This window comes from Lactuca saligna, chromosome 9 (genome assembly GCF_052625555.1).
Source record: "Lactuca saligna cultivar CGN05327 chromosome 9, ASM5262555v1, whole genome shotgun sequence".
Lineage (NCBI taxonomy): Eukaryota > Viridiplantae > Streptophyta > Magnoliopsida > Asterales > Asteraceae > Lactuca > Lactuca saligna.
In genome coordinates, this window is record NC_136425.1 from 46,124,993 (window position 1) to 46,197,081 (window position 72,089).

The following is a 72,089-nucleotide window of genomic DNA, read 5'->3' on the forward strand; positions in this document are numbered from 1 at the left end:
GCTTCCTTGATTGGTGGAGGGTCATTAGCCGAACGAGTATGATCTCATTAAAAGTGTAATGATTAATAAAGTAACTAAATGCTTTTATAAAATTCTCAATCATATTTAATTTAGGAAAAATGTGAAAATGATGGTATTCCATGAAATTACATTTTGTACCCTTGCCAAGACGTGAGTGAAGTGTGTGTGATTAACCGACATACTAATTTGGGTCTAGCAAAGGTGGAAAAGGGTAACTCGATGTTTGTCATAGATCAATGGAGCGTGTGTGGGCAACCAGCATTTTGATTAGGTGACTTTAACATTGAGGGCACCAAGTACATTTGCATGGTTATTCACACCTTGTTTTTGATCCTCGATATCTTTGTCACAAACTTGAAGGGTATATCGAGATTTAAACATGCAATTGAAAATTTCAATGAATCTCAAAACATCTAGGAGTTTCCAATACATTTAAAACTTAATTTCCCTTTCGTTTTTCATGGTGTAGATTAGTGAATCGTCATTCACTTACCTTCAAATTATTTGTTGTTTAGATTACGACATCCCTCTTCTAAATTGAAAATAATGTTTTTGGATCCTAGCCCTAAATTCTCATTCGGGTGTTTAATTGGGGATTATTATCTAATCACGCTTTGTCTCTTTTCTTTTTTCAGATGTCTAACTCAAACAGCAACAACGCTTCTGGCTCGAAGTCTTCCGGTTCATTCTCACTCATGAATTTTTGTGAGAGGGTGATTTTTGATGGAAACAATTTCAATGATTGGATCCGCAACATTCGAATGGTTACCTGCTACGAGGACAACGAGTATGTCCTCAACAAGGAGCTGAAAAAAGTGGATGTCAACACTGCTACTCCCGAGGAGATCACTGCCTTTGAGGCTCATGAGCACGATGCTACGAAAGTCCATTACATCATGCTCGCGACTATGACTGTAGAACTCTAAAAGTCCTACGAGGACTTCTATCCTTATGAGATGCATCAGGATTTACTAGACATGTACCATCAAAGTGCTAGGAAGGAGAGGTACGAGATTATCACTTTGTTGCTCATTACCAAGATGAGGGACGGAGAGTCCGTCATAACTCACCTGCAAAAAATGTAGAGATATGTCGACCAGCTACAGAAGCTAAATGTTAACATGGGAAGATAAACTTGATCATGGGGAACAGAAGAGCGTCACATGTCCCAAGATTGGAGTTTACTCTTTATTGCTTAGTAGTGGGTTAGGGATAGATTTGAATAATTGTTGCTATTCTCCAGAAATAGCAAGAAACATCATTTATTTTAATGGTTTATATAAACAAGAATTTAGATTTTCGTTTGATAATGAAAAGGGTTATATTAATGCTTTCTTTAATGGTGTTTTCTATTTTGAAGCATTGCCTTGTAATGGAATATATGAAATTGTGATGGTTGTAGACAACTTAGGAAATGATGTGTTGCATATAGACTCTTCCAATAGTTTGGACAAAGCATGCTTATGGCATTGTCGTCTTGGACATGTCAATAAGAAACGCATAGCCCAAGTCCAAAAGGATGGAGTGTTGGAGTCATTCGACCATAGGGACGATGACGTGTGAGAGTCTTGTTTACTTGGAAAGGTGACCAAGTCACCCTTCATTGGTACTTGTGAAAGGGGTGACGGTTTATGGGATCTCATACACACTAATGTGTGTGGGCCCTTTAAATCCACCACAAGGGATGCAAGCTGCTTCTATGTGACTTTCACCGATGATTATAGCAGGTATGAGTATATCTGCTTAATCAAGCACAAGTCAGAAACCTTTGAAAAGTTTAAAGAGTTTAAGCAAGAAGTGGAGAATCAGTTGGGCAGGAAAATCAAGATGCTTCGATCCGATCGAGTACCTTAGTCTTGAATTCCACGACTACCTCAAGGAATGCGGAATCATTTCGCAATTGATGCTGCCTAGGACACCGTAGCTGAATGGTGTGACTGAAAGGCATAATCGAACCTTGTTGGACATGGTTCATTCCATGATGATTCAGACTTCATTACCTATCTCATTCTGGGGGTATGCCTTAGATACTGCCGATCATATACTTAACTTAGTCCCTATAAGAAGGTTGCCAAAATTGTAAGGTCATATTTTGTTGGTTTGGGCTAGGCATCCATCTTGTATAGGTCTTGTTAGTCTTTCTTTGTGCGTGGCCTTTATGTCAAAGACTTTATCACTTTTGAAAAATGTGTGGCCTGTGCTCAAGGAAAACATCATCGCAAGCCCTATTTCCCAAATACTATTAACTCAATCAACAAAATTCTTCAACTGTTGCACGTGGATTCATTTGGTCCGGTCAACATTCTCAACATCAATAAGAGTTCTTATTGTCTGGTTGTGATAGATGACTACTCGCGATTCACATGGGTTTTCTTCTTATCCAACAAGAGTGGGATCGCTGATTTTATCAAGAAGTTCATTGTGATGATTGAGAACCAAAATAATGAATGGGTGAAGGCGTTTTGAACTGATAATGACACAGAATTCAAGAACACTGTTATGGATCATTTTTGTGCTGACAAGGGTATACTGCATCACTACAGTGCTGTTCGAACTCCTCAGTAAAATAGTGTTGTGGAACAACGCAATCATACTCTAATAGACCCTGCAAGGACGACACTCTGTGATTCCAAACTACTAGTTTTCTTCTGGGTTGAGGTGATCAACACTGCTTGCTATGTCCAAAATTGTGTCCTGATCAACAAAGCCCAAATAAAGATCCCATATGAGCTTCTATACAATCACAAGCCATCAGTTGCTCACATACGAATATTTGGATGTTCTTGCACCTAGAATCCAATCCTAAATTCAACTAAAAGGCTAATGACAACTACTTTATTGGATACGCCGCACGAAACTGCTTACAAAGTATACACCAAGACCACTAAGTAGATTGTGGAGTCTTATGATGTGCGTTGGCTGGAAGAGAATGAGATAGATGCCCGAGTTGGTCCTGACTGGTTATTTGATTATGCTTCTTTATTTAAATCATTTAATGTGTTTTTAGATGATGTGTCAGGTTCTTAATCAGGTATGAAGGTTGTTTTTCAAGATGAAGAGGAAGATGTTGTGTACAGACCACCTTTGGTGCCTCCTACGACTCCTATGGTGGATGAAATTGTTCCAAGTACTTCTTTAGGTTCTCCTAGTCAAAGAATCAATCCTGATGTTGATGCTACTCCTCTTACTCCTGTTGAAATAGTGTTCCTAACTAGAGATACTTCTACTGCTACTTAATCTTTCATGGAACTTCTCTTTCCTGAGCCAGTCGCAAATGAGTACATGGCAAGCACCTCTCACGGTTCCAGATCGTCTGAGGTGGATGATTCAGTAGATGACGGACTCATCAACATCAACAACCTTCCATTCACTATCAATGATAGCAGCCATGAAAGTCCCACCAGAATTCAACACAATCATTCAGTCAAAAATGTCATTGGTCAACTAGGCAACAGAGTTAAAACCAGAAATCAGAGTGGAGATGTCAACACTTGTGTCTACTCTTGCTTCATTTATAAGATCGATCCAAAGAACATGTAAATGGCACTGAGTGAGCCTAGTTGGGTTGATGCGATGCACAAGGAAATTAATCAATTTGAGAAATTGGGGGGATGAAAACTGGTTGAGCTACCAAAGGGAAAAAAGTATTTGGACACGCGCTGGGTGATGCGTAATAAGTAAGACGGTTGTGGGGTAATTGTGTGAAACAAATCACGTCTGGTTGTTCGTGGGTTTTGGAAAATTGAGGGCCTTGACTACACTGAAATGTATGCTCCTATAACGCGCCCTGAAGCTATCCGTATCTTCCTGGCTTATGCTTCCTACATGGGGTTCACCGTTTATCATATGGACGTTAAGACCGCCTTTCTATATGGAGTTATGAAAGAGGAAATTTATGTTGATCAACCTCTAGATTTTTTCAACTCAAAATTTCCAAATCATGTCTACAAATTAGACAAGGCTCTGTATGGGTTACATCAGGCTCCTCGAGCTTGGTATGCCACTCTAACAGATCATTTGCTTGAACATGGTTATACCAGAGGCACGATTGATCAGACGCTCTTCATCAAGCATGTGGATGCCAATATAATTCTTGTACAAATATATGTTGATGACATCATTTTCGGATCGACAAGCTCGAAGCTATGCAAAGAGTTTAAGGCTATTCTGAAGAAGAGATTTGAGATGAGCCCCTTGGGAGAAATGACCATGTTCTTGGGGCTGCAAGTTCATCAAGATTCAACTGGAATCCTTTTGCATCAAGGAAAATATGTTGAAGACATGCTTATAGATTTGGGTTTAAGGACTCCAAAGCTTCCTTGATGCCGATGGCTGAACGATCCTTACTGTCTCTAGATCCTGATGTTGAATCCGTAGATCAAACAGAGTATAGATCGATGATCGGATCCCTGATGTATCTGATTGTGGGCAGACCTGACATCATGTTCGCAGTTTGTCAGTGTGCACGTTATCATGCTAATCCTAAACTCTCACATTTAATTGCTGTCAAAAGAATGTTTAGGTATCTCAAAGGTAGCCCAAAACTGGGTCTTTGGTATCCTAAAAATTTTGATTTTGACTTATATACATTTGCTGACATCAATTATGGAGGTTGTGAACTTGACAGGAAATCAACTTCCGGGGGATGTCAATTCTTAGGCGACCGTCTGGTGTCTTGGCAATGCAAGAAACAACAAATTGTCTGAACCTCAATGGTGGAGGCAAAATACATTGCTGCTTCTGCCTGTTGCTCTCAAGTAATCTGGATTTAACATCAACTTTTGGACTATGGTTTGAATTTTCTAGAAAACCCAATCTTTTGTGATAATGATGCTGCAATCCAAATAGCTAAAAATCATGTCCAACACTCCAAAACCAAGCAAATCAACATCAAAGTTCATTTTCTCAAAGATTGTTATGAGAGTTCGCTCATCTATTTGGAACAGATTCACATTGACAATAATGTGGCGGATCTGTTCACCAAACCTTTTAACAAAGCCCTATTCAATGTGCTGGTGGGCTTTCTCAAAATGATATGTTTTGAAGACTAATTTTTTGTTTTAGGTTAGTTTAAATTTGCACATTTAATTTCCTTTCTCTCCTATGCACAAATTTAGGGGAGAAATAAAAAACAAAACAAAATTCAAAAAATTCAAAAATCCAAAAATATGTTCTAATGGAGGTTGTCTACAGGTAATTAGTTGGGAAGTGATAATAACCAAGTGATAACATGCAATTTTAATTTGTATAAGGTACTAACATTGAACTGTGTAGGCAGATTCAATGCGATTGTAAGCACGAAAGATTTAAATGGACCAGACTAGGCATAGATGAACTATGAAAGGACATGACAATTATTGACTTAGATAGTTCCGTTTGGTCTGACAATACGACGCTCGGGTAGATTGAGCAGTGAGATATACATGGGAATCTGCAGGCTAAACTAAAGTAATATGTATATAGAAATGTGGTGTACTTTTCCTCGATGTATGGACGCGTGTCCTTAATTCCGGTACTGATAGGGCGATTGGGGAATTCTGATAAAGTAGGTATGAGAAAGTTATTTTCTTGCTTTCTTTCTGTCAACCATATGCTGCCTCCTCTCTGTGAGTGGAAAAGTTCTAACCTGGACTGCAACATATGCAACTCTATCTTTATGTGTCTCCTTCTATATGCAAATTCTTCCTGTTCGTTAGTCATATTCTTTCTCCTTTGCATGATAAGATTTTATCCGACCTGGAACACAACATATGCAACATTCTATTTCTCAATCCCTCTAATTCACTCAGTCATATGTTGATCCATCTACGTGATTGGAAGATATCCAACCTGGGAATACGACATATGCATTTCTAAATCTATCTTCTTCCTTAATAACTGTAGGCTTACCTAAAGTAAGGAGTATTTTGGAAGTTCCTGATTACCGGGGTATATCAGGAAGTGGGAAACACATTTTAGTACATCTAAAATTTAACATTTGATAGGTTTCCTGTAGATCTTGCTGCTAAATTTAGGTGGACAACAATATACGTAGTCGTCGTCAGCTAAATGGTCCTCTAGGAGTAGTATTTAGGTATCTAGATTCCAAAGTCTTGTCACTAGTAACATGTCCAAATTCATCACAATCTTTCATGTTTTAGTGGACCATAATACCGACGATTGACTAGATCTATTAAGGAAGGTGGAGGTACCGAAAAACAGAAAAAAGATGTCTTAAAACTTTGATCCCCAAATCATAAAAGTAATATTAGCAATGGTGAAGAGAAATTAGTGTTATTTTATTTTTATTTTTATTTTTTATTTTTCTAAAAATTAAAATTTTAAGCAAAATTAATTTAGTTTAAATTTTCAGATTTTAATTTTTTTTTTTAATTTTTTGAAGACTTCCAAAATGTTTTCATTTTTATTAAAATTGGATGTAGTGGGCTTAGATTTGTGGCATTTGAGTTTACAGCCCATGGACTATGGACCGGATATGGTCCAGCGTATAAAAGGAAATATTTCCGGCTGTAAACCCCATCCATTCACCCGATTCACAGCCGCAAACACCATCTCAGTTTTCTCTCAACAGTTTATCGATCCAATCTCTGATTCGTCATCGATTTGTTGTTATAATCTGAAATTGACCTTTGAATCTTGTAGGTACATCAAAGGCGAACCCCACATAGCTGTTTTTCATATGATTTGGCCACGTTTTGTGGGATTATTGAAGCAAAAATGTTTTTCGGCATTAAACAGTGTTTACGGCCGCAAACTATATACGACCGTAAACCGGTTTACGGCTGTGAAAATGTTTTTGGCCATAAAATTGTTTTTCGTTTAAATATTATTTCATTAAGGCCTAATCAATTGATAATTGAGAAAACTTAATTTGAATTGATTAAATAATTAGTTTTCTCACTTGGCTCGTTTAGTGCATATCAAATGGCAGACTTAAAATTTTCGAATAACCACAACATTGATGCTTTCTTGTTTGATCCCCCAACTGCACACCAAGAATTCAAGTCCATGATTCATGGACTTAAGAAATGTTGCCTTGCATATGCTTTCAAGACAAATCCCATCATTTATCAAGACTTGGTGAAGCAGTTTTGGAACAATGCTTATGTGAGTAAGGGAGAATATGAAGAAGATACTGTGGAATTAGTTGTTCATGGAAAGAAAATTGTAGTGGCTGAGCAAACCGTTTGTGAAGTGCTGCAAATCAATGACCAACCAGGGTTTAATGCTGAGATTTCTATGGAACAAACTGAAGAGATTCTAGAAAAAATGGGTTATGAAGGAGTATTTCCACCTACCATGAAGAAGCTATTGCCACCTTACTCGCGATTTCTTGCTCACTCCTTCATAATCTGCATCCCAGGCAGGAAATCTGGTGCTGATGAGATTTCCTTATTAAACACTAGTGCTATTACTACTCTTGCCATAGGTCTTGAGTTAAACTTTTAAAGATATATTTTAAATGAGATGATGACCAGTCTTGAAGGAAAGATCAAAGGCAAGTTTTTTTTTTATGTTTCCCAGGTTTCTCTAGATGATATTTAATAGGAAATATCTGGAACTAGAAAGAAGAGGTGAAAATTTAGACTTGAAGTCATTGGGTGCTAATACTTTTGGTCTTACAAAACAAAAGCGTAAGGGTACGAAATTTGTGCTCCAAAGAAAGTATCCACTAGAAAATTTGGTCAGTTTTCGAAGATCAATGAAGCATCCGAGTCAGAAAGCTCTTCAGACCATGAAGATGATGAAGAATTATTCTTCGACTTTGAGCAGAGTGATGATTTCAGGCCAAGCATAGAGGAAGTAAATGCATTCATTGATGATGTCCATGATGTTGTAAAACCTACAACGAAGATTGAGGGAGTTAGTAGTGTTCTCAAGGTGCCGCCTCCAACTTTTGATCAGATGGACGACACTTCAGATAATCTAGATACAACTAGAAGGATTCCTCCCCTTACAGTTGGTACTCCAGCCACTTTTTCATCTGAAAGTGATCTTATCATGGCACATGCCTCCCAACCTCAAATCAAGAGGAGAAGAGCCGATCCGAGGCCGGGAGTGCTGATTAAGGAACAAGCACCACCAGCCCAACAATCTTCTCAACTACTGCACCAACCCAACCAACTCATGAAGACAGTCAAGTTTTGAAAGAAGAACCATGTGTTGTTCGATCTTCTTATGAAGACGGGAGCTCTTCAGCTAGTAGGGGTTCCTCCTCACCACAACTTGTGCATGATGTTGCCTCTGAGAGGCTTACCAGGTTTTTGGCCCAACAAGATTCAGACCCTTCACCTCGAGGCAAAGGGATATCTATAGGTGAAGGAATTTCAGGGGGAGCAGACCCATCAATTTCTGAGCTCAAGGAGGAAATTGATGTTTTGAATCATAAACTCATTGAAAAGGACGCTTTGATTGGAAATCTCGACATTCAAGTTTCCGAGCTGGAGGAAGAAAATTCGCTAAAATTAAAACAAATTTCTGCTCTACAGCTCAACCTTGGAGCCTTGACCGTTGGTTACTACGACTTGAAGAACAAATTGATAGCATAATTTAGTGAAATTTGAAAAAAACTATCGAAGGACCAAGTGCAATCGAGACTTCTCAAAGTGCCCCTGCCAATTCATCTCAACCAAATCTGCTTGTAATTCTCCACCAGTCAGAACCACAAGAACTGTTGACCGATTTGAGATCGAACCTGCTCAAGACAACCCAATAGTTACTCTCAAACAAGCTTAAAAGCATGTATCTTCAAAAAAAGAAGGGGGATTGACTCTTCATGAAAAACTCATATCAAAATGTTCATGGAGACCATCCCCAACTGACTGTGACTGATCTTGGAAATATGCGGTTTAAAGATAAGTATGGTGACTGGTCTGGAATTGTTATGTGGGGTTTTCATGACAAATTAAACTGTTGGCTGGTAAAGTGAAAGAGAGGAAACATGGAGTATTACAGGCACAAGAATGATTTTTCTTCTTTGATGAAGGTGGACCTCACTGAGCTTTCGGATGCTCCATTCTCTAACCTAACTAATGATCCTCGTAGAATGGATTTCAAACTCTTCTTGGAAAATCAAGTTAAAAGGAAATTTGATGGGATGAAAACTGTTGAATACTTCCTAAAAAAAGCCACATATGTTTTAGATCCTAAGACCAACAGGAGCTTCAAGAATGTAATGTGGCCTCGTACCAAGCAGATGACACAAATTCTTATTATTAAGCATTTTTGTGATGGATCACTAAAAAAATATGAAATACTGGGTTTTTGATGAAGCCACAGCTTCTACTGTCATCAAATTCCCGGATGGTGTCTTTCGTATCGTTGATAAGAAGGATTTGCTACAATTTGGTGAACGGGATAAAAACACTTTGGCTCATCATCAAATCATTTTCAAGCTTAAGATTCCAGAGGCTGCTGTAAAAGAATTTACAAGCATGATTGTGGAGATTATTTAAAAGAAGATGTGGTTGGGTGTGATGGGAAGGTCTAACGTGCTTGTCATAGAAAAAGACTGAACTTATGCTAGCTTTAAACCAAGGGGGAGACTATAAGGTCATATTTTGTTGGTTTGGGCTAGGCATCTATCTATATAGGTCTTGTTAGTCTTTCTTTGTGTATTTATAGTGTTTACGATTGGGTGAACCGAAAACAATATGTTTTTGGTTCAGTTGGTGTTTGCGGCTGTAATCTGTTTGCGGCCATGAACTGTTTTCGGTTCACTGTTCCCTATATATGTGTTAGTCTTGTCAAAATATAAAATGGTTGTATGTATATGTTCCATTGTACCCGACGTTTGTAGCTATACAGAAATGAGTGCAATTTGGAACATTCTTGCTTCTACTCCTTCTTGTTCTCATTGATTATTGCTTATTCTTGTGTTTGATCACTAGTTGGTTCCAGATTTGGGGACTTACAATATCTCACGAGATTTGGACAATGAAAGCTCCCTCGTTGGCACATTTAAAGGTTCGGGGTTGCGAGGCTTTCGTAAGACGAGAGACTCACGACAAGCTCAAACCTCACAGTGAGCGGTGTGTTTTCATCGGCTATCCACATAATTCCTTTGGATATCTCTTCTATAGATTGAGTGACAATGTTGTCTTCATTGCGAGGAAGGGAGTTTTCCGAGAGCGAGAACTCATAAGACAAGAGGACAGTGGGAGGAAAACTGATCTTGAAAAGCTTCAAGAGTCAAGTGATGAAGGAACCTCTAACGTTGGCATTCAACCCGAGCAGGAAACTCCCATTGAACCAATTGACGAGTGCTTACCTCTTAGACATTCTAGTAGAGTTAATTTTCCACCTGTGTTGTATGGTTTTCATATAACAAATGAGGGTGATACATTTATTAGTGATAGTAGACTAGTAAATTTGGATGAACCTAATAGCTACAAGGAAGCCATGACAGCCCCGAGTCTACAAAGTGGAAAGAGGCTATGGACAGCGAGATTCAGTCCATGTATGACAACCAATTTTGGAATTTGGTTAACAATATGCCGAGTCGTAAGACGGTCGGGTGCAAGTGAATCTTCAAGACGAAGACCGATATGGATGGGAAAGTACACAATTATAAGGCGCTATTGGTTGTGAAGGGCTTTACTCAAACTCCTAGATTTGACTATGATGAGACCTTCTTGCCAGTTGTGAAAATAAAGTCTATAAGGGTTATGCTAGCCATAACTACGTTTCATGATTATGAAATATGACAGATGGACGTCAAAACCACTTTCCTTAATGGGAAGTTGGCTGAGCATGTTTACATGAGTTAGCTAGAGGATTTTGTCGATGCGAAACACCCTAATAGAGTGTGTAAACTTGAGAAATACATTTATGGATTGAAACAAGCATCTCGCTGATGGAATCTTTGTTTCGATGAGAAAGTCAAAGAGTTTGACTTCCTACGAAGCGAGAATGAGTCCTGTATATATATCAAAGCCAGTGGGAGTATAGTTAGCTTCCTCGTTTTGTATGTCGATGACATACTACATATAGGAAACGACATCCCGACCATGCAAGAAGTTAAGTCCTAGATTGGGAAGTGTTTTGCTATGAAGGACCTTGGAGAAGCTGATTATATTCTTGGAATAAGGATAGTGAGAAACAGGAGTAAGAGACTAATAGGACTTAGTCAGAATACTTACTTGGAAAAGGTACTAAAATGTTTTAGTATGGAGAATTCCAAAAATAGGGAGTTCCAATCCAAAGCAATACCAAATTGAGTAAGACTCAAAGTCTGAGTACTGAAGCCGAGATGGTGGAGATGAGCCGAGTACCTTATGCTTCTGCAGTTGGCTCAATCATGTATGTTATGACTTTTACTTGCCCTGATGTGGCCTTTGCTTTGAGGATGGTCAACAGATATCAAGGGAACCCTAGTAGAGCACATTGGATCGCAGTCAAGAATATTCTAAAGTACCTTCGAAGGACCAAGGAATGGTTTCTTATCCTCGGTGGGAGTGATGACTTAAGGGTACGAGGGTATAGTGATGCCAACATTCTGAAAGACCAAGATAATTATCGATCTCAGTTAGGTTGGGTCTTTACCCTGAATGGTGGAGTAGTGACTTGGAAAAGTTCCAAGCAGGAAATTGTACCTGATTCAACGTGTAAATCAAAGTACATAGCAGCGAGCGAAGCATCGAATGAGGTAATATGGTTGAAGAACTTTATCAGAGACCTTGGATTTGTACTAGCCATAAAGGAGCCTATGTAATATGTGATAATGAAGGTGTGGTTGCCTTAACCAAGGAACTGAGGGATCATGGTAGATCCAGGCATATCAACAGGAAGTATCACTTCTTTAGACGTCGAGTAGAAGAGGTACTCCTCGTAGTGAAGTAGATATCATCAGAGGATAAGCCAGCAGACTCCCTTACGATGGGTCTGGGTAGGTTTAAGTACTTGCAACACGCTAGGAGCATTGGGCTAAAGGATGATATTAGTTTAGATTAGATAGTTTCGAAACGTGTAATAGATAAATTGTAATTAACATTTGATGATTAAATAAAGGAGTATTATTTATAAGTAAAGTTACCGTCTTGTGTCAATTATTTACCTATTGTTTCACTTTGCATGTTTTGACTTCCTGAATAATAACATTATTCGAACAGTCTACAGTCGCTCATACTTTGGAATTAGGTATGAAAGAAGACTGTGATGAATTGGCGTGTAGATTGTCTAAAGTGTATTAGACATAGCAAAAGTTTACTGCAACGTTCATGAGTACTTATGAAATAAGACTTGAATCACTTCATGGAATTAATCACGATCATATATGTTGGAATAGTGTCTAAGGCTGCAACTATAATAGGCAAGTATTTGATCCGGTTGTGCATGGTCCTTTTGGGTTGCCTTCACCATAGCAACTTGATGGATGATTTGTTAAAAAGAGAGTAAATATTATAAGGAATAATATATGGTTATTTGATTAATATAAGCCATAAATTAATTGGAATTAATTTGGTGACTTAAATAGATTAATTAAATAAGAGGGTATAAACTGTCAATTGTTTGATAGTTAAACTTTAGACTGTAAATCCATTGGGATATGCTTTGGACGAATTCTATGAGATATAGGATAGCTAAAATCATCCAAAGACTTATCTATGGAATGGATTTGGATAGCCTTAAGAGAAGATTATCCAATTAGGGTTTAGGTTGTAACCTTAAGGAGTCTACAAGTATAAATAGACCCTAGGGGTGAGGGAATTCGACACACCATCAAAAGTAGAGATACTCTGGCCGAATTCCTCCCCTCTCCTCTCTCCTAAATCATCTTGCTTGCTATTGGTGTTTGTAAGCCATTAGAGGAGTGACATTTGTGACTCTAGAAGCTCCAAGACAACAAGATCAACAAGGAATCCAAAGGTATGATTCTAGATCTATTTCAATGTTGTTATTTAACCTAATTAGCCATTAGAAGTCTTGGATTCAAAGCATGTTTAATTAGAAAGCCTAGATCCGAGCATTAGGGTTTTGCATGCGCACATAGGAAAGTTCTTATGGCTAAAACCCATCAATATATTCTTTTGTTAGGGCTAAAATGTTGTAATAGTCGAAGAGTCAGTTTGAGTGTTACGAAGAATCTTGTGTCTTCGTATGCATGGGTCTTCGTATATATACTTATTTTACAAAGGCATTATAAAGTCAAGACTTAACGTTTAGTCCTTAGTATTTTTGTTATGCTTTTGTTCTCCTATAAATAGGGGTATGTACTAGTGATCTATAAGATGACTTTACACACAGTTTTACAGTTTAGTCATTGTATTCTGTAAACTGAAAGGCTTAATACGAGCTGAACAAAGATTCTATTTACTCTCGTGTTCATCGTTTAAATACTTTACTCAATTAATACTAGAATTACATTCAAACTTGATTCCAAATCTCATCAATTGGTATCATAGCAGGAATCCTTTCTGTAATCTGTTTTTCATATGTTCAAAAAGGTTTTTGAGTCTACTGTTTGATTCAAAAAGTTTCCGTTCTTTTTGTGTGTGGAAAATACTTCTTGATCTAGGTCTAGGATTTGATTCGGCGAAAAGTTTTGTGAATCGTTTGTTTGTAGTGTGATTCTAATCTGAAATATACAATTTGATTTCAAATTCTCCAAGTTTTCATAATATTCTTGAGTTTTTGTTCCGTACAACAATGCCGTCTTTCAATCTTAACTCCATGACATCATTTTCTCATTTTCTTGTATCATCCAAAAAGATTCCGATGCTAATTCCAGAAGATTACGACCAGTGGGCAGATCGTATGCAAGACTACTTGAATGGATTGGATGAAGAACTATGCAATTGCATTTCAGGAGAAATCAATCCACCTGCAACAGTTCAGCCAATCGGTGCATCTTCAAGCAATTCAGAGGTTGATAATCAATCTAATCGTTTGAAACAGCTGGAGAAGAGGTGCATGAGGGAATTAAGAGGTGCTTTGCCTCCTGTTGTGTACAATTATGACAAGACTTGCACAACAGCTAAAGAAATCTGGAACAATCTCAAAGACAAATTTCAAGGCAGTGAAAAGACGAAGATCACTTCTGTGAAACAATGTTTAGTGGAACTCAAGGATTTAAAACAGAAGGAGTCTGAATCCATTGAAGTTTACTAGGATCGGTTCAACGAGTTAATCTACCGTTGTAATCATTATGGTATCACAAGGTCATCAATGGAGTTCAACTTGATATTTGTAATGGGACTTCGAAAGGAATGGAGAAGTGTAAGTATGATGGTGAAAAATCAGCAGAGTTTTGACACTTCGACTTTAAATGACTTATACAATCAATTGAAATCTCATGAAAATGAGGTTAATGAAATAGCTGAGGAAGCTATGGCAAGTCTTGGTGGTCCATTGGCACTAATTTCGAAGGTTTCAGAAAAAGAAAGTGAAAAATCGAAGTCTGATGAAGAAGAAGGCTTTCAGATGAATACTGATGATGAGGCTGTTGCATTTTACTCAAACAATCGAGTAAAGAATTTTTTTAAGAAACCTTTTAATACAAAGAACAAGTCATCAGATTCGAAGGGAAATTATGAGAACAAAAGTAGAATGGATGAAAAGGTGAAGGAAGAAAAGAAGGATTCGAAGAGCGAAGTGGAGAAAATGGAAAAGAAGTTAAAGGGTGACACTGGTATTAATTGCCACTATTGCAATGGTGCTAATCACTTGGCATTAGATTGTTTGTTAAGAAAGAAGGAAGAAAAGAAAAATAAAACAAAGGATGAAGCTTATTATACTAAGAAGTTGGAGGAAATGAAGTCAAAAGCAAAGAATCTGTCTCTGGTGGCTCATGGAGAAAATGAATCAGATGGTACATATCAAATATGGTCTTCAGGCTCTGACGATGAAGAGATGAAGAATCCATCACATGGAGCCATGTTTGCAAAGGTTGAAGAGGATTCAGATGAAGAGCAGACTTACGAAGTGCGTGGGCAGTGCTTCGTATCGAAGTCTACTGACAGGTCACCTATGACAACGAAGGTACGTAACATTCTTGAATCTTTTAATATTCCAGTTTCTGCATATAATTCTGAATTAGTATCTTTTGATGAAACTGTTACTTACTTTGATTCACTTGTCGTGTCTGCTAGCAATGAAGCGAAAAAGTTAAATGATCAATTACTAGAGACAAGAGAGAAGTTAGATTCAAAAGTCACTAGGATTGATTATCTAGAATTGCAAGTTTCAAATATTATGGCAGACAGGGATAGTTTAGCTAAAGAGATAAATTTGTTATTAGCACAACGTAATATTTTTTGTAATTCTGCAAAAAGACTCTATGGAAAATTAACTAAATTGCATCATTCTAGTGAGATTAGTAAGGAACAACATAGAAAGTTGCTACCATTTTTAGCTTATGACAGAGCTAAGGTAGATAGTATTTCATATGATTGTGAAAAAGAAATAGCTGATTTTAACAAAGTTCCAGATGATAGGTATAGATATGGAATTGCAAAAGTAGAAAATTATCTTGATGCTGATGATTTAGTAAAAATTGTGAATGAGACCTTAACTAAATCAGAACAAATTCCAATTTTGAAAAAGATTGAGAATTCTACATCTAATTTTCAATCTAATTTTGCTGATATTGAAGATAATTCTGATAATATTAGTGAAATTAGTGATTTAGAGGATGTAGATTGTTCTCAATTGTTTGTAATAAATGTTGCAACTTCTTTTAAAGGGAAAGAAAAATGTGAAGAATTATTGGTAAAAATTGACACTGATCAACTCTCAACTTCGAAAGTTTGTGATATGGATTTTGTGGAAATACATGATAGTCAAACAGATGATAGTGATAATGAGGAAGAAAACAAAAATTCGAAGACAAATGAAAGTTTGAAAGAAGTTGAGATTCCTCGAGTGGTTGCTGATCAGGTTTATATGGATTCACAAGAGTTTGAGAAAATTCTTAGTGAAAAAGGTGCTCATTATCTTGAATCAAATACTGTGGTTTATCCAATCTTCAAATGCACTGATGATATTGTGTTCCCAAACCAAGTCTTCGTAACAACAGGAAATGTTGAAAATATAAAGCCTGAATTCAAAAAGTTGGTAGAGGAGGACAATAAGAAAACTTCTGATGAAGGTTTCTTTTCAAATCAAAGAACGGTTGAAAACAATCTAACAAAGAATTCATATACATTTCAACATCAAAAACCAAAACGAATATGGATTGAAAAGTCGAAAGTTGAAAAGAAGATAGCTAACACAATTGAAAATGAGCTACCAGAGAACGAAGGTGTTAAACCAGTGATTAAAGAGGTTAACAACGCAATAAAACTGAATTCAAAGGAGTTTAAAGATCAAGTTGAAAAATTCCCAAAAGAAAATAACATTTCAAAACGACAAGCAAGAACAATAATTTTTTGGCAAACCATTGAGTCATTAAATAAGAAATCAATAAATTTTTCAAAAGAAGAAAAAGTTTTTAGAGGAAAATCAAAGAGTCAAGTTTTTGAAAATAAAAATGCTTCGTTTTCAAATAATCAAACAAAAAAACACTTCCAAGAAAAAGTTTTCAGAAAAAGGTTGAAATTTTTTTTTTCAAAATCACAAATAAACACGTCTTATCATGAGTCATATCTATCAAAACCAAAAGTGGATTATGTTCCAATTTCAACAAATTGTTATAATCTTCCGAAGAAACAAGCTTACAAAGCCTCAAATGCGAAGGGTATAACAACTAAAAGACATATTGATCATTGGTTGGAAGGAAAAGGAAAAATATATCAATCAAGTAAGTTTTCGAAAGAACAGATACACGAGACATACGAAAAGTATGCAAATCCTTCAATGAATGGCAGTTTATCATCCAAGGAATCAAATATTTCAGTTAAAGTTTGGAAACCGGTTACCAAAGAGAAAATTGTCATATCACAAACTCAAAATGCGAAGGGTACAGTCATTGAAAATTTGAAAACAATAAAAACTCATATATCTGACCCTTTGAATGAATATGTTAAATTTGTTGACAGTCTCAAAACTAGAGTTTGTGATTGGGTTAATGGTTGTACTTTACAATTGAAAAAGACACCTAATATAAATGGACCCAACAAGTCTTGGGTACCTAAATTTTTTCAATAATCGCAGGTACTTTGTGACGAGCAATATGATAACAAATGGTATATAGATAGAGGTTGCTCACGTCACATGACTGGGAAGAAGGAAAACTTGCGTGATTTTCGAAGCTTAAAGAATGGTGGAGTGGTTAAGTTTGGAAATAACCATAAATGCAAAGTCAAGGGTTATGGAAAGATAACGAATGGAAAATTCACTGTAAATCGAGTTGCATTTGTAGAAGGCTTACAACATAAGTTGATAAGTGTTTTACAACTTGTTGTGGGTACTGGCAATCAAGTTCTTTTTAATGAACAAGGAAGTGTCATTTCAAATGTTGAGACAAACAAAGTTTTACTCAAGTCAAAATGGAAAGGTGATATGTTTACATTGGACATCATTCCAATTGTCGGCAAACCTGTTGTGTGTCTACTTTCGAAGGCTGCTGCCGATACAAGCTGGTTATGGCACAGGAGGCTATCACATCTCAATTTTCGAAACATCAACAAACTTGTCGTACAAGATCTGGTAAGAGGTTTACCCATTCTTAAATATGATAATGACAGTTTGTGTGTAGCTTGCGAAGTAGGAAAACAACACAAACAAGGTCATCCAATCACAATAGATTTGAAGATTGTTGAACCCCTAGAACTTTTGCATATTGATTCATGTGGTCCTTCAACAGTTGCTACTCTTAACAAGAAAAGGTACATTCTAGTTATTGTGGATGATTTTTCAAGATTTACATGGGTTTATTTCCTCAGGTTAAAATCCGAAGTCTCACAAATGATGATTGATTTTATCAAGAAAATCGAAATTTCGTTGAAGAAACCAGTTCGAAAAATTAAAAGTGATCATGGAACTGAATTCAAAAATCGTGTTTTAGATTCATTTCTGGTGGAGAAAGGTATTTCGCATAATTTTTCATCTCCATACACACCGCAACAAAATGGTGTAGTTGAACAAAGAAATCGATCATTATGCGAAGCCGCAAGAACAATGTTGGCATATTCGAATTTACGTCAATATCTTTGGGCTGAAGCTGTTTCAACTGCTTGCTTTACTCAAAATCGATCATTCATTCATAGATAGTTTAATGTTACTCGTTATGAAATCATTAATAATAGAAAACCTAATGTCAAATTTTTCCATGTTTTTGGGTGCAGGTGCTTCATAATGAATCTTAAGGATAATCTTTCGAAGTTTCAAACAAAAGCTGATGAAGGAATTTTCTTCGGATATTCACACAACTCTGTAGCTTATAGAGTGTTAAATAAGCGAACTCGCAAAGTGGAAGAAAGATTCAATTTGACATTTGATGATTATTATATTAATAAGACTGATCATCAATTTGCAAATTATCCTATTTTGCAAAACTCTTCAAATGAGAACGAACCAATAGAAATGGATGATGCTAATTATGAATCGATTTTTGGTATTTCAGATCACGCAATTGACGTAGAGAGAAATGCACCAGATAATCAACAATCAGAAGATTCGAAGCTTCATGATGAATCAATCTCGCTTTCGAATCTAAACCCAAATGAAATATCTGATGGTCCAGTGGAGGGGGAGCACTTGGATTCAAACACTTTTGTTGAGGGGGAGCATTCTTACGAAGCAGATAATATGTCTATCAATATTGATGTTGGGGGGAGCTAATAAGTGAAGAGGATCCAATAATTGAAGAGGAGCCAATAATTGAAGAGGAGCCAATACTCGAGGGGAAGCCAATACTAGAAGGGGAGCATTTTGATGATGCTGAGGATGCATGTTCAATAAATGGATCAGAAACCGATGCTATGTTCGAAGATGCACCTTTGGACTTTGATCCTGATTATCCACCATTGGATAAATGGAGAAGAAATCATCCAAAAGAACAAATTCTTGGAGATCCACAAGCGGGGGTATTGACAAAGGCTCAACTTCATGCAAGAAATGAGGTACTGAATACTCGCCAAGAGCTATGCATGTTAAGGTTGCAATGGAACACTCTGATTGGGTTGTTGCTATGCAAGCTGAATTGTCTGAATTTGAAAGAAACAAGGTTTGGAGATTAATTCCTAAACCTGTTGATGTTTCAATTGTTGGACTTAAATGGATTTTTAAAAACAAAACCGACAAAGATGGAAATATTATTCGAAATAAGGCCAGACTTGTTGTTAAAGGATATTCTCAACAAAAAGGAATTGATTATGAAGAAACATTTGCCCCTGTCGCAAGACTCGAGGCTGTTCGTATTTTTCTGGCTTATGCAGCTCATAAAGATTTCGGCGTTTATCAAATTGATGTAAAATGTGCATTCCTAAACGGCGAACTTGAAGAAACAGTTTATGTTGAACAACCACCAAGTTTTATAAATAACGAACATCCTGATCATGTTTATATTTTAGATAAAGCTATGTATGGGTTGAAACAAGCACCAAGAGCATGGTATGCAACATTAACATCATTTTTGAAACAATCTAAATTTAAACAAGGATCAGTTGATCCCACTTTATTTTGAAAGAAATTTGGGAGTCACCTGATGCTTGTTCAAATTTATGTTGATGATATAACTTTTGGCTCTACTGACCCTGCTTTGTCTACAAAATTCGAAAACTTGATGAAAAGCAAATTCGAAATGAGTATGATGGGCAAAATTAATAACTTTTTGGGTTTGAATATTCGTCAAAGCAGAGAAGGAATCTTCATTAATCAGGAGAAATATACGAAGAATCTGCTAAAAAAAATTGGAATGACGAATAGCACAAGGTAACGAGTACCAATGGCAACGGGCATAAAGTTAACTCCTTCATTAGACAAATCTGTTGTTGATATCACTCTGTATAGAAGCATGATAGGGTCATTATTGTACCTAACTGCTAGTCGACCTGATTTTATGTTTTCTGTTTGTAATTGTGCAAGGTATCAATCGAATCCACGTGAACCACATCTAACAGCGGTGAAGAATATTTTTCGATATTTGAAAGGAACCACTTCGTTAGGTTTGTGGTATCCTTCGAAAACAGGGTTCTTTATACAAGCTTATTCAGATGCGGATCTGGGAGGATGCAGTCTTGATCGAAAAAGAACAACTGGTGGGTCTCAATTACTAGATGGAAAATTGGTCAGTTGGCAATCGAAGAAGCAAACATGTGTTTCAATCTCTACAGCCGAGGCTGAATATGTTGCTGCAGCTGCATGTACATCACAAATTATTTGGATTCAAAGTCAATTACGTGATTATGCTATAAATATGAAAAGATTCCTTTATATTGTGATTCACAAAGTGCAATAAGAATTTGTCATAATCCTGTGCAGTTCCTCTGAACTCGTTCTCTCCTCTTAGAAGATTATAACTCACAAACATACGATTTTGACAATTTCTAGCAATATGACCACTAGTACCACAATTAAAATAAATCTGCTTATTATTGTTATAGCTTGCACTGCATTGATCAGATTTGTTTTCCCTATCTGCACCCTTGCTTTTCTCACAAGAACAAGCAGCATTATTAGGTTGTGAGGCAAGTGAGGGTGCGTTAGATGGGGAGGGTTGTGAGACTAGTGGTGTTTCAACATCTTTATCACAAACATTAAAATTTTCAACCACAAAGTTCAAACCAGACTTTTTCAAAACATTCAAACTAGTGTCAGAAGTCATAAAAGCACCATCACAAAAAACATTGTCTTTAGAAATATCAGAAAATGTATTGTCTTTATTAAAAACTAAGGCTTCAGGTTTAGACTCGATTTTATTTTGAAAAACACATCCTTCAACTTCGTGCTTTGACTGATTCAAGGATTGATCTGTAGGAGAAGTAGAAATGTTAGTACTTTCAACATTAATAAATCCTCCCGAAATAAAACCGGAGGGCTTGCCATAAACCATAAATGATTCATTGGCAATTTCTTCTTTGGACAAAGGCTTGGACACATATGAATGATTGAAGGGAGGGGGTACATTATTATACCCTAGACCTTTTGATGGATTCCTTTTAAACTGCATGCTTTGGTCTATCATATTTGCAACCACCTCACTTGAGAAATCATATTTTCTAACATCAAGTTTGGCGGTTTCAAACTTTCCTTTCAAAGATTCAACTTCAGCCACTAGCTCAGCATTTTGTTTGACTACATAATCATAGTTTTCACATTTGTTACTGTAGTCTTCCTGGAGTCTCCTAAAGTCCTTAATTTTCGATTCCAATTGAGCCTTGAGTGGTTTTTGTCCTTTTCGTAGTTGGTACCCTTCATATTTAAGGTCTTCTACGTCTCATATTAATTTTGCATTAAGTTCACGAAGAATCCTAAGATTTTCTACTTCATTTCCTAATGTCTCAATTTTGTCATGTAAAGTTTTTACATAATCGATACAAGCCTTAGAGCATGATGGAAGACTTACCTTGGACGAATTAGGTTCATGAGAAGAGGATACCATCAAAGCAAACTGTAGCTCCATCACACTATCTTCAGCTGCTACAACCCCTGCTGGAGCATCATCCCTTACCTGTGCCAAATGAGCATTTTCAGGTCCAGATAAGTTGAGAGCTTGTATTTGATCATCCCAGTCGAAATATTGCGCAACCATAGCCTTTTCATTGTTTGCTTGACCACTGCTTCGGCTGTTCCCAACTGCAACCATCGTTCTGTCATTATTAACCCTTCTATCGGGATGTGGGCAATCACGAGCAAAATGCCTTGGCTCGTGGCAATTGAAGCACCGAAGCTTTTCCTTGTTGAATACAACCTTCTTATCAGTGTTCATTCCCCAATTAATCTTCCCTGTCTTTTTGGCAAATTGTTTTGCCCTAAATACTGCCATGGCAATTTGCCATGTGATGTCAATTTCCTCAACGTCCTCCGGATGGATTTGATCAAGATCTGCAAATGACAATTGAGGTGGAAGCTCCCTAGCTACAAATGCATTGTAGCAATTTACTAATCCTACAACAAAGACAAGGTTTTCTTCACACTCCTTTCCCTTTGAAGAGGAAAAGCCACATTTGAAGATGAAGCAGTCATGAATGATTATTTTTTGGCTGGGGTGTGACTGATGCAGAGGGAGCTAATGGATGAGAAAGCATCTGAGCTTGAGGAGAAGCAGTGAAGGATAAACCTGCAGATGAATAAGAGAAGGAAGAAAGAGCATTGTTAGATAAAATGCCAAGATTTGCAGTTGAGTATGAGTTGACATGATTCTTCTCTCGTTGCTTGTCATCAATATTACTTGCTTTGATGGCTGCCATCACTTCAGCTAGAGAAAGGCGATTGAGATCCTTAGTCTTTTTGATGACTGCTACATTCATGTCCCAAGATTTTTGGAGGGCATTTAGTAGCTTCTTATTAATTTCTGACTTTGTATAGAAGATCCCTGCCACAGTCATCTCCGTGTTAAGAGTTGTAAATCGCTGCAGCTGAGCCTCAAGAGTCTCTCCAGGCACATAGTTGAACATGTTAAACCGTTGTCGTAGCATGTCTTGGCAACTCTCTCGCATGTCATCATTTCCCTCATACACCTCAATCAAGGCTTCCCACAATGCTTTAGCAGAAGTATATTCTCTGAATCCTTGAGCGATGTCTGGTGAGAGAGCCATAGTTAAAATGGCCAATGCCTTTTCTTGTTCCTCTACACTCTCAAAATCTTCATCAGTGTAGTTTTCAATTTTCTTTTCAACCACCTTCCCCCCAACTGTAGTGGTGATTCTGACTGGATCCTTTATGACACATTTCCAAATCTTGAAGTCTTTCATCTTTATGTATTTCTCAATTCTATATTTCCACTCAGGGAAACCATCAGCGGACATAAGCCTTGGAATGCGCGTGGTGGTACCCATTACAGCATCGAGTTCTTGATATTGGTTGTGATTTTGTGATTCAATTTTTTTATTTAAGATAAAATTAATTAACTATTAAATGAAATTTAAGTTGTTTCTTAGAGAAAGTTTATTTTTAGAAAACGTTTGCTGCTAACAAATTAAAAAATAATTAACTTACGAAAATAATTAACTTCCGAAAATCAGTTTACTGTCGAGCAAAACTTAATTTGCTGTCGAAAAAAGATTACGGCCATAAACTCCTTGTTTACGGTCGTGAACTCAGTAAAATTTTCAAAATTTTTCGGTAATTAAAATATGGTCACTGTCGAAAGAAAAAATCTTTGTTTATTTTAATTAATAATTTTTAATTTTTAATAATTCAATATGGTTAAATATGGTCTTTAAGATTTGCAGCCTTATACCAAAACTCGATTCACTGTTGAGGAACTCCGATTGCGGTTGAAAAACTTGAAGAGCTTGCGGCCGTGAACTTGGTGTTTACGGCCGTAAGCTAGGACCGAAAACTCTTGAACTTCAGATTTCGACTAAAACAAAAAACCCTTTTTTGCTGTGAATTACGATTAGCACAAATACACAACTGTAAAATGCCTTTGATGCTGGTCTCGCTCAGATACCAATTGTAAAGTCCAAAATCGGATCTACCAATGATCAAAAGCAAATAACAACCACACAATACGAAATAATACGCAAAGAAATAATAAACCAAGCTTGCATACGCTTTATAGCCTTAAAACGTCAGATACAACTTGGTGGAACTTGAAAATACGAAAGGCATCAACAACCTAAAACATCTGACACAAATCTCTATATATAGACCTTAGGACTGTGAGGAGTTTACGGTCGTAAGGAGTTTGCAGACGTAAACACTATTACAACCGCAAACATGAACAAAAACATGTTTCATACACACACCCCTATCACTGACTCTTATACCTAGACCAAACCATTATTCTAGGTCCCTTCAACAAATCACCACAAAATTGGAAAATATATGAGAGAGTATACTAACTCTTAGAATTCGGCCACCACTATTACACACACACACACACTAGGGTGGTTTTTCATGCAACATAAGCTTGTTTATATAGTGTGCATGGTTAGAGTGAAACCCTAATAACCCATGTCTTTTCCTCTTCCAAGGTTCCATGGGTTAAAGCTCCATGGATCATCCATGGACTTCCATATAAGCTTAGCCGATTAACAAATGAGTATTAGCCCACACCATATAAATGCAATAGCCCATAATTTAATTAGTCTTCCTTTTAATCACTAAATTAATTCATAATTAATTCAAGATTAAAACCAAATAAATATCATGACTTTATATTAATATATTATAACTTATAATATATTAATAAATCGTAGTATACAATTCTCATAAAATTATCCATATATAGTTTGGGTGAAGTGCAACCCAAATGGACCATGTCGGGTCGGGTCAAGTATATACCAAATAAGTTATGGACTTAGACACCTTATCTAACAGACTCCCACTTGGATAAGTCTAATAATTGTATTTGCCTATATTACTTCAGGAACCAACCAACAATCGTAGCTCTCGAAAACTCTGTTGAACTATGAAGCGCCATTTTACACAAGCGATCATATAGTCCTCTGTTCTCATGATATCAGCCGGACAAACACATGGAACAATGTCTTACTTATTTTCTGGCAGTTGTTTCCCGATTTTCGATTTGTTTGACAAAGAACTTAACTAAACACATCAATTTAGTTCTGACCGGGCCCGGTACATGGGTCAACACAAAATCATCGAGGGGCCCAGATATCGCTTCTATTTCTAGAAGGAACAGATAAACTTCGACTCATATGCTTGTTCTACTACTCGTTGAATTGTACACAAAGGCACGTTTTATGACACCAAGTTACTGATGTGTTTACGTGCAATCAATGCACAACCAATTCATAGGTAACAACTCATATCTCTAAGTTTGAAGACTTATATGATATTATCATCTCACGATCACTCGAGATAAATTCCATGAAGTGATACAAGTGAGTGTGGGTTTATTCCAATGCTCATAACTTATGAGCACTCATGAACGTTGTAGCAACCATTGCTATGTCTAAACACCTTTAGCCATCTACAAACCCAATTCATGACAATCTTGATTCATACCTATTCTGATGTATGACCGATTGTGGAGGTTTGAATAAATTAATTATTCTGGAAGTCAAAACATGCAAAACTGAAACAATAGTAAATAATTGACAATGATAGCAACACTTTACTTATAAATAAATCACAAATTTTATTCATCATCAAACGTCGATTACATTTTACAAGTTTCAGAAAAGGCTATCTAATTTGTAAAACTAATATCATCCTCCAGCCCGATGCGCCTCGCATGCTGCAAATGCTTAACCCTTGCCAGTCCCTTCGTAAGGGGATCTACAGGGTTCTCATCTGATGATACCCTCTTTGCCACGAGGAGTCATTCTTCTATCTTGTGTCTTATGAAGTGATATTTTTTATCAATGTGTCGGGATCTGCCATGATCTATCGGTTCATTGGCTAAGGCAACCGCACTATTTCTGTCACAGAAAATCTCCATAGGCTCCTTAATAGTTGGTACAACTCCAAGGTCTCCGATGAAGTTCTTTAGCCATATCGCCTCCTTCGCCGCTTCACTCGCTGCTATATACTCTGATTCACAAGTCGAATCAGCTACCGTCTCCTGCTTGGAACTCTTCCAAGAGATTGCTCCTCCATTTAGGGTAAAGACCCAACCCGACTGAGAGCGGAAGTTATCCCTATGAGTCTGAAAACTAGAATCACTATACCCTAATACTCTCAAGTCATCACCCCCACCAAGGGTAAGGATGCAATCCTTAGTCCTCCGCAGGTACTTGAGAATGTTCTTTACCGCGGTCCAATGAGCCTTGCCAGGGTTCCCCTGATATCTGTTGACCATGCTCAAAGCAAAGGACACATCAGGGCGGGTACAAGTCATAGCATACATGATCGAGCCTAGAAGCATACGGTAATCGACTCATTTATGCTATCTCAGCCTCTGTACTCGGACTCTGAGTCCTACTCAGTTTGGCATTGCATTGGATCGGTAAATCTCCTTTCTTGGAATTTTTCATGTTGAACCTATTAACACCTTATCCGAATAGGTACTCTGACTAAGTCCAATTAGTCTTTTACTCCTTTCTCTTAATATCCTTATCCCTAGGATATAGGCAGCTTCCCCTAGGTCCTTCATAGCAAAGCACTTCCCAAGCCAGGACTTAACCTCCTGCAAGGTTGGGATGTCATTTCCTATAAGTAGTATGTCATCTACATACAGTACCAAGAAGCTAACTATACTTCCACTAGCTCTGACATACACAGAAGACTCATCTTCACTTCTCGAGAAGCCAAACTCTTTGACCTTCTCATCAAAACAAAGATTCCAGCTACGAGATGTTTGTTTTAATACATAAATGGATTTCTCAAGCTTGCATACTCTATTAGGGTACTCTGCACTGACAAAACCCTCTAGCTGATTCATGTACACATCCTCAGCCAACTTTCCATTAAGAAAAGCGGTTTTGACATCCATTTGTCATATTTCATAATCATGAAATGCAGCAATGGCTAGCATAACCCTAATAGACTTAATCTTTGCTACCGATGAGAAGGTTTCATCATAATCAATACCCTGAGTCTGAGTAAAACCCTTCGCAACCAATCGAACCTTATAAGTGTGCACTTTTCCTTCCATGTCGGTCTTCTTCTTGAAGATCCATTTGCACCTGACTGTTTTACGGCCAGGTACATTGTCAACCAAGTTCCAAACTTGATTGTCATACATGGACTGTATCTCGCTGTCCATAGCCTCCTTCCATTTAGCTGACTCTGGGCCTGCCATGGCTTCCTTAACACTGCTAGGTTCATCCAAATTTACCAGTGTACTATCGCTGATAAATGTATCACCTTCCGTAGTAATATGAAAACCATAATAAAACGCAGGTGTGTTCCTAACCCGTGTGGAACGCCTCGAAGGTACAGACTCGTCAGCTGGCTCAACAGGAGTTTCCTCCTCAGGTTGATTGCTAGTGTCTGAGATTCCTTCACCAATTGATTCTTGAATTTCTTCAAGATCAATTTTCCTCCCACTGTCTCCTTGGTTTATAAACTCTCTCTCACGAAAGACCCCTCTTCTTGCTACAAAAACCACATTCTCATTAGGTCCGTAGAAGAGGTAACCGAAAGATTTATGTGGGTAGCCGATGAAAATACACCTTTCACTTCGGGGTTCAAGCTTATCATGAGTTTCTCGCCTCACGAAAGCCTCGCAACCCCAAATCTTGATGTGGTCCAAATTGGGAACCTTCCCAGTCCTCATTTCATGAGGTGTTTTGGTAACCTTCTTTGTAGGGACTAGATTAAGGATATGGGCGGCAGTCTCTAAGGCATACCCCCAAAAAGAGATTGGTAGCGAAGCTCGACTCATCATAGAGTGAACCATGTCTAACAAGGTTCGATTACGCCTCTCAGCTACACCATTTAGTTGTGGTGTCCTAGGAGGGGTCAATTGTGAGACAATCCCACACTCCTTAAGATAGTCAAGGAACTCGGTACTAAGATACTCACCACCTCGATCGGATCGAAGCATCTTAATGTTCCTGTCCAATTGATTTTCTACTTCCTTTTTAAATTCCTTAAACCTTTCAAAGGTTTTCGACTTACGTTTGATTAAGTAGACATAACCATATCTACTAAAATCATCAATAAAAGTCACATAATACCGATTAGCATCCCTTGTGGCGGTTTTGAATGGTCCACAATCAGTATGTATTAGGTCCAACAAACCCTCACCCCGTTCACAAGTACCAGTGAAGGGTGATTTTGTCATCTTTCCGAGTAGACAATATTCACAACTATCATCCGATTTAAGGTCAAATGATTCCAAGACTCCATCCTTTTGGAGTTGGCCTATGCGTTTCTTGTTTACATGTCCAAGACGACAATGCCACAATGATGATTTATCTAGGCTAGTAGAAGAATCAATATACAACACAATATTTCCTAAGTTGTCTACAATCGACACAGTTTCATACACACCATCACAAGGTAATGCTTTAAAATAAAACACATTATTAAAGAAAGCATCAATACCACCACATTCATTATCAAACGAAAATACAAACCATGAAAGGAAATAATATTCCTTGCCATTTCAGACGAGTACACACATTTATTCAAATCTAATTATAACCCATTATTCAGCAACAAAGTATAAACTCCAATCTTGGAAACAGTTGAAGCCTTCCTATTCCCCATGATCAAGTTTATCTTTCCGTGCTCCACATCCTCACTTCTTCTTAGGCCCTGCTAATCAGAACATATGTGAATACCACATCCTGTATCAAGCACCCAAGAGTTCGAATATGGTGAGTTATTAGACAATATTGTGTAAATACCTGCGTGGGTGGGTTTCACTTTCCCATCCTTCAGATCCTACAAGTATTTAGGGCAGTTTCACTTCCAGTGCCCCTTGTCCTAGCAATAGTAGCAATCAGCATCCTTGGGAATGGCAGAAGGAGTGACAGAACCACTCTTGGTCCTTGATGAGGAGCCTTCAAGATACTTTCCCTTGGTACCCTTCAATGGGGACTTCCTCTTTTTCCCTTTGCCTTGCCCGATAGCCGAAACAGGGGTAGATGTTGGAGTAGGAGTAGTAGAGGTAACAACCGACTTGCCCTTAAGACCGGTTTCAGTGGTCTTCAAGAGTCCTTGAAGCTTTCTAAGAGTAACTTCCTCCTTGTTCATATGATATGTCATACGAAGTTGGTCATAACAAGAAGGTAAGGAGTGCAAAGTGATGTCAATTTCCAACTCCTCAGGGAAGTTCATGTTTAGCTTGAGCAGACGGTCCACATACCTTTGCATTTTGTTCATGTGGTCCATGACGGATTCACCGTCCTTCATGCGGGTTGTTATCATGGAGGAGATTATTTCATACCGCTCCTGACGAGCTCTCTGATGGTACCTTTCCATCAGGTCATGGTGCATCTCAAAAGGGTAGAAGTCCTCATAGGACTTTTGGAGTTCAGCTGTCATCGTGGCCATCATGATGCATGCCACCTTAGTAGCATCTCTCTCATGTGTCATGAATTCAACGATCTCCTCAGGAGTAGCAGTGGACTCATCAAGCTACTGTAACTCCTTATCGTGGACGTATTCTTTGTCCTCATAACGAGTAACCATCTTGATGTTCCTAATCTAGACCATGAAGTTGGAACCATCAAAGATGACTCTCCCACAAAGATTCATGAGAGAGAAAGAGCCAGTTAGGTTAGAGCCCAAAGCATTAGTGTTGGAAGACATCTAAAATAAGAAAGCAAGTTTAGTTTAGATATATAGAGTCCTTAATAAGACACCCAAATGTAATATTAAGGCTAGGATCCAATCACAATATATTATACTTAGAAGAGGGATGTCGTAATCTAAGTAATAACATATTTGAAAGGTAGGTGAATGACGATTCACCGATTTCCACCATGAAAAACGAAATGAATTATTAGGTTTTAATTGGATTTAAAATTCCTAGATTCTTTTGAGATTCATTAAACTTTAATGGCATGTTTCAATCTCGATTGTGCCCTTCAAGTTTTGTGAATGGGATGCCAATGATCACAAAACAAGGTGTGAATAACCATGCTAATTCACTTGGTACCCTTAATATCATCACCTAATCAATGTGCCAGTTAACCACACACGCTCCATTGATCTATGACAAACATTAAGTCACCCTTCGTGATCCTTACTAGTCCAAGTTGGTGTGCCGGTTAACCACACACGCTCCACCAACGACTTGGTAAAGTACAAAGTGTGAATTCCATGGACTAGCACCATGTTCACATTTTTCCTAAAGTAACTAAGATTGGGAATTAAAAGAAAGGTTTAGTTACTTTATAATAATCATTATACTTTTAATGAGAATTTAAAGTCATTATCCTACCCGTTCGACTAACGGCCCTCAACCGATCAAGGAAGCGGTGGGTGAGAGTGGACACCCATTAAGCTGCCAATTTATAGGCAACAACCTTATACCCCCCTTATAGACTGGCTTCATGAATGAGGCCTACTAACGGTAAAACGACTTATTCTTCTATATATATATATATATATATATATATATATATATATATATATATATATATATATATATATATATATATATATATATATAATAAACCATTAATGTTATAAATAGTATAAATATTGAATTTTAACTATTAAAACTCTAAGGGTTGGAATTAAAGTTTATTAAAGTGTGTGAAACTTTACAAATTCCAAAACTTGAGGACAAGTTTTGTAACCATCCACAACTTTTCATTTCATAACTTATGAATTAAGGGTTCATAAAAATGAAGACTCTTCATTTTATGTAACTTATGTGTTTTAAATGTGAGTTTAAAAGAGGTGACCTTTGGATATCCATAACTTGAGGACAAATTATGGACTCCATTAAAGCACATAAATGATCAAGAATTAATCCTAAATAATTCAGCAAATAATTCCTATCATCTTCTAAATTCATAAGAACATGAACATGATCATCAAAGTTTCAAGAATTATATGAACACATACAAAGCATGAAATTTTGATATAAGCTATTGTAAATGGATTAGAAAAACCATTACACCAACTAAAACAAGTTTTAAAACACCAAAACAGTTTAGGGTAATGTTTCTAGTCCATTTCCAACATCTAAAGTCGAAAATTTGCATTCTGAGGCTTCTACTCGCCGAGTGCATGAACCTACTCGGCGAGTAGGATGAATTTACACATGAACTCGGCGAGTCCCCCCATGGACTTGGCGAGTTCATCAGGCAGACAACAAAAATTCGACCTTTTTTTCACTATTTTGCATCAAGTATCAAACAAACAAGCCTAGGCTATGATACCACTGTTGGGTTTTGAGCATTCTAACACTTCCTAAGTACATGCAAAATATTATTTTCCAAGGTTTATAACCTATCTAGCATGGCATGGGGTACTTTTAAACATAAAAGAACTAGATGAATTACATACATTTTGTTGATTGTTGATTCCCTGGAGTTTGAGAGCCAAGCACCAATAATGTGAATGCCTCGAGTGGAAATCACAAATCACCACAAACTTGGAAAATATATGAGAGAGTATACTAACTCTTAGAATTTGGCCACCACTATTACACACATACTAGGGTGGTTTTTCATGCAACATAAGCTTGTTTATATAGTGTGAATGGTTAGAGTGAAACCCTAATAACCCATGTCTTTTCCTCTTCCAAGGATCGATGGGTTAAAGCTCCATGGACTTCCATATAAGCTTAGCCCATTAACAAATGAGTATTAGCCCACACCAATAAATGCAATAGCCCATAATTTAATTAGTCTTCCTTTTAATCACTAAATTAAGTCATAATTAATTCAAGATTAAAAGCAATTAAATATCATGACTTTATATTAATATATTATAACTTATAATATATTAATAAACCGTAGTATACAATTCTCATAAAATTATCCATAAATAGTTTGGGTGAAGTTCAACCCAAATGGACCATGCCGGTTCGGGTCAAGTATATACCAAATAAGTTATGGACTTAGACACCTTATCCAACAGTATCACCATGCGAACAAAACCTAGATGTAAAATTTCATAAGATCATGCAAAACAGGTCACCAAATTCCGCCCGCAATAGGACTCCCATCCCGTGAGTTGGCTGACATTCCTCCCAAATATCTTGTTAAAATGTAAGGAATGTTGCAAAACACACCCGACACAATGAGGCTCCATAAATAAAATATGTTCCTGGATGGAACTTTGTCACTGTACTTCTTGTGATTGGTGATGAAAGTGATGAGGCGGTGCAAGAAATGGTGAATCGGTGAAATATTGTGACCCTCTCAATAATCCTTGGAGTAATAAGTATAATTTGCAATCAACCTCTAGAATTCAGTGTCATGGGTTCCATGAATAAAATCTCTAACACAATCTCGTAGAAACAAGGGAGAATATTGAGATTTTGTTTCATCTTCCGAATATAAACCCATTCTTCATGAAAATTCCACTAGACTACACAATATATATTCCCCACCCAATCGGAATGCAAGTGACTAAGTGTATGTTGGATCCATCCTACGCTCCTCAAAATTGATAGTAGAAAAATAACTGAATAGAAAGATCGCGACACACGGGCTCTTGGATCATAAACATATTATGACAAGCATTACATACAAAAGAAATCAATGCCCTTCATATCTTTTTGTTCAAATACTTTCCACTTGTTCCCTAATTTCAACTGCACTTAAATAATTCATATTGATTATTGGGGGAAACATCAAACTCGTGGTTGTGCAACCATCCCAACTGATTGATGCGATTATTCAAAATATCAAGTGGAATGTCTTGTGGGAATTGTTAAAGTGGGTGGAGATTTGAAACATCAACATCTCCTTGTACTTGGGAATTTGCTCTTCTAGGTCCCATGCTTCTATAAAAATAAAGTAAAAAACAAAATACAAATAAACCATGGCAGTTAAGCTAACAAAAAAGAAAGCGCCTGAAGTTCCAATTTTCACGTCATGAATCCCAAGGCTTCACGTCGTGACAGCAGTTCGAAAGTAGTTCGCAATCGGTAATTGATTAAGTCAAATTGTTCTAAAATAATGCAAATAGTTTTGTCTAACTGTAGTTCTAAGTCTAGTAATCACACATACAAACCCAATTTCTCAGAAAATTCACAAAATTAACGTATGAACCCAAAAACCTGAACCCTAAGTTCTTAATGCACAAACCAATAAAATTAAAGACATTAGATGGATAAATCGTATTTTTTATGTGGATATAACACAAAATAAATTAAGGAACAAGAGAGGCAGCCGAAAATCCAAGTGGGAACCAAAGTTGGAATTCACATCGTACGTGGCTTTGAGGAAATGTTAGTCAAATGCTTGATTTCGGGTTAAAAGAGAACTGGTCCCTGCTTTATCACGTCGTGATCCCTAAAATCTCATGTCATGAAATTTAAAATTCAAAATTCTGGACTTCCTTGAATCCCCACGTTGTGACCAAGTATGCATCACGTCGTGGGCACTGTTAATACCAAAAATTCTTTTTTTTTCTTTTGAAAAAATTATCAATAATTTTCACCACTCACTTCTTGTGATCCCACACTTGATTTAAAATTGAAGATGAATGAATGTCTGATTCTAGAAGTAAAAACAAAAAAAATAAAAAAAATGAGACAAAATGAAAACCAAGCTCAGGTTGCCTCTCGAGAAGCGTTGTTTTTAATTGAGTCGTAAGCCGGACTCCTTCCCGCTCTACATTGTACCGGTTGGGATCGAAATCTTTCTGTTCCCTTCATCTCGAGGTTTATCCTCTTGTAAGCCACAACCCTTCTTCTATAAGATTTTTTTTCAAATTCTCTTTCTTCCTTGGGTTGTTTTTTGAATCTTGCTTGCGTTTGACTCCTCAAGATTTTTCAGCTACCATGTTGTTCTCTTTATCCGTAGCGAGTTCCTCTTCATCACTTAGAATAACTTCTTCATCTTTAGTTTCCTCCTCGACTTGAGCTTTTGGTGTGGTAAAGGAAAAAACTTTAAAGATCATGGGAATTAAGGGTATAGGCTTGGTAAGCTTGACTTATTCTTTCAATTTTGGCTTCTCCCAAACTTGCAACTCTCCTTCCATTAATTTTCCAACTCTTCTAGCTCATTATCTTCTTTATTTATCCCACCAATGAGAAATACTCTATTTTGTGCCTTCGATTGCTTGGACCTTTCATCAACTCCAAATGTAATCTCCTCCTTCCCCACTCATAGTGTAAGCTTAGACTCTCAAATTTCTACTAAGGTTCGGGCGGTATTTAGTAGTGTGCATCCAAGAATGATTGGTACATCTTCATCTTCTTTCGTATATAAGACAACAAAATCAATTGGAAAAACAAAATTTCAATTTTTTACCAATAAGTATTCCACTATGTCTAACATCCCAAAAACCATATCAAGTCCATAATCATTCAATTCATTGTTTTCAAAAAGACAAGTCATAAATCAGAGTCTCCTAAAATCATTCATCAACAAAATATCCATGGATGATGTGCACAATTGTGCATTCGCCTTGCCCCGATCATTTGATGTACCTAAAACCAAGAAATCAAACTATAAGCGAAAGATTAGTAAATTCCCCCGAAGTACCTCACACCACCAAATAGATGACAACATGCATACATGAGCCTTTAGCATGATTGGACCGCTTCGTAGGGCCTACAACCTATCTAGACCACTCTCCAAGCCTTTGGCCTGACTAGACCACCTTGCAGGGCTTACAACCTATCTGGTCTGCTCCGGGTATCTTGGCCATCAGCACAAAGCAGGATCGCCTCAACCAAACCACAATATGTCGACATCTGAAATAGTTCAACATAACCATATAACCAGCAAGTATAGGTAATCATACAAATCTACAAGTCTAAAATATAACCATTATACATCATCCGATATATCAGGATACATAACCTAGTAGGCTGGCATTGGTGCCTTTGACCCACGAGTACAATGAGGAAAACTCACACGAACTACTGAACAGAGGCCTAACAGCTACCACAGCATCAAAACAACAAACCCAAACTTCCTCAGACCAAATTGAGACCAATCCTTAGTCAAATACTCAATTCTACCCAAGTTTGACGAAAAGTCAAACTTGTAAAAAAATAACGGTCAAAGTCAACGTCATGTCAAGATCATTCCTTGGTCATGCCGTGAGGATGCACGACAAAAAACATCATGATTCTGGTCACCCTCACATCATGACACATCCTATGTCACATCGTGACTTCTTGTCAAAATGCCAAAATCTTCATTGAGTGCTTAATCTCTTCAGACCAAGTCCCAAAACCTAAGATCTAGTTCCTAAATAGACTTATAATAGATAAAGTTTCCAATTTTATCCATTAAGATGGTCTAAATAACCGAGATCTAGTCTTTAACTGTCAAAGGAGCCAATAATGCATATTTCTCAGCTAAATCCATTAAGTCCAAGTCTCCAACCTTCAGATCTGAATCAACAGATCTATAGATGGATAAAGTTCACAACTTTATCCATAATAATGTCTCTAGCTTTCAAGATCTAAAATTTAATACACCAAAATGACCTAAATGACCAAGATAGCTTTCATGGATAAAAGGGAAGGAAAAAAGATCCAAACTTTCCTAGTCCATGAGGTCCAAGAAAACATTCTAAACTGATCAAAAGGTGTGCTAGTCAAGATTTGAAACATACAACGTTCTTGGGACCTAGGAAAGTAATAAAGTTGCAAACTTTATTCTCAACTCTTATTCAAAACTCATTAAAATGGACCAAAACACCCGATACACTTAGATCCAAGATGAAATGCAATAAAGCGTGGAACTTTATAAATTAAAAAGGTCTAAAAGGTAGATGAAATTTGAGATATTCAATTGTTAAGCTTAAAGGATCAATCTTGCATGAAAACATTGCTCCAATTGAACATTTAATTGAACATACAACTTCGAACAATAGATAAGAAACCCTAGGCTAACTAGCATATTTTTGAAATTATACTAATTAGGGGTAGGAGAAACATACCTTGATTGTTATTATAGATAATAACAAAGAAACCTTCTTGTTGATCTCTTGGAAGCAAGCACCACAAGTGTCATTGCCTCTAATGCTTCACACCCAAACCCTAGCAAACAAGGAACTTGAAGAGAGAGAGAGAGAGAGAGAGGGGAGGAGAGAAGAAGAATTTCCGACCTATGCCTCTAGTAAGAGTCATTCACAAAATTCTTAACCCTTAGGGGTTTATATAGGAGTCTAGGAAGGTGTTGGATAAGGTAGGTATCTCTAAGATAACCCTAATCCCTTAGCTTCCTCCCAAAGGCATCCAAGGCACCCTTATAGCCCAAGGAAACCCTATAAGGCTTCTAGATTTTCTCCCCTCCTTATGGTAGGTTCTAGAGTTCCTCAATGCTCAACTATTGAATATTGTCACCTTTAGTCCTACTACTTTAATTAATCCAATTAATCTCAAACTTAATTCCAATTAATTTATGATTAATTATTAATTAAATAATACTACTTCCAATTAATATATTATTCTCATAATATATTAACAAATCATTTCTTTTGATTTCTAATTAAATTATCAATCATATAATAAATTAATAAATCAAGCTCTCTTTCTAAAAGATATCCTATTTAATTTCTAGGTTTGAGAGCAACCCAAAAGGACTGTGCTACCATCAATTCAAGTTTATACCAATTATAGTTCAAGGATTAGACACCCAATCAAACAGAAACTCCCCAATCACAATTACCTCTAACATCAAGAATTCCATGCAAATGCGCTAGCAATAATTCTGATAGTCCATTCATAACACCGATTCTCTAGCTAGAATAAATAGTCTATCACACACCTTGCCTATAAATCCCTAACAAACATTTCATCATAAGAATTGTCATAGATATAAGAAGCATAAATCTCTTAGTCAGCATAGATCAGAGACAATAAAAGTTGACATTCCTAATTTATCTCCCTTGGTCACCTGAACATTCAACTAGCACCTAACTGAACTAAACTCAAAGAAAGTAGACCCTTGATCTCATCTCAAGGCAACCATTACCACAGGAATCTTCTTGTGCATTCTCACACTGCCCTAATTGCCAACAAAAAACTGCTACTATCTAGCTCCATGTAAGGTCTACATCCCAACTCTGAAAATCTCATGTGTGCTCTCTCTTTCCTCCAAACACGGAAAGCTAGATGAATATAACCCCCGTCATAGCTAGTAACATCCCAATCCATTTGCCAATCACTCAACATCTAGCTGTAATCCTCGAGTTTATCATCACAATCGCTTCCTTCTTGAGTCCCACAAATGAAGTAGAACTACCTCATGCAAGGCCATCGAGACCTCAAAGTTAACCAACTCACTTAGGTTTGCACCATTCAAACTCAAATGACATGGCCACAAAGGCCCAAGATATCAAAGGACCCATCCTTGGTCTGAACTGTTGGATAAGGTGTCTAAGTCCATAACTTATTTGGTATATACTTGACCCGACCGGCATGGTCCATTTGGGTTGCATCTCATCCAAACTATTAAGGATAATTTTATGAGAGTTATACACATATGTTTATTAATATATTATAAGTTATAATATATTAATATGAAGTTACGTTATTTAATTAGTTTTAGTCTTAAATTAATTATGAATTAATTTAGAGATTAAAAGGAAGACTAATTAGATTATGGGCTATTTGTTTTATATAGTGTGGGCTAATACTCATTTGTTAATGGGCTAGGCTTATGTGGAAGTCCATGGATGATCCATGGAGCTTTTAACCCATGGATCCTTGTAAAGGAAAAGACATGGGTTATTAGGGTTTCACCCTAACCATGCACACTATATAAGCATGCTTATGGAGCATGAAATGGAGCCTAAGAGGAAACTAGTGAACTAGTGTATGTGTGCTTGTGTGTGGCCGATTTTATACAAGTGTGTATACTCTCTCAAAGTTTTCCAAGAGTTTGTGGTGTTTTGTGATTCCATTTGAGGCATTCACACTATTGGTGCTTGGCCCTCAAACTCCTTAGAACCAAACTCATCAAAAGGTATGTAATCTCTTCCAACTCTTTTATGTTGAAATGTTCCCCATGCCATGTTAGATAGGTTATAAACCTTGGAAAATTTATTATTTTGCATGTATTTAGACAAACATAGATCCAAGGTTTATTAGGGTTGCATGCACACTTAGGAAGTGTTAGATTGCTCAAAACCCAACATGAACAACCATAATCGTTAAACCAAATAAGAAGGGAACACATTGCAAATAATCATGGTGCCAAACCATGCAATCTACCTTTCATCAGCCCCATAGAATTTCCACGAAAGTTTTCCTCGATTTGAGTATGGATCATGTGCTTTTAGTAATACATGCCCAATATTACCTTCCATATCTATTTGTACTATCCTCAAGATTCATTCCGGATCCTCTAAGTAACTACTCATATCTACTATCATCCGATCCAATCACAAATACCTGCTCTCGAATGAATACACACCACTAACATCACACGTATTCTGTAACAACCGGTTCCTGGTACGTATTTAAATTCAAGTAATTTTGTAATTTATTCTAGGACTAGGCGATTTTGAGGCCCAACTCGTCGAGTAGACTCAACTTTTGATCGGGGGGGTTAAGTGACCTACTCAACGAGTCGGGAGATCGACTCGGCAGGTAGGACTGTCTGAATGAAACGCTAATATTTGGGTTTTCACCCTATTTAAACACCTTATAACACCCCAACCCAGCCCTCATCGTCCCTCCCAACCTAGAGAAAAACCTAACTCAAAACCCTAGCCATTTATTGAGTGTTCTTGAGCTTTGTGGTTCCATTTTTGTGTGGTTGAAGTTTGAGGAGGAGAAGGAAGCTTGTGAGATCAAGAGGAAGCAAGAAGATCCAGAGTTTTGGGCACATTTCCAGCTTATTTGAGGTATAAAGCTGAAACATTGGCTATTCATTGCTTAGATCTTGATTTGAGGCTATTTTCTACATTTTTCTAAGCCTTAATGAAGTTATATTTGGGATTAGGTGTAGAAGTGGGTTTGTGCTTCAAATCTGGAACCATTGAGGGTTCCCATGGCATAAAGGTGCCAAATTTATGGCCATAGGAGACCCATGCATCTTGTAGAACTATTTTTATGGCTTTTAAGCCAAAGGCCCCATGCATGGACATCAAGTTTGTAGGTTTATGTATAAAATGGACCCTAGAAGGCCATATCTATGGTTTTGATGCATTAGGACCCATTATAATTGACTGTACAGTTTTGGACAAAGAGGGACTCGGGGATTTGGGGCGTATTTTCTACCAAATCCTTTCTGTTGATGGACCAGATGCGAAGATTGAAGGTCCCCCGGTTGTTTAGGCTCACTAGGGACCTAGAAATCATAGAACTCGATGAGTGGATGATAGACTCGACGAGTTCAAGGAAATTTCCCAACCACATGAAGATGGACTCTGCGAGTTCAAGGGGAACTCGGCGAGTCATAGACTGAACACCTTCTTATGAATGAAGATGAACTCGACGAGTTCAAGGACGAACTCGACGATTCGGTTGAAGACAGACTGATGTGTTGTTGAAGCCGAACTCATCGAGCTCTTGCTAGACTCGACAAGTGGGGACGTGATTATGGCATTTTGTTGATATAGGGACTCGGCGAGTTGGTGGACCAACTTGGTGATTCGAGTCAACCAGATGTGGACTTTGACCAGATGATTGACCATCGACCAAGGTGTTGATATGAGATATGATTATTGTGCCCGATATGATTATTGTTCTTGATATGTTTACTATTCTTGGTATGTGATAGCAAGTGTAGGGGGTGAAATAGTCCTCGGTTACTGGTTGAAAGATACCAAAGGGGAGGGTTGCTCCCAGTTACCAGCTGAAAGATACCGAAGGGGAGGTTAGTTCCCAATTGTCGGTTGAAAGATACCGAGGAGGAGCCCAACTCCTAGCTATCCTTGACAGTTACCAATTGAAAGATACTGAAGATTATGCATTATTTGGTATGAGTATGATAGGGGAACTCACTAAGCTTTATACTTACAGTTTTTAGTTTTGGTTTAAGGTACCTTCATCTAAGGGGAAGGAGTCGGCGGGGTAGCAGCGCATCACACATTTACACATGATATTCCGCATTTGAGAAACCTAGGATTGTACTCTAATATTATATTATTTACTAATATGGTTTTGATACTTGTGATTTATAACTTTATGTTTGAATGGATTTTAAATGTTGTTTTCCGTTAACTATTTTACAAATAATATACTGAAAACAAAAAAAAAATTGGGTCTCGATTTAGGGATGTTACAAGTTCGTATCAGAGCCTTGGTTTGGGTGACTCGGGCACACCATCGGGGGTGTCTGGACTCAAACCGAGGGCTTGATGGATTTTTACAAGAAAAATAGTTTTCTAAAATTTAAAAATAAGGAGTTTGGGAAAGACCAAGATGTGTGATGCGTGCGACCGACCGAAGTCTAGTAAGTTTTCCCCAAGATACCCATACATGCTATGTTATGTTATATGATATGATTATGAGAACTGCATGCTAGACTAGGGCTAAGGATCTAGGGAGGATGCCTTGTATGCATGTTCTATGAGTTTATTGAGCTATATGCTTGGGCTGGTTAGTCAGCAGTATGGTAGCCTGATTAGGTTATGCTTGGTAATGGTTACTCAATGCATGGATGTTGCTTGCTTTGTGTTGATAGGGGTTTCGGCTAACTTTAACTAACTAGTAGGTGGATATGTAACAGTATCTGCAAGCTAGTTAGGGAAAGATGGTAGGGACTCCTTGTGCAGCTGATGGCGGAGAGTAGGTCGGAGAGTGCCCCAAGACAAGCCTAGAATGAGATTAGTCTAGAAAGATGTATTAGTAGAATGGATTTGGTGAAGTGGAAGAAATCCTTGAGGAAAGTGCGGATAGATGTGGAAGGTAGTATGAGCCCATACTACTGGAAGCAGAGGATCTGTACTCGAATCAAGGAGGGATAAGATAGAACCAGGAAACTTGGAGAGTGTGTGAGACCTCTCGAGGGTATGAATAACCCTGACGTTTATGTGTTTATTTCAGTATGGTGGTTACACGACATAGAGCAGGAGGTTCAGGGTCTGGATTAGGATCAGGATCAGGATCGGGTGCGGGATCCGAACAGGTTGATGATGAGCTATGCGAGTTCATCACGTCTAAGATCACGAGATGTATCCTTGAGGCAACCTCGATTATTTTCGAGGTGATCAATGAGGGGATTATGGAGATGATGGAGGACCGCCTCCAGATATTTAGGAGTGACTTGGCGTCCATCCAGTCGGGTTCACGCACATTATCCTTCAAGGACTTCAGGGGAGTGGTGTGCCATAATTTCATAGGGTGAAGGACCCCATTATGGCCAGGAGATGGATTACAGACATCAAGTCTGCACAGTTGATGAGCTTCTGCCTGGAGGGGTCAAAGGTTGGCTTTGCTTCGGGTTGTTTGTGGGATCAAGCTAGAGATTAGTGGGTGATTCACTGGGGGCCCTAGCCATTGAGGCTATGACTTGGTCATATTTTATGACCAGGTTCGGGGATGAGTTTGCGCCAGCTGTGGAGCTTCAGCAGCTGGCCAGGGAGTTTCTTGATATGAGGCAAACTAATGAGACAGTGGCGAAGATTATCGCTAAGTTCCAAGAAATGGCCTTGTTGATACCTCAATATGCAGGGGATGAGGATATGCGAGAGACCCGCTATCATGATATGTTGAGGCTGACATTCGGGAGCATGTCAGCTGTTCTGCTTGCCCGACCCTGGATTCTATGATTGCTAGGGTGAGGGAGAGGGAGATTGATTTAGATCACCTCGGGAAGAGGAAAGTGGAGACAGGGCAAGTTGTTGGGGTTTCAGGGAAGAAACCCAAGGGATTCGATGCTAGGTCGAAGGGCCAGCAGGGCCGAGACCACCGTAGGAAATGTGGTAGGTCACACGAGGGAGTTTGTCGTACTTGGTTAGGATCGGGCTGCTATAAGTGCAGCAAGACCGGGCATTTTGGCAGGGATTGTACTGCTCCTGTCCCCACTATTCAGATCTCAAACTGGATTTGCTTTCATTGCAATTAGAGGGCCATAAAAAGGCCAACTTCCCCAGGTTGACAATGGTAGCAACAGCGCCAGAGGTGGCACCAACTCCAGCAAATACACGGGTTACGGATAGCCGGAAGGTCAAGTTAGAGGCTTCAATAGTGAGGAGCTGAGCTTTCCAATTGATAGCCAAGGAGGCACGCGCAGCACCCGATGTGGTGACGGGTATGGTTTCTTCTCTCTAACTTTTATTATATGTCGCTTGTGATATTGATGTTTTATGCTATATGTTTTCTTTAGGATCGTTCCATGTGAACGGTATCCCGGTTCAGGTGTTGTTTGATTCGGGTGCTTGTAAGGGTCAAAGTTGCTTTGTAATGAGTTGAAGTCTGTTTGATGTACCCTTCATATGTTTTGTAATATATTTACTAAGGTGTCTTTTGTATGAAGCCTAATGTCTATGCCTTAGTATTTTTTGTATGCTTTCATGTCTACTATAAATAAGGACATTACTTAGAGTTAGATAAGAGCCTTTTTACAGAACTTGTCTATTATTATCTCTGTAAAACAGTTGAAAACATAATTGAACTAAAACCAGATTATATTTACTTCTCGTGTTCATATTACATTTTTGTTACTCTGATTTGTTTCATACTCGATTCATCACATCATCAGTGCTACCCGATCATTTGTCTCTCTTACGCTTAGCAAGAGGTTTCCTGAGTCTTCGGGCATGTTAGATTTCCCTCTAGAGTTCAAGATTGTGAATGACCGGTCAGTGCGAGCGTCAGAGGTTTTCAGAGATTGTGTTCTGAGGTTGTATGGGGGAACAATATTATTATAGGGATGGATTGCTTGAGCCCCAATAGGACAGTGATCGATTGTGTATGTGGAGCAACCCCCAGGTTTTATTAACAAAGATCATTCTGATTATATATATATATATATATATATATATATATATATATATATATATATATATATATTAGATAAGGCAGTTTATGGGTTAAAACAAGCACCACGAGCCTGGTATGCAACTCTTACCTCTTACTTAAAACAGACGAAATTTAAACAAGGATCAGTTGACCCCACATTATTTCGAAAGAAAGTTGGGAATCATCTTATGCTTGCTCAAATTTATGTCGATGATATTATTTTTGGCTCTACTGACCCTGCTTTGTCTAATGAATTTGAAAATCTGATGAAAAGCAAATTTGAGATAAGTATGATGAAAAAAATTAATAATTTTCTTGGTCTAAATATTCATCAAAGCATAGAAGGAATTTTTATCAGTAAAGAAAAATATACGAAGAATCTTCTTGAAAAGTTTGGATTGATGAATAGCACAAAATTACGAGTACCAATGGCAACGGGAACAAGGCTTACATCTTCGTTAGGATTGTGGTATCCTTCGAAAACATGTTTCTTTATCCAAGATTTCTCAAATGCTGATTTGGGAGGTTACAATCTTGATCGAAAAATCATGAGTGGAGGATGTCAATTACTTGATGGGAAATTAGTGAGCTGGCAATCAAAGAAGCAAACTTGTGTTCTAATTTCCACCGCAGAAGCAGAATATGTTGCTGCTGCAGCTTGCACATCACAAATAATTTGGATTCAAAGTCAATTGCGTGATTATGTAATAAATAAGAAGAAAATTTTGTTATATTGTGATTCTGAAAGTGCAATTCGTATTTTTCATAATCGTGTGCAACATTCGAAGACCAAGCATATTGCTCTTCGTTACCATTTCATAAAAGATCATGTGGAGGATGGTAATATCGAAGTGCATTTCGTGAAAACTACTGATCAATTGGCTGATATTTTCACAAAACCATTAGATGAGAAATCATTTGTGAGAATTTTAAGAGGACTTAGAATGGTCAAAGGGGAGTCTGTTTCGAAAGAATAGCGAAAATTAAACAGCTGTCAAAGCCAAAGGTTATTGTTCATAATCAACGCTTCGACATGCTTCACATTCGATATTTGGGAAAGTAAAGATTTGATAGTTGGGAAACTTTTATTTCTTTTCGAAAAATTCAAAAACAACAAAAAGATTTTTCATTTGCTTTCTCATTTCTTGCCGAAAAACAACAAAAAGATTTTTCATTTGCTTTTTCATTTCTTTTCGAAAAACACAAAAACACCAAAAATATTTTTCATTTGTTTTGTCATTTCTTTTCGAACAATACAAAAACAACAAAAAAAAATTATTTGTTTTATCTTTTATTTTCGAAAAATCAGAAATCACAAAAATATTTTGTTTTGTTTTGTTATGTTTTAGTGTTTCATTTCAGATGTCAAAGATGAATCTTACTGGTTGATGCTTGCAGTTCTAGGGTCAGGTCAATATTTCGAAACCTATGTACTAGTTAAGGTGTCCCGAGAAGCATGTTGCACCATGCTAACCGAAGCCTCTATTGACTCAATGTGTGATTAACGAAAGCCTTAATGAAATATTTCATATGAAAATTTCTTCCCAATCAGCTTGTATTCACATTAGTCTCATGAGCTACCTGACTCTTCTCACATGAGTTAAGAGTAACTGTTTTGTCCAAAAAAAACAGAGGTACATTTTGTTTCTTAAACCAATCTTTCTTATCCAAAAGTTCTTACACGATCACACACGAAGACATAAGTCCAAGAGGTATCTGATCAAACCCATCGAGACTTAGACATATCAAAAATTTTTGTTTATGATCTGACATCATGAGACCATGATGAGAGTGAAACCCAAATCTCTAACTTTTTGAAGAATTGACGGGGAACTATGTGTTGGATTAATGTCTAAGTCCATAACTATAATTGGTAAGACCTGACCCGACCCGGCATGGTCCATTTGGGTTGCATGGCATCATGCACTTGGATAGACTAAAATGAGAGAAATAAGACACTTATGGTTATTAATATATTATAAGTTCTAGTATATTAATAATAAGAATAATGAGATTATTTAATTAGTATTGATCAAGAATTAATCTAAGATTAATTAAGTGATCAAAAGAAGACTAATTAAATATATGGGTTGATTGTGTAAATCATCCATACTTGTATAGTGGGCTAATGCTCCATGGATAATCAAGTTGGGCTAAAACCCATAGGATGGTCCATGGATGCTCCATGGTGTATTTGAACCCATGGATCCAAGGAAATGGAAAGTCATGACAATTAGGGTTTACCCTAATTGTAACACTATATAAAGATCTTATTCTTGACAAAATCGGCACTAGTATGTTTTGTAGAGAGGGCTAGCCGATTTTCATGAAGTGTAGAATTCTCTCAAGTTATTCCAAGTGTATTTGGTGTTGTGTGAACCATTTGAGGTGTCACACTTGGGGCACTAGGCACTCAAGCTTCATGAAGACATTCTACATCAAAGAGGTATGTATTCTATCTTGTTATATTGATAATTTTGTATGCTAGATTAGGATAATACCTTGGATGTTTATATTTGCATGTATAATAGAGAAAACATAGATCCAAGGTATTTAGGGTTGCATGTACACTTAGGAGTGTTAGAATGCTCATAACCCAACAGTGGTATCAGAGCCTAGGCTTGTTTTCTTGTTATACTTGCAAATGGAGCTGAAAAATCGAGTTTTGATGCTGTCACCCCAGCAGACTCGCCGAGTCCATGAAGGGACTCGACGAGTCCAAGGCAAAATGCATCCAGCTCGCCGAGTTTTGTTCATGCACTCGACGAGTTGGACCCCAGACAGCATATTTTTGAGGTTTTTGGCTAGAAATGGACTAGGAACATTACCCTAAGTTGTTTTTGAACTTATAAACTTGTTTTTTAATGTGGTAATGTTCATGCTAATCCATTTTCAAAGATAATTGTCAATAGATTCATGTTTTGTATTAGTTTAAGGTTTAGACTAATTACATGAAAAAGTTTGATTTGAATTATCTTGTTCTTATGAGTTGCTTAGATTAATAGAAAAGTTAATTGAAATAGTTGTTTTCAATCCATTTTAATCTAAGAGTTGAGTATAAAATGTGTTTGTGTAACTTGTCCTCAAGTTACATGAAGAGTCACATTAAAGACTCATAAAACACATAAAAGTTGGCAATGGTTACAAAATGAAGAGTATTGTGTCATTGAATATTTTTTTTATGACTCCATAACTTGTCCTCAAGTTATGGAAGTTCAAGAGTCACTTCATTAAAGAGTAACAGTGTAACCTTAATTAATTCCATAAGTTATAAAAATAAAGAAAAGTTAATTCTTTTATTAGTTTAAAATCTTCCATAAGTTATGGAACTTGAAGAGTTTTTGGATTAAAACTACTTTAAACACATAAGTTATGGAATTAATTAGTTTTGAATAGTTTCAAAACTTGCCCTCAAGTTTTGGAATTTGTAAAGTTTTCTCTTATGAATACTTTAATTCCAAGTTAGCCCTTAGAATTTTAAAAGTTAAAATTCAACCCTTATACTTTATAATATTATAAGTTAATAATATATATGTATAAGAGTAAAGTCAGTCTTACCGCTAGTACGCCTCATTCACGAAGCCGGTCTATAAGGTGGGTATAAGGTTGTTGCCTATAAAATGGCAACTTAATGGGTGTCCACTCTCACCCACCACTTGCTTGACTGGTGGAGGGTCGTTAGCCGAACGGGTTTGACAGGACTATAATTCTCCCTTCATTAAAAGTATTAATGATAAATACTAAGTAACTAAACTCTTATAAATACCCAATCTTAGTTACTTAGGAAAATGTGAATAAGGTGCTAATCCATGAAATTACACTTTTCACTTTGTTTAAGTCGGTTAGTGGAGCGTGTGTGGTTAACCGGCACACTAACTCGTATTTAACAAGGTAAAAGGGTAACTTAGTGTTTATCATAGTATCAATGGAGCGTGTGTGGTTAACCGGCACATCGATTGAGGGATAAACACTTAAGGGTACCAAGTAATTTGCATGGTTACTTCACACCTTGTTTTGTGATCCTCGGCATCCCAGTCACAAAACCTGAAGGGCACACTCGAGATTGAAACATGCCATTGAACACTTCAATGAATCTCAAAAGATCTAGGAGTTTCAAAACCAATTAAAACATAATAATACATTTCGTTTATCTTGGTGGAAATTGGTGAATCGTCATTCACCTACCTTCAAATTGTTTTATAGCTTGGATTATGGCATACCTCTTCTAAGTTATAAAATAGTTTGTTGGGTCCTAGCCTTAATATTTCATATTGGGTGTCATATTAAGGACTTTAAAATCTACTATCTTGAATATCTCCCAAAAGATGTCTGGTTTAGACATTTATGATCTTCCCAAATCTCTTGAAACAAGCTTTCCCAAATGAAGATGATGTTCCAATGGAAATCATACTTCTTTCACCTCCTCCAATTATTCTCCCTACCCCACAAGTTCTTGAAAAATTTAAGGTCACTCGAGCCCTATTGGCAAGTAAAGGTCTAGGTGTGGTCACATCTTGGAGATGTAGTCACATATTGACAAGTCGGGAGAGTTGGGTGTCAAAGTCTTGAGAAAGTTGGTGGTTCAATCACTTTCTAAGCCACATAGTGAGTTCTTTTGGAACACCTATGAAACAGACTATGACAAGACCCTTAATGATCTTATCTATTTGCTAAGATCAACTTCCTAAAACTTTATGGACATTGACAATGATGACATTGGATATCTAGTAAAGCTCTCTCTTCCCAGTGGAAAGGGATCGGCCATAGTCAACTCGGTTGACCAAATGGTAAAGAGAAAAGTTAAGTCTGTGATAGTCTCGTGTACCATTATCAAAGGGTCCATATGTTTATATTGCCAAAGGAAGGGTCATTAGTTGCGAAGCTGCCAAATTTACCTAAGGATGTTAAAGTCAATAAGGTTGACTCTACTTCAGGTAAAGTCCACTAATCTAACTCTGTTAAGTTTCTATTCTGAGATTCCTGATACATGATGTGACTAGGTCACATGGTAATGTTTTAAGAATCAAAGAAAAGTAAAGGAACTCAAAGAAAGAATATGCTGAATCTGATCGCATAGATGGATTTCTATCGCGTAGTTTGAAAATCGGATTCTTGAGCTACTTCTTAGGAGTTATGAGATATTGCTTAGGAATAGATAACAACAAGTTTTCATATGGATTATAAAGATAAGTTTTTCCGCATAGTTTTAAAATAAAAGGAAATTTTTTATTTTAGTTATTTTAAAATATCCTTACAATGGCATTTGAGGAAAAATTGTTGCTTATATGATTCCATTAATAGCAAGAGTGGAAATATGAAATTGATTCTTTCATCTGTGGTAATGTCTAAATTTACCAAATAAGGAAAGATTCTCATCATCCAAAGTCTTAATTGGACCGGGACTTGGAATCATGCAATTTCTATAGCATGATGAATGAGAACTTTCAAGTATTGGAAAATTAAGACTAATTACTTGTTCACATGGATGTGTGAGTCAAGTAATGGACTAAGGGATCGAGTACACATTCTTGTGCACTGGTCAAGTCCACCACAAAAGATCGATAAGACTATTCGTCATAGTTTACTAAAGCTCAGTAAATATGATTATACTTACATGCTTAAGTGTAACTCTGAGACATCGGAAAAAGGTTCCAATGTATGACAGAGCGAATAAGAAGAATCAAATTAGGCAGAAGGATAAAAGTTTCTCAAATCTGAAAAGATGGGAAAGTACTTTAGTATCGGTTTTTTGTGATCATCTTAATGATTTAGAAACCATAGCACAATTAGTTCTCTAAGGAGGTCTTAGTGCATTCTTATGACTAAGAAGAAGGGATCTTGAATTGTTGAAATGGTTAAATCAAGAAGATGAGTCATACTTCGTTCCAATACAAGTCTTAGAGTCATACTCCAAGAATGTAATTTGAGTGACATGTCTTTAAGAAGGTTTAAAAACACTTATCAAATATAAGAGTAAAAGTTTTCTACTCTTGTACATTTGAAATTGGTAAGTTGTGATGTTTTGGATAAAACAAAGACCAACTAAGGCCAATAGTGTGAAGTGTTTGTCTTGATTAGAATCTGCACTATCTCTTGGATGTTTGACAAGGGAGTCTTATAGGTCAAGAGGACAGTGGGAGTCTTAAAGGTCTTGAAAGTCTCAAGAACTAATCAAGAATAAAACCTAAAGTTCTTCACTAGCACACGACTTGAGGTTTATAACCTATCGTGTTGACATATTCTGTGCCTATTCCAGTTAAAGTTGGTTTTGCATATGAGTTCTTATTGTTGTCAATGTGTTGCACAACAACTTGGAAGCAATGGCAGGCCCTTGAGCTGCCAGGTGGCAAGAAGTTAAGATTGAGTTCAGTCCATATGAGTTCGGATTTGTCATTATCCTTGTCTTGTGACTATGGTTTTGACAATTCACATGGATAAGAACACATACACCATTAAATCTAAGTGTCATAAGGTTTCTCTCCGATTCGTGAAAATGATGGTGAGGAAACACTTTCACTAAGTAGATTTATCTAGATAGCAATTGTGATATTTGCATTCTCAAAGTCGTTAGTGGAGCGTGTGTGGTTTACCGGCACACTAACATGGACTTGTGAGAAGTGGAAAAAAGGTCTAACCATTATGATTACGGAATCCCCCTTCATAATTGTTTAGACACACAAGTGTGCTATCTAAGGGAAGGTGTATGTTTTTGATAAAGTTTTATCAAAACAATCTAGTATCAGAAATTTGATCTTTGGTAAGAAAGTCAGCTGATTTCTGAGTACATGTCAAAGCTAGTGGGAGCATAAGTGTTATGCTAATAATCATCATGTTAGTGGGAGCATGATAATTATGATAAAGATTGCAAGTTAGCAATGTTAATTATAGAAAACAAAAGGTTTCAATTGGGAAAAAGTTGTTTTGCTATAATTAAGGGAGAGGAAATTATACTTCATCTCAAATCTATAAGCTTAGATCGTGAGGTTTTAATCATTTAGTCAAGGAAATATATATGAATTTCATGTTGGAATGGCTCAACATAAGGAAATTCTGTATATGGGTCCATTATTTGCGTTCTTAAATTCAATTATGATTACGGCATCCCTTTTCATAATCTGAATTATGAGAACTTGGCAAATAGAAATGGAAATGTTATAGCAAAAGACTGGTTTAGTCTTTATGTGAGACATCATGAATCGTGTCCCATATGCTTCGGATATAGGATCGATTACATGTGCTATATTCATCCTTTCTAAAAGTTTCCAAATGCCTGGGGCAATAAGAAGGGAAAAGGTTTAGAACTGGATATGACTAAAAGGATTAAACAATTGTCGAGGACAATCTAAGGTTTACCAAAGATTGGTTGCTCAAGGACAATTGGAAGTATAGTGATAATTCTGGAAGGACCATATTGACATAATCTGTAAGGAGGCAACTCTTGTTCAGAAGTGATAGTCAAAATGAATCTGGAAATGTTTCAAAGTCAGAAATTTCAATCTGTGTAAGATTAAGGAAACTTAATGCAAGAAGGATGTTTCCAAGGAATTGATCTCCTTTGGAATACTTTGTAATGATTGTTGCCAAGTCTTTGTGAATTTGTGCATAATCGTTACAAGAGGATCAATGCATATAAGTTTAGAATCTAACAGATTTCAGTAAATGGCATGAATTTGGAATTCTTGCATTTGCAGTAAGGATTTGGGAGTGTGAAAAGAGAATCATTGAAGTTATGTTCAATTGATCTAGTTCACAAAGTTAAGATCATAGACAAACATAGTATGCATACTTGGTGTGTGGCACGACTAGTGTTTAGAAAAACATAGTGTACATGCTTGGAGCATGGGACAACTATTGTTTTAAATTCAAGAATAAAGTTGATAGCTGAAACAGTATACAATGAATAATGTGTAATCATATGGTGATAAATAAAAGGTGTTTTATTTATGTTCATAGGTTTTGATACCATATTGGATTCAATTATTATTGTGTTTCACTTTGCATGTTTTGACTTCCCGAATAAACTAGGTTATTCTTCCGGAATGACTAAGTTATTCAAACCATCCACAGTCGGTCATATGTTGGAAGTAGATATGAATTAAGACCGTCATGGGTTGGCTTGTAGAGGTCTAAGGTGTTGGACAAATGGCTACAACACTCATGAGTGCTCATAAGTTCTGAGTATTGGATTCAACTCGCGCTCATTGGAATCACTTCATGGATTTTATCACGAGTGATCATGAGATGATAATATCTTATATTCTTCAAACCTAGAGATATAAGTTGTTACTATGAGTTGGTTGTACATTGATTGCACGAAACCGCATTTGGTAACTCGGTGCTATAAAACGTGCCTTTGTGTATGATTCAACAAGTAGTAGAACAAGCCATATGAGTCGAAGTTTATCCATTCCTTTTACCTTCGGGATGAAAGCGATATCTGTGGGCCCCTCGATGATTTGATGATGACAAATGGAAGTGCTCGGCCGGGCTAGGACTGATTTGATTTGTTCAATTAGTCAGTCGTCATAAATCAGAAATCGGGAAACAACAAATGGACAGAGAGAATGATTATAATCCATGTCTCAGTCCATATGATATCTAGAACGGAGGAATATGTGATCCCTTATCTAATGGACAAGTCATTGACAAAGGTCAACGTTTATCGACAAGGTCAGAGTTCGAAAGAAGCTTTTGAGAGCTACGATTGCCAGTTGGTTCCTGAAGTCATATGCAATAATAGTTTTAGACTTATCCAAGTGGGAGACTGTTGGATTAATGTCTAAGTCCATAACTATAATTGGTAAGACTTGACCCGACCCGGCATGGTCCATTTGGGTTGCATGGCATCATGCACTTGGATAGACTAAAATGAGAGAAATAAGACACTTATGGTTATTAATATATTATAAGTTCTAGTATATTAATAATAAGAATAATGAGATTATTTAATTAGTATTGATCAAGAATTAATCTAGGATTAATTAAGTGATCAAAAGAAGACTAATTAAATATATGGGTTGATTGTGTAAATCATCCATACTTGTATAGTGGGCTAATGCTCCATGGATAATCAAGTTGGGCTAAAACCCATAGGATGGTCCATGGATGCTCCATGGTGTATTTGAACCCATGGATCCAAGGAAATGGAAAGTCATGACAATTAGGGTTTACCCTAATTGTAACACTATATAAAGATCTTATTCTTGACAAAATTGGCACTAGTATGTTTTGTAGAGAGGGCTAGCCGATTTTCATGAAGTGTAGAATTCTCTCAAGTTATTCCAAGTGTATTTGGTGTTGTGTGAACCATTTGAGGTGTCACACTTGGGGCACTAGGCACTCAAGCTTCATGAATACATTCTACATCAAAGAGGTATGTATTCTATCTTGTTATATTGATAATTTTGTATGCTAGATTAGGATAATACCTTGGATGTTTATATTTGCATGTATAATAGAGAAAACATAGATCCAAGGTATTTAGGGTTGCATGTACACTTAGGAGTGTTAGAATGCTCATAACCCAACACTATGTTCCATATTTTAACGAAACATTTGTTTCTGTACCTAGATTCGAAACTCCAAATCATATTCATTTCTTATGAGTGTTCTTGATCAAACTACCGAAACCCACGATGTTTGTTACCCAACAGGATCCAACACAAAATTTTTCTTGAATATGATTTCTGTGTGAGTTTCATTTGCTTTCTAAGTCACTTGAAATATTTTTCCAAACAAACTTATCACTGACTACACTGGCCAAACAGGTAATTTATGTTACAATTACTCACCTTATGTTTTGGTTGATATGTAACGAAAATTTTAAGCTACCCATGAAGTCTTATAAAAGAAGCCCTTCGATACTTCTTTACAAGTATTCGATTGTAATTTACGGGAAAACACACAAGTAGTTGATCATATCTCTTGATGATTAATAAAGCAACCTTTGTCCGGGGTTTTACTGCCTTTGTGTGGAAATTATATTTATCGACATCACTGACTCCCAAATTTTTGTTATATTTGTTTCTCGTCTTATTTCTTTGGCACAATGCACTCACGAAATCCTTGAGGCTTTGAGTATAACCGACTCAAGTTTAGATTTCGAAAGTCTGGCACATGACTTCGCTTTAATTCCCAAAATTGAAAGAGCCTTGCTTCCATGCCAAAGGATGGTGACGGTTAGAATTCTATTGGGGGACACAAAACAGGCTGTTTGATGTGACATTTTGTATAATGTATGGGTTTCTAGGAGAAGTGACAGTTACTTTTTCATGCGTGGCAAAATTATCGACCAAATAAATAAAGTCACTAACTTGGTGACTTGCAATCCACCAAATAATTCCAAACTCAAAATGTGACAACATACTTTCATTCCAAGGTCTAGATCTCAAGCATAAGCACAAATAAGTCCTAAAGGTTGGAACTTTACTGCTTATGGGACTCATATGACTCTAAGGGAGGCAACCCTGGACTTAGAAAAGTGCTTGAGTCCTAAAGATCCATTCTTGGGACCAAAAGAGTCCATGACTTGCACTAAAAGAGATCTAAGAGATTAATCATCAAGTTCAAAGCTTTATACCTTAAAACAGTCCAAAATGAGGCAAATATCTCAGATCTATATCTTCTCCTTTGGTCCACCTCTCTCCTTGCTCTTCACTTGTTTGAGAGGATGGATTTACAGCACTAGAATTCTTCTTCCAAGGCCTCCAAGCTCCAAACACCCATAAGGGAGTACTTGAGGAAAGTACGAATAGATGTGGAAGGTAGTATGGGCCCGTACTACTGGAAGCAGAGGATCCGTACTCGAATCAAGGAAAGCTGAGATGAGACCAGGAAACTTGTGGTAGTAGTGATTCCTCGAGATATATCAGTGTTCCTAACGTTTATTATGTTGTGTTTCAGAATGGTGGTATTACGCCTAGACCAGCAGTCAGCAGTTCAGGTGCCGGAGTGGGATCAGGATCAGGCCCGAAGGCCGGGCAGATGGATGAGCAGACTAGGGAGTTTCTCTCTTTAGAGATTACTCGCACCATACTTGAGCAGACTCCTGTGATCTTTGGTTCGATCAAGGAGGGTATCTTGTAGTTAATGGATGAGAGATTGAGTACTTTCTGTGCTGAGGTAGCGGCCATGATGGGGTCGCACACGCTTACCTTCAGGGAGTTCCGTGCATGTGGAGCTCCAGATTACCACGATGCGTGGGACCCCATTGCGAGTACCAGATGGTTGGCAGATGTGGCCAACGCATTCCGCACGAGCAGATGTCCCGAGGGGGACAAGTTCAGATTGGCATCCTATCTTCTGAAGGATAGGGCACGAGATTGGTGGGAGGAGGTTTGTCATGCCATTGGGGATGATGCGGCTTTGGATGCCATGACCTGGACAGACTTTTCTACAAGGTTCAGAGCAGAGTTCGCACCGATTATTGAGGTGCAGCAGTTAGCTCGCGAGTTTTAGGATCTTACTCAGACGACAGAGACAGTGGCGGAGATTACCGCCAAGTTCAGGGAGAGGGCATTTCTCGTTCTTCAGTATGCAGCTGATGAGGAAATGAACAAAGCCCGTTATTACGAGATGCTGCGGAGTGATATCCGCCAGTTCGTGAGCCGGTCCAGCTGTAAGACGTTGGACGACATGATTGCTAGGGCTCGATAGAGAGAGAGAGAGAGAGAGAGAGAGAGAGAGAGAGATTGACCTTGAGATGGAGAGAAAGTGGAAGTCGGAGGCGGCTCCAGGTTCAAGGAATTTGGGCAAAAAGTCCAAGGGTTCAGATCATAGATCTAGGAGTCAGCAGAGCCACGCTCAGTGTGGCAAGTGTGGGAGATTGCACGACGGGGCGTGCAAGGCAGGGAGTGTCGGCTGCTACAAGTGCGGCCGGACTGGCCATATGAGCAGAGATTGTACAGGCACTACCACTGTCGTTACAGCATCAGATCTGATTTGCTTCCATTGCAATCAGAGGGGACATAAAAATTCCCAGTGTCCGAGTTTAGCTGCTACAGGGAAGGTGTCAACAACAGCTCCTGCTACTTTGAGGATTTCAGATGGCCGTCAGGGCCGAGTCGAGATTTCGGTGGCGAAGAGTAGGGCTTTTCAGCTGACAGCAGAGGAGGCGCGAGCAACTCCTGATGTGGTGACGGGTATGTATTTTTCCCAGTGTCCGAGTTTAGCTGCTACAGGGAAGGTGTCAACACCAGCTCCTGCTACTTTGAGGATTTCAGATGGCCGTCAGGGCCGAGTCGAGATTTCGGTGGTGAAGAGTAGGGCTTTTCAGCTGACAGCAGAGGAGGCGCGAGCGACTCCTGATGTGGTGACGGGTATGTATTTTTCCCTTATCTCAAAATTTATTTCTTCATCATTTCTTATGGTTACATGTTTTGTATAGGGTCGTTCTCGGTGAACGGCATCTCAGCTACAGTATTGTTTGATTCGGGGGCTACCCGATCATTCGTCTCTCATGCACTTAGCAAGAGGTTTAGCAGAGCTCCAGGGGAGCTAGATTGTCCACTTGAGGTTGAGATAGCAACTGATAGGACCGTTAGGGTGGCAAGGGTGCATAGAGGGTGTTCTCTGCAGTTACTCGATGAGCAGTTTCCGGTGGACTTGGTCCCTATTCCTCTGCGAGGGAATAAAGTCATAGTAGGCATGGATTGGCCGAGCCCCAATGGGGCGGTGATAGATTGTGAGCTGCAGTTAATGAGAGTACGCACTCCCAATGGGGGAGAGTTAGTGATTCAGGGAGAGAAGCCATAGCGCGGCCCAGTTCTCTGTTCAGCAGCGAGGGCAAGATGCTACTTTCAGCAGGGTTGTGTCGGCTATGTTGCCTATGTTTTAGATGCCCGGGAGAAGGGAAAGATGATAGTTGATGATGTTCCGGTGGTGCAAGACTACTCGGATGTATTTCCGGAGGAATTGCCCGGGGTACCTCCTGAGAGACAGGTTGAGTTCGGGATTGATCTAGTCCCTAGTGCGGCTCCGATAGCCAAGGCACCGTATCGGTTGGCTCCCCCAGAGATGCAGGAGTTGTCTACGCAGCTGGAAGAGCTGCTGGACAAGGGATTTATCAGGCCGAGCAGTTCGGCCTGGGGTGCACCGATTTCGTGAAGAAAAAGGATGGGTCACACCGTATGTGTATAGATTACCGGGAGCTGAATAAGGTAACAGTGAACAACCGTTACCCACTTCCAAGGATAGATGGTTTGTTTGATCAACTTCAGGGAGCGTCTTGGTTCTCCAAGATTGATTTATGCTCCGGATATCACCAGATGCGGGTCAGAGACGAGGATGTGCAGAAAACCTCCTTTAGGACCACGTATGGTCATTATGAGTTTGTGGTGATTCCATTTGGGCTCACCAACGCTCCGGCCGCGTTCATGGACCTCATGAACCGCGTGTGCAGGCCGATGCTAGATCGATCTGTGATAGTATTCATAGACGATATCCTGGTGTATTCCAAGACATAGGAGCAGCATGAGGAACACCTGAGAGAGGTGCTAGAGGTTTTGAGGAGGGAGAGACTTTTCGCGAAGTTCTCCAAGTGTGAGTTTTGGTTGCGCGAGGTGCAGTTCCTTGGTCACCTCGTCAACCAGAAGGGTATTTTGGTAGATACGGCCAAGATTGAGGTCGTGATGCAATGGGAGGTTCCGAGGTCTCCATCTGAGATTCGGAGTTTCCTAGGATTGGCAGGGTATTACAGGAGATTCATCCAGGATTTCTCCAAGAAGGCAGTACCGCTCACCCGACTGACCAAGAATTCGGTAGCGTTTCGTTGGGGGCCTGAGCAGCAGGTAGCGTTTGAGACCCTCAGGCAGAGATTGTGCGAGGCACCGATTCTTACCCTGCCAGAGGGAGTGGAGGATTTCGTAGTCTACTGTGATGCCTCGATCACATGTATGGGAGCATTGTTGATGCAGCGAGGCCGTGTGATAGCTTATGCCTCGAGACAGTTGAAGCCTCACGAGGCTAATTATCCTACGCATGATTTAGAGCTGGGGGCAGTGGTGTTTGCCCTCAAGACTTGGAGACATTACCTTTATGGGGTCCGTTGTACCATTTACACGGATCACAAGAGTTTGAGGTACCTCATGGATCAGCCGAATCTGAACATGAGGCAGAGGCGATGGTTAGATGTGTTGAAGGATTATGACTGTGAGATCCTTTATCACCCAGGGAAAGCCAACGTAGTGGCCGATGCCTTGAGTCACAAGGCAGTAACGGCCCCGATCAGAGATATTTTTTTGAGGATGACAGTGATTGCTCCATTGTTGGAGCAAATTAAGGAGGCACAAGTAGAGGGCCTCAAGGAGGAGAGGCAGAAGTGTGAGAGGATCGTGGGTCGAGTAGCTTCTTTTGACTATGATAGCAGAGGATTGTTGACCCTTCACAGGAGAGTTTGGGTGTCGTACTGGGGCGGAGTACGACAAGTGTTGATGGATGAGGCCCATAAGTCTCGATTTTCCATTCATCCAGGGGGTACGAAGATGTATAGAGATCTTCGACCCTATTATTGGTGGCCCTGCATGAAGCGGGATGTCGCCTGGTATGTGGATAGGTGCCTGACCCGCAGGAAGGTTAAGGCAGAACACTAGAGACCTCACGGAAAGATGCAGCCGTTAGACATTCCAGTGTGGAAATGGGAAGACATTACCACGGATTTCATCACGAAGCTTCCCAAGACTGCGCGCGGAGTGGATTCTATATCGGTTATTGTGGATCGGTTGACGAAGAGTGCTCATTTCATACCGATCCAGGAGAGCATATCAGCAGAAAAGTTAGCTGATATTTATGTGAGGGAGGTGGTGGCACGTCATGGAGTGCCTGTTTCAGTGGTGTCAGACCGAGATGTTCGTTTTACTTCCAGATTCTGGAAGCGGTTTCACGACGAGATGGGTACTCGTCTCCATTTCAGCACCGCTTTCCATCCTCATACGGACAGACAGAGCGAGAGAATGATTCAGACCCTCGAGGACATGTTGCGGGCATGTGTTCTAGACTTTGGTGGCAGTTGGGATACGTACCTTCCGTTAGAGGAATTTTCGTATAACAACAGTTACCATGCGAGTATCGATCGACCTCCTTTCAAAATGCTCTATGGGAGGAAGTGCAGGACCACGATTTTTTGGGGCGAGGTCGGTCAGCGAATCATTGGAAGCACCGAGGTGGTGCTCAAGACGACAGAATTAATCCAGCAGGTTCGTGGCAGACTGTAGACTGATCAGAGTCGGCAGAAGAGTTATGCTGATAGGAGCGTTAAGATTTGGAGTTTCAGGTGGGCGAGATGGTCCTCCTGAAGGTATCGCCCTAGAAGGGTGTTATCAGGTTTCGGAAGAGGGGCAAGTTGGGCCCTAGGTTCATTAGTCCTTTTAGGGTTTTGGCCTGGGTGGGTCGGGTTTCTTATCGGTTGGAACTTTCGTCAGAGCTTAGCCAGATCCACAACACTTTCCATGTTTCTCAGCTGAGGAAGTGTTTGGTGGACGAGTCGGAAATACTTCCCATTGAGGATATTCAGGTTGATAGCAGCTTGAATTATGTCGAGAAGCCAGTTGCGATCTTGGATCGGAAGGTGAAGACCTTGAGGAACAAGATGATTCAGAAGGTAAAGGTACAGTGGCAGCACCGGAAGGGTTCTGAGTGGACGTGGTAGTCCGAGGAGGAGATGCGGGGGCATTACCCCGAGTTGTTCTTAGATTCGACAACAGTAGACTTCGAGGACGAAGTCTGAGACAAGTGGGGGAGGGTTGTAACACCCCAATTCTTGTATGATATTTATATTCTTATTTATTGTTATATTTCTTCAAGTTTTTAAGGGGAACTCGACGAGTCAGTAGTTGGACACGTCGAGTAGGGTCGCGATTTCGAGCATGTTTAAGTTGGCGACTCGGCGAGTCCGCCATTCTGGATGAAACCCTGATTTTAAGGGTTTACACCCTATTTAAACAACTTTTGGGGCCTCTAGTCAGCCCCCATCACCCCTCAGAGCATCATTCTCGAAACCCTAGAGTCCTGATATGTGCATATTTAGTTTGTATTAAGTATAGATTTTTATTCATTTATTAGCTAAACTATTGCATTTCATGGACAAAAGGTACTTAAAAGTGTTTAAATTATATTTTCAGTCCAAAAATGAAGCTCGGAAGCAAAAGGAAGCAGGAGAAGCGGTTAGGAGCTCGGGAATTGAATAAAGAAGAAAAACACCAAAAAGAGCACCTACTCGGCGCGTAGAATCGACTACTCGGCGAGTCCAAGTGAGGATAATGACTCGGGAACCCAGATGCTTATCACATACGGATATTGTGAGACGTACTCGATGAGTCGCCACCTGACTCAACGAGTCGATACGCAAATATATAGATAACTTCTCAGATCGAGGAAAAAAACTTCTGGGGATAATTCTTGAGTAATTAGCTGCAATTCAGAGGCTAGAGAAACCCTAGAAGACGAAGATAGAAGCTACAATTCAATCCCGAAGGAGATTTGAGGCAAATTCCATCATTATACTTAATCTTTTGTTTTCCATTATGGTTAGACAATTAGAATTCGTTTTTGTGCTGTTATTTACTTCAATCATGAGCTAAAACTCTTAAACTTCTGTTTGGGGATACAAAATTGAGACTATGGTTTGATTATTGGTAGGATTAATTCAATGTTGGTGATTTATTTGTTATTTTAGATTGCTAAAGAACCTTGTGTATGAATGATAATTAATTTTTCTGTTAATAGGAAGATAATTAAATAGCATGAACATCGTTTGATTATCAACCTCATATATCTTGTGACTACTTTGCTATATATCTAAGATTAATGAACATGAAACTAGGATTAATAAGAAAATTAAGTAAATTTATGTGCAAGCTTGTGTGATGACCATCAACAAGAATTTAATTAAAACCAAATTGATTAACTATTGTGAGTCTAAAGTAATCCGAATAATTAATCTAGTGAACTAAATTGAATTACACAACTGATCACTGTTTAAGTTAGTTTATTTGCTAAGGATTAGTGTAGTGAACACGAACCTAATCACTTGAATCGGTAACCAACAAAAGAATTAATCCATTTCACTATTACCTTGAAATCAACCATAGGATCAATTGAGTTGAACTAAACAGAAGTTCCTTCGCATTATTGAATCTAGTTAATTCTCTGTTTTTCTAGTTTTTTTTTAGATTAAGTAATAGTTAGCAAGTTTCTAGTCTTGTAAAACTAGAGAAAACCATCTACTTATTAATTAATTTAGATAGAATTAGTTTTTAATTTTAATTTGCCGTTCCCTGTGTTCGATACCCTACTTGCTTAAACTATTCCACAATTGATAGGTACACTGCCTTTGTGTGTTTATTTTACAACTAAAAGTAGGATTAAAACTAAGTGAGTTTCACACACATCAAGTTTTTGGCACCATTGCCGGGGAACGGTTGTAAAATTAGCATTAAAAATCTAATTCAATCGATCCTTTGTGTGAGATTTATCTTACACAAAGTTAATTTATGTTAAAAAAAAAACCGATTTTACCTTGGACTCGCCGAGTGCATTCGCCCAGACTCGGCGAGTACGACGCTAAATCAGCTTTAATTTTATTATATCTTTTTGTTCTTTTTACACGTTTTCTGTTTTGATTGCAGTTGTTTCATGACCCAAGGGTCTGATACACCTCTGGTTCCCCCTCTTGAAGATCCGGAAACCGCACTAAGAAGGAGCAAAGGCAAAACCGTTGGAGAATCCGCTTCTTCAAAGAACTCACCACTCAAAAACCTCAAGTCCGTTTTTAGCAAGAAAAGGAGCAACAAATCAGGAGCCTCCAGTGCCTCGTTGACAATCGAAGACCCAATTCAAAAAGACACCGAGTACGAAACCGAGGAAGAAGACGAACCCACATACGAGCACACATCCGAGTTTGAAGACAATTTAGCCACCGTTATGGCTAATATTGACGAAATCCCCATGGGGGAATGGAAGAAGAGGATGCGTGATGACACCAGCCCGGGACTTGTGCAACCCGCAACCGCTACTTTCGAGCTAAAGGGCCATATTCTCGCTCAACTCAAGGAGATTCCTTTTTACAGGAAAGATCACGAAGACGCCTATAAGCACTTAGATGAAGTAAATGATGTGGCTGATTACTTCAATGTACCAAATGTGCCTTGCGAGATCCAGCTTCTTCGCATGCTTCCTTTCACATTTAAAGGAGCTGCAAAAGATTGGTTAAAGTCACTTCCTCCCGGATCGGTCACCACATGGGCCAAGATGAAAGAAGAGTTCATAGACCATTTCTGCCCGCCGTCCAAGATAGCCAAGCTAAAGAAATCCATTGCCAACTTCGAGCAACAACCCGGAGAATCTCTTTATGAAGCTTGGGAAAGGTACAAGAGCCTACTTAGAAATTGCCCACACCATGACCTTAATAGCCAACAAGAGGTCTCCATTTTTTATGATGGAGTTAATGTCACCACAAGGCAACTGCTCGATTCACAAGGCCCGCTCACCAGAAAGCCGCCTCCGGAAATCAAGGAGTTAATTGAAGAATTCTCTAATCATTCTAGAGAATACCACAATCTGAGGAATGAAGTAAGTCGGGGAGAAGTGAACTCGATGAATGATAGCATGGCGGCGGTAATAGCTAAGCTCGATAGCCTAGATCGAAGAATGACAAAAATGGATCAAACAATCCATGCTATTAGGGTAGGATGCGAAAATTGTGGCGGGTCCCACCTCACCAAGGATTGTGATCGAGATGAAAACGGAAATAAAAAGGCTCAAGTATTTTACTCTAGTGGCAATAGATACGACGAAGATTGGAGGAAACCGAAGAAGGAATGGCTCCCATACGAAGAATATAAAAAGGCTAAGAAGGAGAAATACAAGCAGAAGGAGAGGGAATTCTATCAAAAGGAAGAGTCGGTGATGGAAAAGAAGGCCAATTTAGAAGATATGCTCACAAGATTCATAACCGCATCCGAGAAAAGACACAATGATCACGATGTAGCAATGCAAGAGACCAGAAATATGTTAAGGAATCAGCAAGCATCCATTCTCAACATTGAGAAATAGTTGGGATAGCTTTCACATCAAGTGAATGAAAGAAGACCGGGCCAACTTCCGAGCAACACCGAACCCAATCCAAGAATGGAGAATGTAAGTGTAATAACCTCCAGCAGTGAAGGAACATTTACAGAAGCACTGAGAATCTCCAAGAAGAAGGCAGAAAAGGTAGAAGAATCGGACCCAGCGAAACCCGACTCGACTCGCCGAGTCACTCCATTGGACTGGACGAGTCCATGCGCAAATGATAAACCTGTCAGTTCTTTGAAGCCTTATAATCCTCCGCTGCCATACCCAATCAAAGTCATGCCTGCAAAAAAAAGTAGAAGCATACAGAACCTTCATGAAACATGTTAACGCTCTACAAGTTAATGTGCCATTTGTGGAAACAATACTCCAAACACCTAAATACTTCAACTTGCTTAAGGGCCCTTTTGCTGCTAGGAAAGATTTGGCTGAAGTCGCGGAAGTATTGATGAGTGAGCTACCTGAAAAGAAGGGTGATCCAGGAAATATTGTGATTCCATGCCAATTTGGTAATGAAGTTTTCACCCGAGCATTAGCTGATTCGGGGGCAAGCATCAATATGATGCCTTTTTCATTCTTTAAGAAGTTGAATTTACCAGAAATAAGGCCGGTGAATATGAAGATCCATTTGGCAGACAAGACGATAATTCATCCACATGGCGTTTGTGAGGATCTCCTTATAAAAATTGACAAGTTTATTTTTCCAGTAGACTTCGTGGTAGTTGATATGGAAGAAGACCCCGAAATTCCAATTATTTTGGGGAGATCCTTCTTGAACACCGCGTGTGCTTTAATTGATATATGTGAGTCTACATTGACATTAAGGGTGGGTGATGAGTCTGTAATGTTTAAAGCTACTCCAGAAGTCAATCAAGAAGAGGAAAAGAATGAAGAAGTCTCAATGATCAAATTGGATGATGAGATATTAGAAAAAGAGCTTGCACGTTTGCTAAAAGAAGATTCAAGCAAGTTTTCGATACACTCTGAAGAAGATGGAGATGTTAACAAGAACTTGGAGGAGTTAGAAAGGCTACTGGAAGGAGCCACTCAGAAAACACCCAAGAATTGATGGAACCCGCTCAGACTCGCTGAGTCACTTTAATGGACTCGACGAGTCCAGCCGACTTGGGCAAAGACTTGGCCGACTTAGATCTGTTTGTTAATAGATCTTCACATACCTTGGATTTCGATAATATACATGATTCTTTAGAAGAAAAAACAGCAGAAGGAGAAATGGGAATGAAAGTTCAATACGCCAATGTAGCATGTCTTGATACGATTTTGTTTGAAGAAGGGTTGAGCACAGGCAAGGATGAAGAGACAAAGAAAAGGAGGGTGGATGTTGATCAACCATTCACTACTAAACCTAAAGCACGAACCGTCACGAAATACGAAGTAATTAAATTTAAAGAGAAGGAGGTGCAAAAGAAGGCGAAAAAGAATGGGGTAACAAAGAAAAAGAGGAAAAGGGAAGCCCAAGCAGCTGAGGATGATGCTGTGAAAAAGAAAAGAGAGGAATTAAAAAGGGCTTATAAAAAGAAGATTCACGCTTACAAGACAAAGTACAAACCACAAAAGATAAGGTGTGAATTCCCGATGCTAGAAGATGACGAGACGTAGACGGGAAGGAGTCCAGCTAACGACTCCTTAAAAAGAAGCGCTTGGCGGGAGGCAACCCGTTATTTAGAGTTTGCTTTCTTTTACCTTTTCTTTAAATTGCATTTTTTTCTTTCGTTTTTAGAATTTTAATCTTCCAATTCATCAGATATGTTTGCTTGAGAGTGTGTATGGACTAAGTGTGGGGTGAAAAAAGTGTTCTTTTCTAAAGGAATTAGAAAAAGTGTTAGAAAATTTGGATTTTTGCAAGAGACTCGCCGAGTCTAACCATAACTCGACCAGTCAGTACAGATTTCAGAAAATATCATGCATCGCGACCAGACTCGCCGAGTCTGGCCCCGACTCGACGAGTCGGTATTATTCACAGAAAAAAAAATAACATTTATTTCTGGTTTAACCCTAATGCATCAGTTTCTTTTCACACACACTCGTTGTGCGCCTCTCTCTCAACTCTCTCCCAAGCATTCATCTTTTTCCTTCAATTATTCTTCAAATCTTTCAAGTATCATCTCAAAAGGTAATGAATTTCTTCTTTTTTTCTGTTAAGAACATGATTATAAGGCTGAATATGATGGACATTGCAAGAAAAAACCCGATTTTGGAAGAATAGTAAATTCTAGGGTTTTGATTTTTCATGGAATATGATGTTTTACTTGCTTATTTGTGCTAAATACCTTATATACATGTGTCTAGACAAAACCCTTGAAGTGATCTGCAGGTTTCATGGCCCAATTTCAGTATACTCGCCGACTGACTCGTACAGTTCATGCGACTCGCCGAGTCATACATGAACTCGACGAGTCGAATCGTGGAAACCTGTGCATGACTGTTTTTTTTTTTTAATTATGATCTATGTTTCTGGGTTTTTGTATCTTTGTTTTGCAGAAGTATGTTTAGCAGGAGGCAGAATTCAAGTGCAAACCAAGAGGATTTTCCTTGGTTAAACTTTCCACGAATCGAGTCCGCTTCAACAATGCGGAAGTGGAAGAAGAAGTTGGCTGACATACGGAAAAAAGAAGTGTACGTGCCTAACAAGATAGATTGGGAGTGGTTACAAAGTGTGTGGTATGAAGAGGAGTTAGCTCCTTATCTTTTGAAGGAGTTTACCCATGGAAGCGAGACAATGATTTGTGACGGGTGAAGCCGGGTCTTTCGGATTCAAGAGCCGGTGTACTTGAAATTATGTTTAGAGTTTTTCTCCACGGTGTCTTTCACGGGGGAACGGATTTTTATCACCCAGCAAGTTTTAGTTTTTGCATTGGGGGTGAACTTCATCACTGTTCGGTGATCGATCTTGCTTGTCGATTGGGGATATATGACCAGCCCTTGGTTTCAACACCTATATTTCGGGCCTTCTTGGAGCAAACTCATATGGTGTTTCCCGACGGAGTAACTAGCACGGGTTGGTGGAATACAATTGGAAACAAGGTTTATATTCCAAAGTCGGCACAAGAAGGGAGCATTAGATCACCTACCCACCACCTTATACATCGTCTCATTTCTTCCACCATTAATCAAAGAAAGGATGATGACAAGGTTTCTAACCTTGATGTCTTCTATCTATGGAGCATTATTACACCCAATATCTTCTGCAACATTCCATGGTGTTTGGCTTCGTATCTCGCGGAGGGTGCGGTCAAGGATCGCAAAACTTCCCGTATTAATGGTGGTATGTTTGTCACCCGGTTAGCCACCTCATTTGGGTTGATGAACCGTGGTGCATGGAATTTTATGAAGATGATTCCTACACCTCCATTCAATCCAATTCTTTTCCGGCGAGCAAGAATAATTGAAGACTATGGTGGTGGTCATTATGTTATCCCGCATGATGACCCCGTTGTTGGCCCCGAAGCACCGGGAAGGAGGGTTAGATCAAGACGGGAACGGGATGTGGAGGATGAGCCGCCGGTGATTCCGGTTGAAAATGAAGATGTACCAATGGATTGGTACAATGTGGAGATGAGGCGGCTACAGGATCAAATGGCGCGTGGGATCAACTTTAGCAATCAATCCCACATCCGATTATTCGACCACTTCAACATCCCACATATTGATGGTGGCAATTATCCATTTATTATGTCATGGGATGAGGTGATTAGTGCGAGAAAATTGGTGCAGGAGGAAGTGGAGTAGCTACGGATGATGATGAGGAGGAAGATTGATTTATTTGTGTTTTAATCAAACAATTTTCATTTTCTGTTTTTATTTTTTATTTGGTGTGTATGAATTGTTAAGACTTTATTTTGTTTAATGATTGTTTGCATTAGTCATTTTTCAGGATTGGATTAGGAATGCTTGCTTAGGAAGGGTTTAAAGCCATAGCGAACTGGTGTTATAACGAGTGAAAGAGAGTTAAGGAAGCGAAGCATTAAAGTCAAAGGGTCGAGTCCGGTCCCTAGAGATATGAGAAATTGAGTCTAAAAGTGAGGAGGAGTTAGAAGAGTTCTTAGAGGCTGACACAGTTGCAAAATGCCATTTTTTCGTCCAGTGGCCTACTCGTCGAGTGCACTTAACTGACTCGACGAGTCGCCTTGTATTTCCACACATTCTGAGATGGCCGCGCTGGTACTCGACGAGTCCTCTATATGACTCGACGAGTCAATCATTTTTATACCAAAGGACTGCTGATTTGATGCTGCTAAGTGTACCAGTTGATCACTTATTCTTCCATATCAATTCTTGAAGACTTTGCACTGTTTTACCTGCATATTTGGAGCTGCCACATGAGATTTTGATGCCCAGGTCATGGATGCGTTGTTTTCATGGCTAAAGTCAATTGAAGTAGGAGCTTGAAAGAAGAGTGTTAACCTATCGACTGCTACCCCAAGGGAGTTTGTTCCAATTCTCTCTATATTAGCATTTTTATTTTGCATAATATGCAAAGAGGGCATTGCATAAAATAAGTGTGGGGTAGGGGGTTAGTCACATATTAGAAAATTTAGAATCTAAATTTAGGCTAATTTTAAAAAATTGTTGCATACCAAAAATATGACTTAGGGATTTAATTTAGGAAATTTTGGTAAACAAAATTAGGATTCCATGTTAGAATTGTATTTGATGATTGCATGAGAACCCAAATGTTTAGTTGAGCCTATACACGTTCTAGTGCATTTGTGGCTTCCTTATTCCAGTGAAATCATGAGACAAAAACACGACCTTGCTCAGCCTGAGGGATGCAATACGTTTAGCAGCCTAAACCTGAAATGTATCCAGGAAAATTTTTATCGTTAGCCAATAAAGGTTGAGATTGAGCGCCCCTGCTTAAGCATGTAGGGATTTGAGTGAAAAAAGTGAGGAATACATGTAAAAAAAGAGAGAGAATTACTAGAAAAGTTGTAAGAATTTTGGAGCAAATAAAGTGAAGATCTAAAGATCAAAATTCCAAGAAATCCAAAAAGTTGAATATACCAAAAATTAATCAATACAAGGTGGTGAATTCAAAGAGATCAAAGAACAAATTATCAAGGAAGTGAAGAATTCAAATAGCTCCGTAGTGGTATCGAAAAGTTGTAATTCTAGATTATGTATGCTTGGGTTGCTCAATTAAAAATACCTTGAGGGTAAGAGGTTTTCGGAGGATGGATTCGGAGGGTTGCATAAAATGAGCATAGTTCGGGGTGAGTTGGCGAATGTTTATGAGGATTGTGAGTATTTGGAGTATGGGGGGTTCTTAGGAAAAAATTTAGACACAAATGCATGCGTTGCGGTCTTGGCATAATGGTTGGGTTAGATTTGAGTTGTCATACATAATTCTAATGTCTTAAAATTCAGTTTTGCTAAGGGGCAAGCAAAAGTCAAGTCCTTTTTGCATTTTGTGTGATTTTGGTGTGTTCTTTGAAGATTTTGAGAGATAAAGGAAGGTAGATCAAGAGGAGAAGAAGGAGATCCTAGATCCTTAGGGAATTTCAGAAGAAAGTAAGGTATATCTTGGCCCTCTTCTGTTTCTATGCTTAAATCTCCTTTGTGAAGCCATTAAAGCCATTCTTGAACCATTTCTTAGCTTAGTAGTAGCATATCAGATCTAGCTAGATTTGATTTCCAGGAGCTTAGATCTAGCACCTTTATGGATCCATTTTGCATGAAAGCTCTAGATCTACTATTATAGTGTGCTTTTAACCTTAAAACCTTCATTTGATGTTATTTACACGTAAAGTTGGAAACTTTACATGTAAATCAAGTCCCAGGAACCCAGATCTATTAATGGCATGGACTAGTTTCAAGCAGAATCGAGTGTATAGTATTTGCATGCATACGAGTCGGCGAGTCGTTCTTCTGACTCGGCGAGTCGAGTTGCGAGTCCCCTGTGTTTCCTTTTTCGAGTTATGCCGAGTGGAACCAATAAGTGAGAGACGGACTTGGTGAGCTAGAGGGTTAGACTCATTCGTGGAAGAACCTGGCGAGTCAATGCCCTGACTCGGCGAGTCCAAGGCAATCTTCATACTTCAAGAACAGACTCGACGAGTTGTTCATACAACTCGGCGAGTCACAGCTAGAATGATCATCTTATGAAGGAGAACTCGACGAGTTGTTCATACAACTCGGCGAGTCGGATGCAGAATGTCGGAGTGTTAGTAGCAAAGAGGAACTCGTCAAGTTTGCGCCAAAACTCGACGAGTAGTAGCGAGTGGAATCAAGAAAGTAAGAGTAAGGACTCGACGAGTTGGCGCCCTAACTCGACGAGTCAGGTCAACTGAATGTTGACTTTGACAGTTAGGTTGACTTGGACCAGGGGTACGAGGGTCATTTTACCCTCAGTATTATTATCAATATTTGATTGATGGTGTTCATGGATATTGTAGCCGGGGTGAAACCGGAGACGCAGCAGACAGATTCCGGAGCAGTCCTTTCAGCAGCTAGGCTACGAGGTGAGTTTTCTTCCAGTAGGAACGGGTCTAAGGCCACAATGCCGGCCCGTTTAGTTAGTAGTAGTTTCCGGACTTCGGTCGGATGCAGTTTTTAGTATGTTTGATGCCTTCGTGGCTCAAACAGGATTTATGTGTTATGTGTTATGGGCTACGACCTGAAGTAGTATGCAGTATATGAGTTTATGATGATGTGTTTTATGCTAGTTGATATGTGTTTATGATATGCTATGATCAGTAAATTCCGGACTTCGGTCCGATGCAGTCTGTTCCGGACTTCGGTCCAATGCAAACAGTTCCGGACTTCGGTCCGATGCAATTAGTTCCAGACTTCGGTCCGATGCAGCTAGTTCCGGACATCGATCCGATGCAGGGGACAAGGTCCCAGTCAGTTCCGGACTACGGTCCGATGCAGCTTCCGGACTTCGGTCCGATGCAGTGGGCAAGGCCCAGTACGTGCTTATATGTTTTGTATGGTATGTGGTAGTTTGGGGGAACTCACTAAGCTTCGTGCTTACAATTTCAGTTTTGGTTTCGGGTACTTCCACAAGTAAGGGGAAGAGCTCAGGATGATGGCATCGCACACACCACAGCTTCAGTCTTTGTCCAGGGAGTTTGTTTTGATTCATAGTTTGATTTGATACAGATGTTTCACGATAGTTTATTATGATTTGAGATATTTAACGTATGGTTTTTATGATATGACGATCAGTATATGATTTTTATTACTATTTAAACAAAAAAATTTGGATCGTATTTTAGGATGTTTCAATTAACATTCTAAATTTCATGACAAAATTACTACTCAAACAACTTTGTGCAAAAAATTGGAATTAAATTTTATTTCATTTCTGTAAACCAATCTTTCAAATCAATTACATGCGGCTAAACTTTGGAGTCTTTGTCCTAGAAGGTGGGATGCGAATATGTCAATTTTCTCTTCATTAACATATTGGACAGATTGGATTTCATCTCAAAGGATGTCATATCTGGCACAAAAGTTTATGGCTTACGACTGCTAAACATTATGTAAAAACTAAATGCCTCTTTATTAAAAAAAAAAAATCTTTTGGTATCGACTATCTATTTTCTTTGTAGTTTCACATTCTTTTTTTCTAGATTACAAATAGGAAGGCCGAATGGTGTACTAGTTGGGTAGGGTGGTTAAAAATTATACCATATCTATTTCTTCTTTGTAACTCGACGAGTTTTGTTATTTTTTATAATATGCAACTATTTAAAAATTTTCTTTATCATTTGAAAGATTCCAATTCTTCCAAAATAATATGTAAACTAAATGTCACCAAATTTTAAAAAAATGATAGAACAAAATATTATTTTTAGTTGCATATGAATATTTCATAGAAAGAATTATAACCGAAAAATTTAAAAGAATACTAATAATTGCTATATTCTATTTATTTGGTCATTTCCCTATGAAATAGAACGGCCTCGTGACCCAAGTATGTAAACCCAAAAAAAACTACTTATTTTTCATGTTTTAGAAGAAATGGAAGGATAAAATATACCGTTTTAGCTTATATGATAAAAGATGTTCTTATTTAGTACATTTAACACAAGATTTTGAGAAAATGCAAGATTTTTGCAAGTTTGTGAACAAGAGAATCAAATTTTGTGTAAGTACTCTTACCAAAAATTTGATGGTATGGCAGGAGCTCCTGTCAAAATGTGATATTTTCGTAGAAGCTCTTGCAAAAAGTGACATTATCGTAAGGATTACTGCTAAAATATGATATTTTTCGCAAAGATCCATGCCAAATGTGACATTTTCACAGAAGCTCCTATACAATAAATTGTTTAAAATTATGCATATGTAATAATGATATTTCCGTATTAAATAAAAAATGTTATGTTTGGCTGTTGATAATCTATGATTATTAGAAAATGACCTAGAAGGAAAATGAGTTTAGGGTTTAGATTAATTTTAAACATATGAACGCTTAAGATATAAACTATACACACAACGTTTAACTAGATCTAATATCCCCCATTGCAACAACTACACCATCAAACTTAGCTCGAGTGATTTCTTTTAGAATCTTACCATGTTTAAGAATCTTGATGGTAGGTACCATCTTTATGCCTAGCTCATTTTCCAATGGCTGCCAAAATTTCAAATTTTAACATTTTTGTTCAGCTTTAATCTGATTAACCAACATAAAAAAAAAAAAAAAAAAAAATGTTGAACTGTTTGATAAAAAGAATGTTAATGGTTTTAATGATTGTTAATGATTTATTTTAGATAGGTTGAATGTAATTTGATATATTTAATGTAACTAGTATGATTATTAGAATTCAAGCTTGTGATCTTATTGTTTGAATGTATAGTTGGAAAAAAAAACAGTTTTTATCGGTTGTTATGCAAATATGTTTCATGACTCAAAAGGTTAAGAAATTAAACATCCATATATATTTAAAAATAATAAGCCTATATACCTTATTTTCTTGATGGTAGTCGAGCTTTAGAAAGACAACATCAAGATACTTCTCAGCCAATTCTTGGAATTTTGGAGCTATAATCTTGCAAGGACCACACCTATTACAACAATATGTTATAACAATATCAATAAAATAAATACTTTTAACTGAAACCGTTAACAAGCAAGGAGTTTAAAATATTCAACATTTAAGTTGGTAACAAACAATAACTGAGGTGTACCATAGTTGACTTTTTCTTAAGAAAAATGTAAGCACAGATAATTCTATATCAAATGGAAGATGACATGTAAAGATTTTCCCAAACTTGTCAAATTTCAATATTGGATCCTACTCCATAGATATTTAGGAGTTTCGGGTGAAGGTGGTACCTTAGAATGTGTACCCGAAGTGAGAGGCACTCAAACTAACTGCAATAAACAAATAATGATCGATGTTTTTCGATTTGTTGGTCTGAAGGCATTTCAGTTATGTTTATAAGTACAAATAAGCAATAGTTCTTGAAATTTTTACAAATTTAATTATCAAAATAAGGTCATGGTTTCTTTAGCCTTAATAAATAGTCTTCGTTAGCAGAGACCTACAGTTTCTCTAAACACACTTAGGGTTTGCATTGTAGAGCTCTTCAATCTCTCTTGTTCCTAATTGCATTACATTCCGTTCTTAAAATGTTAAAAGTAATAATTGAAAACATGATGAAAATAGACTGCATATGTGTTTGGCCATTTCCCTATGAAATAGGACGGGCCTGGTGACCCAAGTACTTAAACCCAAAAAACAAACTACTTGTTTTTCATGTTTCAGCTTTGAAGTACCTTCAAAATTCTCTCCGAAAGAAATGGCGGAATGATAAAATATACCGTTTTTGCTTATAGGATAAAAGATGTTCTTATTTGGTACATTTAACAAAAGATAATATTGAGAAAATGCATGATTTTTGCAAGTTTTTTAGCAAGAAAATCAAATTTGTGTGAGAACTCTTACCAAAAATTTGACGGTTTGGCAAGAGCATCTGCCAAAATGTGATATTTTCGTAGAAGCTCTTATCAAAAAGTGACATTTTCACAAGGATTACTACTAAAATAAGACATTTTTTCGCAAAGATCCAAGCCAAATGTGACATTTTCACAGAAGCTCCTATCCAAATTTGGCCTTCTCGTATTTGCTTCAACGTTGATGGTTTGCAAACAAGCACAACATAGGAAACTTGATTGGGATTGCTTATTTTAATGTTCGAAGCCAAGCTAATCGAAGGGAAAGCTAGAGAATGATTAATTTGTTGTATTTTATTCTATTTTATTTTATATACCAAGTTTGATTTCATTTGTTGTCATGGTATATTAGTTATTATATGGTTTAATGATAATATGTATGTATTAAATATAGTTCTTTTTTTAGGTTGTCTAGAATCAATATTTAATAGAAAACTTAAGAGAAAATGAGTTTAGGGTTAGAGTAATTTAAAATATACGAATAGTTATGGTATACACACACTTGGTTTAATCAGAGAGGGCTAGGGTTTCTCTAAACGCATTTAAAGTTTGTGTGACAAAGAATTTCTTCTCTCCTTTGCTTAATTTTTTCTAACAACTAACGCA